The 72,089-nt window shown below is 33.5% G+C and overlaps 4 protein-coding genes and 1 long non-coding RNA gene across 9 annotated transcripts in view; 1 reads left to right on the plus strand and 4 right to left on the minus strand.

Annotated features, from left to right (window-relative positions):
* Positions 1-6,902: 6,902 nt before the first annotated feature.
* Positions 6,903-28,550, minus strand: LOC100258322 (uncharacterized). Of its 3 annotated transcripts, none has more exons than XM_019219155.2 (9): positions 28,253-28,547; positions 27,188-27,261; positions 11,276-11,418; positions 11,135-11,181; positions 10,931-11,039; positions 10,693-10,754; positions 10,094-10,208; positions 8,786-8,949; positions 6,903-7,151 (listed from the first exon to the last, which is right to left on the minus strand). In XM_019219155.2, exons 1-8 carry the CDS (start codon positions 28,412-28,414, stop codon positions 8,798-8,800), a joined length of 864 nt encoding a protein of 287 aa, XP_019074700.1. In that variant the 5' UTR covers positions 28,415-28,547; the 3' UTR covers positions 6,903-7,151; positions 8,786-8,797. The 3 variants fall into 3 exon arrangements, with proteins under 3 accessions (XP_019074700.1, XP_059591942.1, XP_019074701.1); XM_059735959.1 differs by lacking the exon at positions 6,903-7,151 and adding an exon at positions 7,389-8,162 and having other exon boundaries at positions 28,253-28,548; XM_019219156.2 differs by lacking the exons at positions 6,903-7,151; positions 11,135-11,181 and having other exon boundaries at positions 8,539-8,949; positions 10,931-10,981; positions 28,253-28,550.
* A 1,017-nt stretch (positions 28,551-29,567) lies between these two features.
* Positions 29,568-30,373, minus strand: LOC100263474 (uncharacterized). The gene has a single exon (XM_002276259.4). It carries the CDS (start codon positions 30,262-30,264, stop codon positions 29,788-29,790), a length of 477 nt encoding a protein of 158 aa, XP_002276295.1. The 5' UTR covers positions 30,265-30,373; the 3' UTR covers positions 29,568-29,787.
* Positions 30,374-42,467: 12,094 nt separating this feature from the next.
* Positions 42,468-43,320, minus strand: LOC100241199 (phytosulfokines). The gene is made up of 2 exons (XM_002276236.4): positions 43,010-43,320; positions 42,468-42,891 (listed from the first exon to the last, which is right to left on the minus strand). Exons 1-2 carry the CDS (start codon positions 43,130-43,132, stop codon positions 42,763-42,765), a joined length of 252 nt encoding a protein of 83 aa, XP_002276272.1. The 5' UTR covers positions 43,133-43,320; the 3' UTR covers positions 42,468-42,762.
* Positions 43,321-48,107: 4,787 nt separating this feature from the next.
* On the minus strand, positions 48,108-57,790 carry LOC104878844 (uncharacterized). 3 transcript variants are annotated; one of them, XR_009465400.1, is made up of 7 exons: positions 57,721-57,790; positions 57,417-57,469; positions 56,453-56,665; positions 56,205-56,337; positions 53,856-54,126; positions 52,069-52,127; positions 48,108-50,088 (listed from the first exon to the last, which is right to left on the minus strand). It is a non-coding gene; the product is annotated as an uncharacterized LOC104878844 (long non-coding RNA). The 3 variants fall into 3 exon arrangements; XR_009465399.1 differs by having other exon boundaries at positions 57,590-57,787; XR_785471.3 differs by having other exon boundaries at positions 48,108-49,892; positions 57,367-57,469; positions 57,590-57,786.
* A 12,273-nt stretch (positions 57,791-70,063) lies between these two features.
* LOC100241185 (uncharacterized) overlaps positions 70,064-72,089 on the plus strand; it is a 5,155-nt gene continuing 3,129 nt past the window's right edge. The window contains exons 1-2 of the mRNA XM_002271854.4: positions 70,064-70,865; positions 71,291-71,488. Of these exons, the coding sequence (XP_002271890.1) occupies positions 70,299-70,865; positions 71,291-71,488 (765 nt within the window). The 5' untranslated portion in view covers positions 70,064-70,298. The remainder of the gene's footprint in view (positions 70,866-71,290; positions 71,489-72,089) is intronic.

Here is a 72,089-nt window from a genome sequence, read left to right on the forward strand (position 1 = left end):
TTTTTTAAAAAATAATTATACAAAAAAGACCTTTAGACATAAAAATTATTTTTAAAACATATTTGAAAATATTTAAAATAGATTAAAAAAAATTTAGGTTCTTAAATGGATTTTTGTTTTATAAAAATCATAAAAAAGTTTTCAAAAACTGTTATAAAAAACTTTTTTTTAGAACTATTTAAAAAAAAACAAATTACCAAACAACACCTAATTTTCTTCACTTATAATGCAAATAATTTTAAAATATTTTTTCACATTTTTAATAATTACTTCGAAAACTCTACAAAAGAAAAATTAAAAAATCCTCAAATTTGTTCTAAAAAATCACCTGTTTTCAAAACAAATCTTCAAAAAATTATTTTTGTTATTAAAAGTTTAGCAAACATGATTTTTGAATTAAAAATTTATTTTCTATCTTATAAAACAAAAGGTGTTTTGAAGAATAAGTTTCAAATGCACCCTTAATATTTTTATTAAAATGTGGTTTTTAGACTCAATTTTTTTAAGGGAACCATGCATCACGTGTTGGTCATTTCCTTGTTAAAATAAAAGAGTGGTGACTTGTTAATTGAAAATGTTGGTATGGGTATGGGTATGGGGTATGGGGGTATGGGCTTAATATAAGAAATGTTTTTATGTTGGAAGAAAGAATATGGTCACATGGCATAGCACATTGGGTTGGTACCATTATCTTGTATGTATTTCAAGACCCCTTGCCGACCTTACCTACCAACTTTCTTCACATTATTTTGCCTTTTGCTAAGTGCTTACCTCGATCTATCTTTCCCCTTATGTATTTCAAGGTACCATTTTTTAAAAATATTTTTTAAAATATATGGCAACTTTGAACCTATTTTCAAATCTATTATACTATTTATTGCATCAATTGAAAATTATTTTTTTAAGAGATAACTTCAAAATCAACCTGTGGACCCCGCATTTCGGCTTAATGCGTTTCCCACTCGAATGACAAAAAATGATTTAATTGTTGATTAAGAAAAATGACTTGGAGTCGCCACTTATTTTTGTTTTATTTTTAAAGGGTAAACAAAATAAGAAAGAAAACCCTAAGTATGACTCCTTATTTTGGAAAAGGTGATCTGCGAAAAACCGGATCGGGTTCGGGAGTCAGGTTGCTTATCAGGAAGGTATGATAAAAACCGTAGCACCCTTCTAAGTCCCTAAAAACGGGTCTCTACTAATAAAATGAAGTTGACATGACAATTGATAAGGAAATCAATGAATACCCGGAACTATCATGCACATATGAGTATCATAATATGTATAGAAAATAATCAGAATATGAGCGAATGCGTATCTGGGTAGCAAACGGCAACGCGCTATCACGAAACATGGTTAGTGAACAATGAACAGATATAATTAAGCGCATATCAAGGAATAGAGTAAACCAATCATGCATGGCAAATAAATCAATCGATCAGTCAATCAATCATGAAGTCAAGTATATGGGCCCCCCACCAAAGCCTGTTTTATCTTGCCTGAATCAATTCCGATAACTCCATTGTTCGGAATTACAAAATTTTATTCCTTTCTTATTTCAAAAACATTTTAAAAACAAAGGAAGTATGAAAAATTTCTTGTCAAGAATAAAAGTGACAACAAAGCTTTATTAAAAATGCGATTTTGGAACCTAAAGAAAATGCTCTAAGGATGAAGAAAAATGTGAAACGTCGGCTGGATAGAATTCCGGATGTGAGACATCCGGAGAAGGTGGAACGTCGACGGAGAGGAATTCCGGGTGTGAGACACTCGGGGGAATGGCGGCGGAGAAGGATTCCGGGAATGAGACACCCAGATGGAATGGCGGCAAAAAAGGATTCCGAATGTGAGACATCCGGATGGAATGGTGGCGTAGAAGGATTCCGGGAATGAGACACCTAGGGGGAATGGTGGCGCTGCAGGATTCCGGGAGTGAGACACCCGGGGAAATGGCGGCGGAGAAGGATTCCGGATGTGAGACATCCGGATGGAATGGCGGCGGAGAGGAATTCCGGGTGTGAGACACCCGGATGGAATGGCGGCGCAGAAGGATTCCAGGAGTGAGACACTTGGATAAGGTAGAACGTTGTTATGAGTAGCATGAAGGATAGGTATGGGTTGTATGGATACGGAGGCTTGGGTAAGTGGTTTTAATGGGTATGCGAAAGAGTGAAGGATAGCATGCACCCGGGAGACTCCATGTAAGTGAGGGAGTGGGATGGGGAATGAATGAGAGACGAATGGGTGTGGTGGAGGATGCCTGATTCCTGTAAGCTTGAGTGAGGAAATGGGTGTGACGACCTAGAGAGAGAGGTGGATGAACGATGGGTATGGGGATGCTGATGAGGTGAGCTTTGCTGCCACGACGACTACCCCAGATTTTCTAGGATCTCCTTCAAGCAGGGATGAGAAAATGGATGCGTACCATGGACGGATATCAAGAGCAGAGGAGGATAACAAAACAGAGCACAAAGAGTAGATACAAGAAAATGAGTCCGACAAGCTATGCTTCATATCATACCAACAAGTTTAGATGATGATGGGTAAGATTAAATGAGTATCAAATGAAAGGTAAAACGTGGTTACAAAAATACCTCATGGAGAAATCAAAACCAGAGCAAACTAAACCACTACAAAACCATTAGCAAAAATATGGACGTATTCACTCCCAATCAACAATCATCATCCGAGAATCAATAAAAACATAGTAGAAAAGCACACCAATAGAAGCTGACGAAGAATACACAATAAACATACCTCAAAATAACTCTCTCCAGCTAGGTGGGCAAGAAATCGGGCAGCTATCCTTCCTCTCAAGCAACCAGCCAAGGAACCCTCTTTCCCACTAGTCCTCTCAAGCTAAAACTCTCCCTCCTCTGTTCCTCCTCCCCTTTTCTTCTCTTCTTGGAATCACCTTCCTTAGCAAGTCACCAACTGCCTCCTCCTGTTCATGCATTAGCCAGTATGGCCTGCCCAACTACCCTCACTGTTGTTGCACGCTTCATGCAGACAACATCAAGCTCTCAGTTGGGGGTCCCCTACCCTTTCTAAAAAATGTAATCCCAAACCCAGAAAAATCCGCTCCCCTCCTCCTGACAAAAAGCTCCTCTCTAACAACCAAAAAGCTCCTCCGAGTCTCCTCCAACAAGTGTCTCCACCCCATTGCATTTCCAAACCACTACTTGGTTCACTGACCACCCAACCAGGAAGCAACATTTGGCTCTTTAAGAGCCCTCCACTTGGCAAAAAGCGTGACCTGTAGCAAATGAAAAAAAAAACGAGCCCCATATGGGGGTCTACACAATCATAATTATCTTTTTGGGAAAAAATTTGAAAATATTTTTTGAATGATCATGTTTAAATTATTTTTAAATTATTGTATTACCCTATGTAAATAACAACGAAATAAAGTTTTGGATTCATGACATATTATTTACTACATGTTAACTCCTCATGAACCGGTGTAATCTAATAAGGAATAAAATGATAATATAAAAATCATTATTAATTATAGATTTATAGATATGAATCTTATACCTGAGTTTGAATGTTCTCAAATTAATTTCTTATAGTGAAAAACATGTCTGAATGGTCTGAAGGGTTTATACACCAAAGATCTTCCATTTCGATGACTCAAACCATGGGCTTTAAAAGGGTGGAAACCTTGATTCTCTCTTTATTGTCCTAATTTTAACTCTAAACTAATTTTTGGGTTATTTTTCCTTTTCATTATCTAAGTGAGTCACATATATTTCTTCGGTCTACTTCTTGTGTACTTCACTAATGGAAAACATATTTATTAGTGACACAAAGCCTCTTTTTTATATTTTACATTGATAATAGATTATTTATTTCAACAAACGATCATAATTTCTTACACAAAAAAATAAAAGGGCATTGCCAAAAAAAAAAAGTAGCCTCGTTGTAAAGGAAAATTAGGAAGTCTGTCCTAAATAAACCCAAATGATAAAGTAAAATTGGACTAATGTTTACAATTATTTAAATATGCTAAATCAATTACCACTCACATTACTAATTATAATATGAAAGAATGATATAATCATACTTAAAAAAGAAAAAAAAAGTACCGTTGATTATATTTTTTAAATATATTTTCTCGTTCTCTTTTATTTGTATCATGATCTCATCTATGTATATCATTATCCAACGATCCAAACTTTAAATAATCTGAATTCAAAGTTAATCGATTTTAATAAGATACTTCAATATTTTTCTGAGTAATAGATTCAAAATTATATGATATTTTGAACAATATCATGCTTGATGGAGAAGTTTTTAATCTTCAAGTCCCAAATAGTATCAAAAACAATCTCTATTCTAAAATGTTTTTGAATCATTGGGTGGATATAATCTATTTTACTCTAACCACTACTTAAAAAAAGAAAAAATCCATTCAATATCATATGTGAAATTAGTAGGTGACAAAGAAAAAGACATGCAACATGTTCTTGATAAAAAAATGCTTCCTATAATTGTTTATCTCAGAACTGAACTCAAAGAACGCTTGAAGGAGAAGACCAAGGCATGTGCAGCACATTCCAATTTTAAAGTTGTTTATCTTTCTTAACGGTTCATAGATTTTTATAATGCAAAGAATGAAAGAAGAGATCACAAGACTTGAGGAATCTGTCAGGAAAAAAATGTTTTCAGAACATATATTAACACAAGTATCCCATACAAACTAATAATATAAAAGACAGTACGTATCAACCAAGATTCAATGGTGATTTGGCACCAAGTCAATCAGTCTTGTCTTCCTATTTTTAATTTGAATTTGAATGAATTAAGCAAACATTTTAAATGGATGAGTTTAAGAGGAAAGGACCTTCCCCAGTTGACATCTTTCCCACTGCTTTCTTGGGAAAATCTTGTTGTGGAAAGCAAAAGCATAAAAGAAGACAAGAAAGTGGGTTAGAAGTGAATGCATGACTCCATGGCTTAGCTCTTACTTACATGTAGTACAGAGTACAGAAGGCCAAAAATCAAAACACCCATGACCTTCTAGACCTGCTCCTTTGTTTTCTACTTCACACTTGATGATGACCTTCTGGACGTATTCCTTGTTTTCTGGTTCATATTTCATGGGTCAGATTCCAAGTTATCGAAATCGATACCCATGAAAATCTAGACTATTCAACAAATGAAATCACAATGAAAAATGAAAGAGACCAACAATGGAATGGAATGAGACAAAGTTACAAAGCAATGAAACCTTATTCCACATCTTCAATAAAAGTCTTGTTCCACATCTTCAATAAAAGTCTTTTTGTCTTAAATACAATTTTCAAACATAAAATTTCATTCCCTTCCCTTTACTTCTATTCTTAAATAAGGTAGTCAAATAGCCCTAGTCAAATCTCAAGATTTGAACAAACACATTCACATTTGACAGCAAGGAACTTGTATCATTCACCAAAGGGCAACGTATGAACACAAGAACTCTATTCTATTCTGATTGATTGAAAGAGAATTGACAAGTGACATTTATCTGCCCTTTAGAGCAATTCAATCAACAAAAGAGAAGACCAATTTAAAGCTAACAACAATGACCATGAAATCCAATCTAATCAACATATAATTTATAAGTAACATGGAAAGAATTTACTGATTTTTACTGTGATAGTGTGTGGTGGAAGTGATTCAGTGGAAATGGTGGTAGTAGTAGGGATAGCAAATAATAATACTACTAGTGAGAATCTCATGGAATACATAATTTATAATTTTTGCCGTCTACCAAAATAGTTGTATACATAATTTTTGAAAACAAATTTTAGAGTCATTTATTAAGGATTGTTTCACAATTATTTTTTAAGACAGTTTTTTATTTTTCAAAATTAAAAAAAAAACAAAAAAACCAAAAAATTGTTTTTATTTTATATGTTTAAAAATAGAAAATAAGGTATTTTTATATAATATCTTATAATTGTTTTCACTTGTTTTTTAAGTGTTGTTTTAAAAAATAATTATATAATGATTAAAATAAAACTCTATAACATAAAAAATTATTTTTAAAATCAGGTTAAAAACATCTCATATTTCTAAACAAACTTTTATTTTACAAAACATCAAAAAACGATTTTTAAAAACTATTCTAAAAAACTAATTTTCAGAACTGGTTTTAATTTGAAAACAATAATATAAAAGACAATTCTTCTATTTATTTTCCATGAAGGCATTACTCATTTACATATAATGTAAAACATTTCATAATTTATTTATATTTTTCAATTATTATTTAAAATACAATTGTTATTTATATTTTTCAATTATTATTTAAAATACAATTGAAAACATCTCAAACTTATCCTAAAAAATAACATGTTTTCACAATAAATTTTCAAAAGTCTGCTTTCTATTATAATTTTACCAAACATTTTTTTGAGTTTGAAGTTTATTTGCTCCTTTCCATATTAGAAATTTATGTGCTTTTGTTTCATTGTTCATGTCCTTTTGTTCCATGATTTTAGATCTTTGCTCAACATTTTTCTCCTTTTAATATTTCTATGACTTGCTTTTCAAATTTGCATGAAAAACATCAAAAATAGGATTAATTTCACTCAACTCCTCGAGGTTTTAGTTAAATACAACTAGCCTCCATTTGTTTGAAAATTCGTCAAATACGTCCCTTATTTTGAATTAGAAAGGAGATGAATGAAAATATCAAATAAGAAGGATAAGAAAAACATTTGATGAAATTTCAAACCAATGAAATTTCAAACCAATGAAACGAAGTATATTTAGCCAAAACGGCAGGAGGTCTATGAAATTGACTCTTAAAAATAAATGATCCAAGCAGCCTGGTTGACTCCAAATTCAAGTGTTAAACATCAGGACAACTCTATTTAATCACCTCAGTAAACCACCTATGTTTTAGTCACAGATTTACATGCAAAATATTTTGTATTGTGAGTGCATCAGCAAATTCTCAGTCAATTTTTCTCCAATCCAAACAGGCATTAAACCAAATAAAAAACAATACATAAGCTTCTGAATTTCATAATTCTTCAGCACAAATTTTGACAGGGAGAAAAAAAAAATGCAACATCTAATCCTCAAAGAAAATCATTTCAGCCCAGTTCAATCCAATCCAATTCATAAATCCAGCTTGAATTCATGCTTCAAGTTATGTGCTGGTGCAAAGTCAAAGATAAACCATGGTAAGGTGGTTAACAGGGCACCATATTTGATGGATGGTGAATTTAATATGCCATAACTCTCTTCAGAAGGGAAAAAAAAAAAAAATTGAAATAACCCATTTTATAATTCTTGTTGACTTAGACAATGTTCCATATATATATATATATATTACTCCCAAAATTCAGCCATAAATGTAGGCAATCAGAACATGTTTGCTTTCAGGCCAAAAATTAAGCAAGAGATTTACACATTAAAACAACAATGTTATGGTCAAACACAGCATGGCATATGCCAGAGTCTACATAGAATAAGAGAAAGCATATTAAATAAACTGTGGTACTTGTGTAACAAAATGGGATGTGGGGTGTGGGGATATGCATGATAAAAAGTCATTGGTCCATGCAAATGAGATAAGAAACAAAGACTTCAATGGTCCTCCTAAGTTGGTCATCAACAAAAAGAATTATAAATGTGGAAAGTAATAGGTCCATCCATGAAAAAGAAGATGAGAAATTTCTATAAGAGAGGAAGCCAAAACCTTCCCTAGATACAGCCAGCCAGGAGAACCCACCAGCATCACAACCAGAAATAAATGAAGTCTATCAATAGAGAGGCTTACAAGGCATGCCCTAGTTAATTAATTAATTAATTAATAGCCACTAGACCAATCAAAGCTACTTTATTTCAGACAGTTGAGAATAGTGAACACTTTTGAAGATTTACTTTTGACTCAAGACCTGACTCATATTACAAAATCTGACACCAGCCAAAAAATTAGATCAATAAGGATGAAGATCACTACAATTTTTCATACTACAGAATCGAAAGTCTGCATCATTACTTTATATCCTTAGTAGAACATGAGAAACAGCATATCAAATCTAAAGTATCAATTTCATAAATTTTCAGTGACCCATTTCCCCTAGTCTGGATTCATCTGAATTTAGTAAAAAAGAAAGTACCTCGAGACTTCTTTGAAATTTGTGGAGTTTCCCTACTTGTCACTGCAATATTTGGATGGATATGATTGTTTTCAAATATGTTTCGTTCTTCATAATAATAGAATCTTTATATAGCTAAACTCTAGGAGCAAAAGAAATAGTATTCTTCTGAATCAACCAGTTTGTCTATGAATTTTAGAACCACGACAAAATAGTAATGATATGCAACTATCCTTTTAAAGAATTTTTTTTTTTTTTTTGAAGACAGATAGAAAACAAAGGAAGGGTTAACTTGCCTTTTGACAAATAAAAAGTTCATGAAATTCGATTTTGTTCCAATGCACATCATTCATTATCTTTAAGGTTTTGACCGTAAGTTAAGATTAAGCAAGTCAAAGTTAGAAATCACTCCAAGCTTCATAATTCCATTTACATATCCTTCATGCAAAACAAGAGTCATCTAATTCATTCACACTTGGAATGTTTCTTTGTATGTTATTATCACAACAGTTAGAAAGCACTTTGTGCCTTGACAAAGTTTCCCAGCAAAACAAGTGTCATCTAATTCAACTCAGTCCCAATCAGTCTTATATCCCATATTGTCAGAAATGAGACCTACAAATAAACTTAGAGTTTCTGGGTGTAACATTTTGAAAGCATTCTGGAGATACACAATCAAGGATTACCTGTAAATGTGACTAGGGTTCAGATGGCCTCTCAGAGTCGGACCATAGCATTAAAGTTGCTAAAAGTGCTATTGTTGCAGTTTCAACCCGTAGTCGGTGAGGCCCAAGACCAACAGCTGTAGCACCTGCTTCCCTCATCATATTCAGCTCTTTCTCAGTGAAGTCTGCAACATTAATAACCAGCATAAACACACACTAATTTTAGTTCATTCATTCTGAAGGATGAAAAACAGCAGATATTTTAAAGTTGGAAAGACAGCAAATTCTTATCCCAACATGCCAATGAATGCAGATGAGAATTTGAAACATCCACAGGTATGAGTCATACCCAGGTGCATGTAAATCAGCCTGTAGGCCCAAAATCAGATCTGAATTGGCCACATTCTTTTGGCAGTGGCCCAGTGCCAATGAAGGCTAGCTCTGGACCTCAACTGGATACCAAGAAAAGGTAAGACCTATGTCTAGTAAGCTCTATGGAGCTTAGGGATAGCAGGATCTATGGATTGGGCATATCTTGGGGCATGGATTACATCAATATCAGATTTCAATTATGTGCTATATACTAGGATAGGGTTAGGATATAGAGATCCATCCAACCACAACATTTAACCCACCCTTTACAGCCCAGGCACATTTGCACTATTGGTAAATGGGTCAAGGAGAAGGATATCCCTAGAAACAAGATGAAGTAGGATCCAATAGGAGGATATGGCCTTACATAAAGTTGAATGGAAAAAAATATTTGTTGCAGTCAACCACAGACAATTGGGATTAAGGATTTGCTGAGTGGAGTTAATTCTCACAGTAACAAATAAAGCCTTTACAGAAGCAGAATTTCATATACACCTAAGCCCCAAAAACACACAATCTGTTAATTCAACTACTTCTGTTTTTGTGAATATCTATCAAATCCACATTTAACAACTAATTCATTAAATCTAATAAATGATCCCTCCAAATTAAAGAAGACAACAAAATCTTGAACCTTTTATGATTAAGAACTGCATTTTAAAAAATGAATTTGAAATATAAGATAGATGCCACAAAATTCACCATGCTACCAATCAAACCAATTGTACATGACCATCCAACAAAGACAATGGGAACAGAAAGAGAGAAAAGAAACTAGCGTATAATGTGTACTAACCCCCTTCTGGTCCAATTATTATTAGCCCACTTGATAAATCTACCATACTACCAATCAAACCAATTGTACATGGCCAACTGACAAAGAAAATGGGAAGAGAGAGAGAGAGAGAGAGAGAGAGAGAGAGAGAGAGAAGAGATTAACGCATAATGTGTACTAACCCCCTTCCGGACCAATTATCATTAGCCCAGTAGATTCTCTTCTTGATGAAGTCAACACACTAAAAACAGGAGTAGCTTCTGCAACAGCCACCAAGGATAGCTTTGATTGGGTGACCTGGAGAATAAAAAAATTATGACATTAGTTTCACACAAACCATGGTGGGAAGATAACAAATGCCAAGAAGTATTAGAATAGTTCATTATACACTAAAAGGAACACGGTATATTCTGTAACTGATGTTTGATTAAGAACTATAATACATAATAATACAAGAGAATAAACAAACTGCACCTCTAAAATATAACATAAATATGTGCCAACAAGAAAATGTGTAACAACATACTATATAAGCGATTTAGACTAAAATCAACAGATATGCAAGAGCCTGAATGTTATAACTACCACCTTAGAGTTCATTTGAATGAACCAGAACCAGAATATTTGTTCAATCTCCTAGCATACAAGGGGGCAAGGAACTCACAGTAGGTAAAAGGTTACTAATTTTTCTAGGAGGATTCATAACCATCTTGTGCAGATTTTGGCTTATGAGAGAGATATGTGTAAGAATAAAAGCCAGTAAAGATGAGAAGTAACTCACAATAGGTAAGAGGCTATCGATTGTTGTAGGAGGATTCAGAGTCATTTCATGCAGACGTTGACCTATGGGAGAGAAAAATATACAAAAAGAAGTCGGTAATCAATCACAAACACAGGTCATCTAACTGAGCAATGTCCAAACTGATTTGGCTTTTCATATCACAAAGCAAAGTAAGAGGAGAGTCAGACAGATCTCACCTCAAAACAACATAATGAAACAACTAGAACAAATTATTTACATTGCTTAGCAGCAGCTAGAATGACACGTTGCAATCGATCCACCCGATTTTCTGAAATTGAAGGAGAACGTTCCGTCAGCAAAGGGGTTACACTACTGGTCCCCAACTCCTAATCCAGGAAAAAGAAAAGGAATGGTATTAGCAGCTAGCATATAAACAGAAGTACCAGCCAGATAATGCTCATATATACATTTTAAGACATACTGTGCACTTTTCAACCAGCCAGTCAGCTCGACCACCCTTTAAAGTCCCTAAAAGGAGCAACTGTAAACAAGTGATAGCAAAATCTAAAATCCTTAAAAGAATGCAGCCAATTCATTCTACTGAAGATCCAAAAGAACTCACCAAAAGCTGCAAACACATGCCACCGTGAGCTTTGTGGAAGCACTAATTTTGGATCTTCCAAAGCGATAAAATCAAGTCCAGTGCGATCAATTCTATTAATGCTTCCTTCCACCAATCCTCCTTTCCCATTGAAGAGCTCTACCCTTGCACATTATGATGTCAAAAACCATAAATACATTATAAGCAAGCTATTCAATATTCTTCTCCAATAGATACGATTTTTTATGATTAAGCAATATCAAGTTTCTATCAACTTCCTCACATTAATTCCACTTTCAGAAAGACGATAATCTAATTCCAAACTTTATGAGTAAAATAGTACATTGAGCAGTTTCTATTCAAACATATATTTGACAGAATGCTTATTTGGGACTCTTCACATCATAAGAATTATGGAGAAAAATTGGGAAATTAAACAACCAAGGAAGAAAATATAGATATCAACTATAATAGAGGTTATGACAAAACTTGGGAAAACATATATTCACACAAGTAGATATTGGAGATGTTGATGCAGATACTAACATATATTTGAGACCACATGCACAATGAAGACAATTTTATTCCTTAAATGCAAACCTAAGACATGATTAAAGTTGCTTGATTAAAGTTGTGCTTTTGTTGCCATTTCACAGATTGGCTAATAAGACCGATGGCTTATTCCACAACTTGACTCATATCTTGTTTCTTTTGTACCATTTTATTTAACCATGTTTCTTATCAAATTATGTTTCACCAATTCTGGGGTCTTTGTACAGCCTCCATGTCATTTAATTGGTGATTTTTTTTAACGGGCAAAACAATTTTATTGAAAAAGTGTCTAACAAAACAAGCCACACCCTATGCACATAGAAAGTATACAAAGAGTGCCTAAGATACCAGGAACACATTCATCCAAAATAGTCGAGAAGGTCAAGAAAATTGCCAACCTTACAAACTAATACCACATTAGACCAAGAGAGCACAGTAATTTAAATAAAAATAAAAAATAAAAATTCAGTGTCATTGCTGAGCTCTCCACTTCCTCAAAACATCTTCTACACCTACCCAAATAAAGCAAAATAGTCAAAGAGAGGTCATCCTCCAAAACCTCTTCTTCCTCTTCTTCACAAAGCTTCCATGCCAACCTAACAAGAACTTCCTAATAGAGTAAGATACACACAAAGGAGAATATGGTTAGTTGATACCTTTTTCTGACTGCACAAGAAACACCAACTCGTTAATGGCCAACCTGTCCCTTTAGCTAAGCAATGTAACAATTTTCTTCCAAGTTGCCTCTCAAATGAAAGAATTGACTTCCAAGAGTGCAAAAATAATCCAAAACCCCTTCGTAGGAAAAGCAGCACATTGTAGGGATGGCAATGGGGCAAGTATAGAGAGATTGTAATTGGGAACAGAACAAATTTGGAAAAAATTTTAAAACATGATTCATGTTTGGGCTATGGTTAGGTCTTGTACCTACTTCACCCCAAATAAATATTTATTTTTATCCACCATTTCTCCATTCTCTCTTCAATGGTGAGGCTCAATTTAGATGGCAAAGAGATGTCTCCTTTCACCATCTTCTTGATCGGCAGCAGCTTGATTGAATCCCACCTCTATGAACTACTCATGGCCTAGACTCACCATTTGCCATCTTCATTGATGTCTCCTCTAATAAAACCAACGATCCCTTGGAGAAGATGTGTTCTTAGTACAACAGCATTGAGTTCCACAACATCAATACAAAGAATGATTCTCATCTTGAAATCATCAAGTCATCTGATCAAGTAAATATATTGTTTTGTTTGGTGAGGTTTGTTTGAGATTTTTTGGTGGTTGTTTCCAATGGATTATAGCACGTGGCCAGTAGACACTATTTATAACAATGTTCTGATCCAATTCTAGTGGTATGTTGTTTTTATTGTGTGTTGCCTTATTTGGTTGAGAAAGCTAGGAAAAAGAAAGAAAATTGTATGATTTTTTTTCCTTTTTTACCCTTTTTTTGGTGTGTTTGTGGCCTGTTTGGTTGTTCAGAAAGATGGAGAAAAGGAAAGAAATTTGTTCGCTCTTTGGCGCCCTTGTACAAGTCCCATGTACTTTGGTGCGTCTTTCTTTTATTGGCACTATTGATATATTTTTTGTTTGCCCATGAGAGAGAGAGAGAGTTGTTAGTTATTTATGTTTAATAGTGTGTGTTTTTTTACCTATTTTGTTGATAAGCTAGGGAAAAGGGATGAGAGTTGCAAGATTTATGTTGTTATCTTTTTCAAGAACAAGGCAAGCCTGGGTAGGGGTAGAGTTTTACTTTCTTTGTGCACATAGGAATGGAATCCATCGATCTACCCCGTCCCAAGTTTAGAACAAGGATGAAGAATCAGTTATATAATCGAGGCAAGAATGGGATAGAGCTTCGTCGTTCTATTGGCAACCCTATTTACTCGATTTGTGCAGTTTGTGGCTGAATGCATGTATTTGGGGTTTACACTAAAGACCCTGAGAAAATAAAGGCTAAACTTAAATGAGAAAAACACCCAAGAGGGGGGGGTGAATTGGGTTTTGAAAATTCTTTTTGAACACGACAAATTCAAGCACAAAAGAAGCAAATATAAAGAGATAGAGTTAGAGAAATCAAACTCAGATTTTATAGTGGTTCGACACTTCCTTGCCTACGTCCACTCTCCTCAAGCTCCTAACTGAGTGAGGGTTCTACTAACTTGAAGGTTCAACCAAGCTTCTAATCTCCTTTACACTAGGATTCCGACTCCAATGGACTCTTACACAATCTCTTCAAGATTCAACTCACTTGAAGGCTTTAACACTCAATTTACAAGAATGAATCCCTCAACCTAACTCAATGATAGTTCAAATACAAATCAAAGCTAGGATGAATCACAAAGGTACACTAAAGGATATGCAAGTGAAGATTTAAAGCACCAAGAAAGAAATGAGAGCTTTTAAGGCAAGAATAAGTGGGTAGACAAATAAATGTAGGTGTTCTATATCTCATAAATGAAGTGGAGCTCTCTATTTATAGGTTTCTAACCTCGGGAGCCAAGAAAAACAAAAAGCAGTCTTAACCGGTCGAGCTGGGGGTCTACCGGTTCACCAACCGTTGGAGCATTTAATGCTTTGGCAAGTTAGCATTGCTTCGATGGGACTTCGACCGAACCTCAACCGGAAGTTGACCGAGAAGGAGGATACCTCGATCGGGAAGGTGAGGCTACTGGAAGAGAGAGAGTGTTTTTGCACTCCTCGATCGATCCTTGACCGGGCAAAGGGAACCAGTCGACCGGTACCCTGGCCGGTTGAGCCGGTTGGCCCAATGCCTAGACCGGTTCAACAATTTGGCCCCGAAAACCTATCTTTTTCTGTTTTTTTCTTTTCTAACACTTAGGCAAGGTCTTTAGGTAAATTAATATGTCAATTTTGAAACATTTTGCCTAAGATACATTTGATAAAACTCGGGTTTTGATGGAAATAAAACTTTAAAGAATAAACCAAGTTTTTTAAAGATGCATGAAATGATATGTAAACCCTAAGTGCACCCATGCATTCATCTTACATTTGTTTCCTATGATTAAAGGTCTTCCAAACGTCTTGATCTTGTATCCATTAGGTCATTTGATGAATTTCCAAATTAATACCTAAGATTCTTTACAATTCAAACCAATTAGTAACTTAACTATGATTTGTTATCATCAAAACCTGATTAGGAGAACCCTTGGGCTAACAGACCCTATGCTTGATTAAGAATTTATCCAACAAAAGAAAACAAAGGGAAATCCCAACAAATTCCAACTTTGGCTTCCAAACAAAGGAACGCCCTCTTAGAAGATCAATAATCTTACAGAACCAAGCATCCAAAGTTCAAGGCTTCTAAGAAAAAGAGAACATCCTCTTAGAAGGTCAATAATCTTATAAAACCAAGCATCCAATGTTCAAGGCTTTCAAATAAAGGAGTACCCTCTTAGACGGTTAGTGATCTTACAAATAAAAGCATTCAAAGTTTGTCCCTCTCCTTCTTAAGGCACCCAAAAGAAAATACTACTTAGTCCCTCTTCACTTGGAGATTACTAACCAGGAAAGGGATGCCTTGATCAAACCTTCAAGCAAAGCTAGGACAAAAAACAACTCCATTTCCCTCCAAGTTGGCTAACCTAAGCTTCCAAACAAAGTACACCCTCTCAGAAGGTCAAATCTTACATATCAAAGCATCCAAAGTTCAAGACTTCGAAATAAATGAATACCTCTTGGAAGGTCAATAATTTTATAGCCCTTGACACCTAGTTTAGTAACAAGGGGTTGGTTTCGGGATTAGGGAGGTTGAAGATTGGATTCCATATAATCATATAAAAAAGGAAGAAAAATTACCTATATAAAAAAAAAAGAAAAAAAGAAAATTAATAACCACACAAAGCCAAGCATCAAAAGTTCAAGTCTCTCTTTCATGAGACATCCAAAAGAGAATAACAACTTAATTCCCATGCACCTTGAGGTTACTAACACAAGGAGGATGCATTAATTAGACTGTCTAGTAATGTTGGGATCTTGGCCAATGGGTAAATCAAAATTTGCTAGCTTAAATGGAACTCTAACCTCATTAGCTCTATATCTTCAAAAACACATTAATCCTCATCTTTCCAGAGTTACCTAGACAACAACCAACACTCAGGGTTAGTGACTTTATTAGGTTTCTTAATTTATACAAAGTATTCGGTATTACCCTTTTTATTAGCCATTTACCATGCAAAAACTCCAAAAGGAAAATTTTTCAAATAAAATTCGACTACAGAAAGATTTATGGACAAACACTCTTGGAAAAGGCACAATAGAAAGAATAAGGCCTTGTTTGGATTGACTTAGAAGAAGCCCAAAGCACTCTTTTAAGCTTAACAAGAGTTTTTGAACCTATTTGGCTATATTTCCTAAAAGAGCTTATGCCTAAGAAAAAGATCTTAACATGGAAGCCAATAAAATGTTATTTTTCTAGAAGCTCTATTTTGGCTTAAGTAGAAAGTTATTTCATATTTGATGAAATCTTACAATAACAATAGTGCTTTTTGAAAATTATGGCTTTGGCTCTCACTTCTACTTCTTTATCCCAAAAGGGACATTTGAGGAGAACAAGCCCACGGGGCTAGGATCCGACACCTCTCATCCAAAAAAAATAAAATAAAATAAAGAGATGAAGATAGAGATGAGGATGGACTAATGATCTCAGAGAAGGCATAAGCATAATAGAAAGACTTAGATGAGAAAAGGAGATATGGAAGATCTCTAATTGGAGAGAGAAGATAGAGATGAGCATCATAGAAAAAGGCATGGCCCCCTCAACAAAGATCCTCACAACTAGGTGTTTGACCCTTCAACAATGACGTATTAAACAAAACAACCAAATTCCTAATAGTCCCAAGAAATAATTTTTCGAAGAGGAAGGTATGACCACCTAATGACAAAGGTTAGCACCTATCCACTATAATGCAACCTATAAATGTTTAATAGCACAATGTCAAAAGTAGTCAAAACCATCAAATCACTTACAAACAAGGATAAAAATATTGGTTATCAAGAATATATCAATAGTTGGATTTTGCAAATATATCGGGATATATCAAGAAATATCGATGAAAATTTTGATAAAAAATATCAATGGAAGAAAAATTTATTAAAACTCATAAACATTGGGAAAACTCAAAAATGATAGAAGAAACAATAATACATAAGTTGACATTATTTTATTGAAGAAATATATATAATGAATTTGTAACATTAGGCAATAATGTACAAATTTGAAAACACATTAATATTAAAATGATAATATGTTTAGTTTGAATATATTAAAGGATATAAAAGAAACGATGATATATAGATAAGTATTTTTTATTTAAAAATATTGATAATTTTATTTATAAATTTATATTTATTTTGTAGTTAATTAGTATATAAAATACATAATAAGATAATTAAAATTAACTTATTTATAATAACTTTAGTTTAATTAATTTATAATATAATGTATAAAAGATATTTATAATTTATAAAAGATATTTACAATATATATAATTCCATGTGCACATATAATAAGAAGAAAAAAAAAAAGATTTGGCTAAATGGCACAAGCCATCCATCCTAAATCGAAGGACCCAAGTTCAATCCTTCCTTTAATGTCAACATTAAGTGTTTTTTTTTTAAGTGTAAGCGCAATCAATCCCACATTGAAACTTTAAGAGAAAACAAGGCTCTATTTATAGAGACGGTGCCCCTCAACTTGTCACAACAAAAAGAATTGGGCTGGTTGGGCAAGAAGATTTAGGCTAGTTGAGTCTGCTTCTTCAATTAATTGTAGATTTTTAGCATTGAATGGAAAAGGATATGACACAATGACATGGCAGGAAAGGTGCTAGCACTAAAAAATTGGCAATAATCGCAAAATAGCGCTATATGACCAATAAATCAGTGAAAAAATGGAGAAAATCCCAAATTTTGGAGGATCAACATTTTTGTGCCACCTGTTGCATCAAGGTGGACCAACACCCGATTTATTAGCAAAATATCATCGACATATCCCAACACTTCCACCCTTGCTTACAAGAGCTTTACTCTTGACAAGTGAAGTGAGGTCCATCAAAGTTACTCATCTATGAGAGCTTTATTCCTTATAGCCACTTTTAGAAGACCTATCCCCTACTCATGTTTAAGCTTGCAAACATGATTCCAAATCAAGTGATCTTTCTTGCCTCCCCTCCCCCCCTCTATTTTTTTTTTCTTTTTTTTGATAGGTAAGTAAAGATTGTATTAAAAAAAAAGTATAAATGATGTATACAAAGCAACCAAAAGAACAAAAAAAGGCATGAAGACACAAAAACTAACAACCATGCCCTACAAATAGAACCAATCCACAAAGTCTAACAACGACAAAGAACCATCCCCAATATACAATCTAATCCAATCCCGAGAAAGATACAAGAAAGAATTTTTAATTATTTGGTCCATGCTTTCACGATTATCAAAAGCTCTCCCATTTCTCTCTCTTTATATGGTCTAAAACAAGTATAACGGAACAACCTTCCAAGCCTTTTTTCTCTTTTTTTCCAACAAAGGACTTGTAATAGCTCAAGATAACCCCTCTAACCAGAGAGAGTCCATCACTCACTGTACACCAAAAAAAGCATAAATCAATTGTCACAAAATGTGTGCTTTTGAACAATGAAGGAGAAAATGGTCGCTTGTTTCTTCTTCTACTTTGCACATGTAACATCTATTAGGAATCCACCAACTCCTCCTTTTGAGCTAGTCTAGAGTCAAAATCCTAGTCCATGTTGATTCCCAAGCAAACAAGTTGATTCTCAATGCCACCCAAAAATTCCAAATTGTCATAGAGTTGTACTCTGTTTTCCTATTTGCTAAAGAGGAATAGAAAGACTTAACTGAAAAAATACCGTTCTTTGTAGCCAACCACACCATAATATCTTCAATGCTCAAACTAATTAAGTGTTCAAACAACCTACCAGAAAAGACCTTTACCTCTTTTAAATCCTAGTCATACAACTACCTCATAAACCTAGGACTCTAGCTACCACTATCTCATTGGTCAATCACCCAAGCATTTTTTTGAAGAGACTATTGAATAGAGCTTCAAAAACAATTCCCTCAAAGGTGTGTCCCCACACCACTTGTCCTTTCAAAACTTCACCTTGTTCCTAGAACCAACCTTAAAACCCGTTTTATCCTTGAAAAACTCGCAACTATCTTTGATTGCCTTCCAGACCCCCACTCCATACTCTTTTCTCACTTCTTTAATGCACCACCATCCTTTTTCTTGCCTGTGTTGGACTACAGGCTACAATTACCCATTTCCAAAGAGGATTCCTTTCACTCACAAATCTCCAAGACCATTTTCCCAAAAGAGTCTTATTAATTATAGACAAAATTTTTATGCCCTAGCCCCTTTTTTGTTTCTCCAAGCAAACAACAAACCAAATCACCAAAAGTGGCTTTTGTTTCAACAACCCCTCACCCACCTACCAAGAAAATCCCTTTGAATCTTTTTCAATCCAACAATTACCCTCTTTCTTGCCTTTTCTAATACTTAACCATAAGAAATCTCCTTGAAATTTTCTCCATCCTAAAGGCCTAAATAGGGATTTTGGAAATGGAAATGTAACATGCAAAATAAGAGTTATTCTTCCCTCTAAAAAAAACTTATTCAAAGATCAAGTCTCTTAAAGATTTTCTCAACACAAACATATTGCTTGTATTGTCTAATACTAATCTAAGATGTTGCAATCGATCCACCTTAGTACCTCTGAAATTGGTGACCGAGACTATAATTATGAACCATGACTATTATTTAAGGGATAGAGAATCCCCTTTGCCTAGGGCTTGTAAATGCCTTCGCCTAACCCTTGTTCTATCATTAATAACTACAATCAAACTAACTAACAACTCAAACATTTCCTATGAAGAGGTGGTCAAAAACCCTAATCAACATGGTTATAGGCTTTTCTCAAGTCCACTTTGAAAGTAAACCTCTCTTCCCCTAATCACAACTATCATCCATGATGTATTAGCAACCAAAACAATGTAAAGAACTAAATTTCCTAAAAAAAGGGTCCTTTAGAAGGGGCAGATAGTTTCACAAAGTACCTCTTGTAATTGCTTAGAGAGGACTTTTGTTAAGCTCTTATATAGACTAGTCAATAAGCCAATGGTTTAAAATCTTGAATCCTAAGGGTAGGCACTCTCTTAGGAAGAAGAGTACTTAAGGTGGACTTTGTGATTTTATTAATTACGTTGTTATGCTCTAATTTTAGAAAGTATTTACATAAATCTTCTCTCAAGGTAAGCCAATGCACTTGATAAAAAGCTAAAGAAAACTTCTTGTTGTCAGGGACTTTAACCTCTTTAATTTCCTCCTCTAAGAATGGTTTTTCTAACCATCAAACCCTTAGTTCATCATCCTCACTAACATTTTAGGACATAAAATTCACACAAACACAATATTCTACCCAAAGAAAAATGAAAAACCCAAATCTTTTATAAGCAAAGGAAAAATAATTGGATTAAAGAACACCAAACAAAAAATTTACACGACCCAAGCATACAAAATTATCATTTGAAATTTTTTTTTTTTTATAAATGAGCACAAATATATTAAAGGGCGAAAAGCCACAAAGCATAGTAGCCTAAAAACAAAAAACACATGAACAATAAACCTCACCAGCCCTTAAGAAACGGCAAGCCATTCCAAAAATCCTAAAAGCGAAGAGGACTCCTCTCCCATATACACCTTAGCCCAACTCCACAAATTACATACAAAAGAATTTTTTAACTTCTGAATAGCTAAAGAGCCCCCCCTAAAAGCTAATCTATTTCTTTCCTTCCATACCGTCCAAAAAATACACAACAAGATGGAGTTCCAAATCTTTTTCCTCTTTTTCCCCACAAAGGGGTCCCTCCAACTAAGTAACACCTCTTTGACCGTCTCTGGGAACACCCAATGAGCCCCAAACAAGGCAAGGACGATCTCCCAGAGGACCCTGACCACTATACAGTGTAAAAGAATATGATTTACATTTTCCTCTTCACAACCACACAAAAAGCAACGATTAGAAAGGTGTCAGCCCCGTCTTTGGAGCCTATCCAAAGTTAGGATCTTCTCCCACGTGGCCTCCTAAGCAAAAAAAGCAACTTTGGTTGGAACCTTATCCACCCAAATGCTCTTTTTCGGGAAGGTGATGGCACTAGGAGCTGCCAGCAGCTTATAAGCATCCCTAATCCGAAAAAAACCATGACCCCTTCCTTTCCATATCACTGAGTCCTCTTCTGAAGAAATCCTCAAGTCCCTCAGCATATGAAACAACTCTCCTATAGCATCCAGCTCCCAATCATTAGAATCTCTAGAGAATCTAATGTTCCAACCTCCTTGACCAAGGCTTAAATCCCACACTTCATTAACCGTGGCGTTCCTATGGACCACCAAGGCAAATAGCTAGGGAAAATTTTGGGACAGCGCCTCATTACCACACCACTGATCAGTCCAGAAATTGACCTTGATCCCCTCTCCCACCTTGAACCCTATGTTATCCCAGCACCAGTTCGCCTCCTTCAAAATCTCCTTCCAAACCCCCACTCCAAACGTTCCGCGAGCTTCATTAGTACGCCAACCAAAACCCTCATGGCCATACTTCACCCCGATCACCTTCTTCCAAAGGATTTCTTTTTCAAAGGCAAATCTCCAAATCCATTTGCCCAACAAGGCCTTGTTCAAGAGATCAATCTTGAAAATACCTAGACCCCCCTTCTCCTTTTGAGTGCACACCACCTCCTAATTGATTAAATGGATTTTCCTTTCCAAGCTTCCCCTTCCCCAAAGAAAGTCCCTTTGTAATTTTTCGAGCCTTTTTGCTACTAGCTTGGGCATTCGAAAGAGACACAATTGGTAAATCAGTAAGCTAGCCAAAGTACTTTTAATGAGGGTAGTTCTCCCACCCTTTGACAAATATTGTCTTTTTCAAAGGGCTAACCTTCTTCTCATTCTTTCTTCCACCCCATCCCACATAGACGAGGCCTTGTGGTTGGCTCCAAGGGGCAGCCCTAAATAGACAGTAGGAAGAGACCCCACTCTACACCCTAACTCCACTGCCAATTCGTCAATGTCTTCAACCTCCCCAACCGGAATTACTTCGCTTTGAACTAGGTTTATTCTTAGACCAGAGGCTGCCTCAAACCACGCCAAAATCCAACTTAGAGAGGTTAGGTGTTCTTTCCTTACGTCGCAGAAAATAATTGTGTCATAAACAAAGAGCAAATGAGACACATTCATCTCCATTCCCCCCCTCCCTCAAAGACTACAGCCTGAAATGAATCCCCCATCAACAGCCCTTCTTATAAGTACGCTTAGCACTTCCATGCCCAACACAAAAAGGTAAGAAGAAAGGGGATCTCCTTGACGCAGCCCCCTGGAATTGGAGAAGTAACCTGCTAGCACCCCATTAACCAGAACATAAAATTTTGCAGTTGAAATGCACCACCAAATCCACTCCATCCAACGAGATCCAAAGCCCATCTTGTGCAAGACCTTCATGAGGAAATTCCAATTAATGCTATCATATGCTTTTTCAATATCCAGTTTACAAATCAACCCTTTCTCTTTACATTTATGCCAAAAATCAATCACCTCATTAGCTATGAGCAAGGCATCCAAAATCTATCTTCCCCTCACAAAAGCATTTTGATCCGCAGAAACCACCTTATCTAAAACCTTTTTCAGCCTATTGGCCAGAACTTTGGCCAAAAGCTTATACAATCCCCCTAGAAGATTGATGGGCCTGAAGTCCCCAAGGTCCTCAGCCCCACCTTTCTTTGGAATGAGGACTAGGAAGGTAGTATTGAGACTCTTAGCAAAAGATTTCTTATCAAAAAACTCCTTAAACAGGTCCACAATCTCCTCCTTCATGAAGTCCCAGCAAGATTGCCAAAAGGCCACTGTGATCCCATCCGGGCTTGGAGCCTTATCTCCATTCATTTCCATCAGAGCAGAATGGATTTCTTCCTCAGTGAAGGGCAGCTCCAAGATTCAGCTTCATTACGGTTTAGACTTTGAAGGTGTAGCCCCTCAATATCAGCTCTCCAGCCTAGCTCCTCTGAAAGCAACTGCTGAAAAGCATTCACAATCCCCTCTCTCACCTCTTGCTTCTCAGCCAACCACCCCCCATTGATCTTAATTTTATCCAAAGAGTTATTTCTTCGGTGGGCATTGGCCATCCGGTGAAAGAAACTTGTGTTCTTGTCCCCTTCCTTAAGCCACAGCTCCCTTGACACTTGTCTCCAATGAGTTTCTTCCAATAACACCCACTTTTTAAAGGTTTCCTTAGCTTTTCTTTTCAGCTCCGTTTCACCTTCTATCAAACTCCTTTCACTCTCCACCCCATCCCAGAATGCGACTTGTTGAAGGGCTGAGTTTTTATTAACTTCCAGCCTTCCAAACACATCCCTGTTCCATCCTTTGATTTTTTCCTTCATGACCTTCATCTTAGTAGCCAATCTAAAACTGGCCCTCCCTCTCCCCCCCGACCCCTGCCACCAATCCTGAAGAAGATCCTTAAACCCATCAACTTTGAGCCACATGTTTTCAAACCTGAACGGGGAAAGGCCCCGTCTTAACCCACCCCCCTTCAGCAAGATGGGAAAGTGATCAGAAGTGGGTCTGGGTAACCTACTCTGGACAACCCCACTAAAGTGATCAAGCCAGTTCTGGGTCACTAGGAATCGATCCAGTCTAGCCCAAGATTGATTGTTCCTACCCCTGCTCCATGAAAACACACCCCCTTGTATAGGAAGATCCAGGAGCTCTAGCTCATCAACAACCTGAACAAATCTTCTCATTGCACCGGTCAGACTTCCCTGATTGCTCCTTTCCCTTTGGGAGAGGGTAATATTGAAGTCGCCCCCTAAACACCAGGGGTCATCCCAGATGCCCCTGATTGCCCCGAGCTCTTCCCACAGAATCTCCCTTTCTTCTTTAGAAAACGGCATGTACACTCCTGTGAAGATCCAAGCATTCCCATCTTCTACATTCCTAAGCATACAAGAAATCGAGAACTGCCCCATCTCCATCTCAAGTACCTCCAGGGTCCTTTTATCCCAACATATCAAAATCCCTCCCGTAGCTCCCTGAGCACCCATGGCACCCCAATCAAGAAACCTCCCAGAGCCCAAACTCCTTACCAAACCCTCTGACATTGATTGAATTTTCGTCTCCTAGATACAAAACAAGTCCACTTTTTGGCTTCTGATCATGGCCTTAATCACCTTTCTTTTAGAGCTATCATTAGTTCCACGCACATTCCAGCTCAACAGCCTTATCTTCATTGGACTTCCATAATCTAGCACCCTCTTCCTTGCACAGCACACTTCTTCTTCTTCCCCCCCTCATAATTGATGGAACATTCAAGCCTTTTCAATTCCCTTTCGAATCTCGATTTCTCCAGAAGAGTTTTGCTATGAACTTTTTCCCTCCTCTTTCTAATTTTGACCAGAAACTCCAAAATATCTTTCTCCACTCCCTCTGTCGAAAATCCCAAAAACTTGTTGAACCTAGCCAGATCACTTTCCTCCCAACTTGCTTCCTCCCATCCTCTACCTCCTTGTCGCATAGACCGAGCTAGGCACAATTCCTCTCTGCTCTCTTCAATACTGTCAGTATTAACCTCTATCAACTCCCAGCGCTTAACTATTTCCTGCTCTGTAGACCTAGTGACGTTACACAATCGAGGTGTAACCCCCTGGGTTAAGTCCAAGCCAGCCCCATAAAAGTCGTAATACTCCCCCAATGGAGTCCGACCATAAATAGGAGAGGAAGAAAAAAGAGAACCAGAAACCACCGGTCCAATAGAGATAGGGACGTTTTCATACCTTGCATCTTCCTCCAACAAGGCACGGTCGGTCTTAGATCTTCCCTCGGACTGAATCTCCTCCTCAGAAGGCCTCCGCAAGCCATCCTTCACCCAAAAAGGAGAAATACCAGCGTCTGGACCCCCCATTAGGCTTTGGCTAATTACCATGGAGGGACGGGCCTCCCCCAACTGGGCTCTAACCACAGCTAAGGGCATAGGTGGGCCTCGGTTGTCCAGCCTAGGCATCACTGGAGGCTCCAAAGTCTTGGCCCGCCTAGAAATCTTCCTAGACGACAGCCCAAAAAGAGACGGCCCATTTTTGCAAGGGAGGTCCGAGAAAGGATCAAGCCCAATGGGCTCTGATTCCTTAGAGCTCCAAGGGGGCTCTGTTAGGCCCAGCAAGGTAAGCCCGCCCGATCCTTGTGACCCACCCAACGACCCATCAAAGCTCCGAATAGGGTCCATAACTTGCCCCAACCCGCTTGATTGGCCCCGCGTCCCATCGGCAGGCAGCAGTAGGGCCTCGAGCCTCGAACCGTCCTTCGCCTCCAGCACGCGCTCGCCCGCACGTGTACAAGCCTCACCCCCAACCTCCCCTCCTGTTGCAACATTCTTCCCTCTCTTTCCTGCTGTCGCCGCTCTCATTACTGGCTTGACCTCCCACCAGAGAGTTAGCGAGTAGCACAGCTCTTCAACCCAAACCTCCACCACATTGGGAAGTTCATCGCCGTTACGCTTCACCAATAACCAGGCCCACTGCAATTCCTCCATCTTCTCCGTTTGGGAGTCGACTGCAAGAAAACCCCCACACTCCTCCCCTATCCTTCTCAGAATGTCCCGCTCCCATAAGGAGACGGGTAAGCCTACAACCAGCACCTAGGCTTCACTCATGTTCTCCCCCTCCCTCAGACATCCCGTCTCAAGCCTCCATTTCTCCAGGCGAAGAAAGATCCCCCAAACCGAGATGCTTCCAAGTTTAATGGCTTGCTCTGCTTCTATCAAGAGCTCAAATTCCATCAATACCTTGCCTCTCTCCAGTTTTGCTAACCCTAGGTTGCCCTTTAGACTCCAGATTTTCGCCAAATGGGTCCCCCAACTTCGTAGGTCATCCCCCTTTGCTGCGCTAGGGTTCCATATCCCAACCACACAATGAGCCAGTTTGTTTAAGTTCCGGCATAGCTCTCCTTCTTTGTGACCTCCACCCTAATTGTTGCCCTATCTTTACCCCTTGGCATTTTGACCACTTTCGTAAAGGTTTTCACCATACTTGGCTTCAAACGTAACTCTTCTTCTTTTTGGCTTATCATTCCTCCATAAGCACATCCCAAGCGCCGTAGCGTCTCCACCATTGAAACCCAACCACCCTTTGCTCCTCTTTCTTTGGGGATGAATATGCTAAACCTTTTGTTCTCCAGATCCACAACATCTAACCGGAGGAAGCACCCCCCTTTGTTTTGATCTCGCACCAGAGAATAAGCCCTCCCGTTTTCCTTCCACTTTCTTACCCATTTTACCATTCTCACATCCTTAATACAAAGAACCAGACAATCGAGGAATAGCCCAAGACTCGCCGATCCTAGCCTAATCCACAAGGAAATCCCTTTTTTCCACTCCACAATCGTAGCTTGCAATCTGCCTTTCTTCTCCTCCACCTCAACCTCAAACGACTTCGACTCCACTCCGAAGCCACCCTTCTTGAAGCTTTTCCCATGCCTCGCAAGGACCTTGCCCTCTGCATTCTCGGTTGCTCTCGGGAAGCCTCGCACTCCTCCGTCGCTCTCTCTCTCTCTCTCTAACCCTCTCTCTCTCTCTCCTCCATCTCACTTCATCAGCAAGTTGAAACTTGACCGAGTTTTATCATTTGAAATTATTTTCATCATGAATCCTCCATTGTCTTGCCCAACCACAAGCACTAAACCATGGCCCCATGGAATAATGTGGCCTAGTTTCAAAAATTATTGTGCTCATAAAAGGTTGAAGCTTGGTTAAAAGTTTAAAATTGAATCCCACATTGTGATACGATTTCTCTCATTTCGCATAGTGAACCCAACATGAGACTCACACAACGAGCTATTAGTTTTAAGGTAAAACATGTCCCCAATAATTGCATCATAGAGAATACAAGCTGAATTTGTCCCCAATAATTTCTCTCATTACAATGTTTACTATAATTGCAAAACATTAGAATGAAGAAAATCTTAATGGCAATGATGGAAAAGGATGGTTAGGACATATCCACCAACAAATTATAATATCTACTAAAAGTAATTGATTTTTCAAGGAAAATAAATTAAACTTTATTTACTTGTCTCAATCCATAAAAGTTAAGCAATAAACATTTTCCATAAAGTCCTCCAACAATGATGAAACAAATGCTTGCCAATTTCATATTAAATTTTCTTTGACAACGAATGGCTTTAACAATCATCATCAATAGTTATGAATTCTAAATAGGCATTAATTATCTAAGTTAGACAAACATAGGTATATATCCAAGAAAGTTGAACTCAAGAGTGTTGATAATTAAGAATACCTATCATTCACACTCAATCTTAAAACTTTAGTCATGTGCCAGAATTCATCACCCTGTACACGTACAATACCACCCTGCATTGTTATGAAAAATAATAAGTACGTTGTCTTCTTTTTTAGTGGGGAAATTAAAAAGTATATTAATAAGAAAGAGGAGGGAGTGATGGCTAGTTGACACCTAGTACACAAGGAGTATACAAGACACTCCGAGGCCACCAAAAGAATACAGGGGGAAAAAAAAAAGAAAAAGAAAAAAAACCAAATTAAGTCATGCCTAAACTATTTATAAAATCTAACATGAAATCAGTGTTTTAAAAAGCTTTTGAAGCTTAAGCCCCAAGCCTCACCTCAATGCAAAACCTTGTGAATTAGCCTGGAGATTATAGCCCCATCACTGGATAATTGAAACTTAGGCCTTAGTCCACTAGCATGCTCTTGATAGAGAGAATTAAAGAAAAAGAAAAAAAAAAAAACCTTTTTATGTACAATAGCAAAAGCCAGCTTGATGACAGGTGCATAGCCTTGACGCCTTAAGCGTTGGATATTCAATGGATTTTAATAGATTCTGGGCCTTATGGGTCTTTAGTTCATATTTTAAACATCTTGGTCTTGGGCTTGAGTCTCTTGAGGCTTAAGCCTCACATATTTAATGGATTTTTGATAGTTAAACTTTTTTATGTGTGTGTATCTATATATATATATATATATATATATATATATATATATATATATGTATTAATCCTAATCCCCTGTGTGTTATAGCTCTACTTGTACTTGTACTGGGGATCCAATATTTTACATTCATTTCCTTTTCCCTCAGTTTTCTCAGTAACCAAAAGAGTGGCAATTGCACAGCAGCAAAAGCAAACATATGCCCATAACATTCAAAGCCTAACTGTTTATTTACTGGTACCAGGCTTAGTTGAGTTTTAAGTTCTAACTCCCAAACAACAAAACAATTCAATTAAATCAAAATTTTCCAAGTTTCAATTTCCGTTCTTTTCCTACATTCTCTCAGCAACCCAATGGAATGCATGTGGTAGAGATAGAGTGATAGAGAGAATGCCTTGGAAGGAGGGAGAACTTCGGAGAAGAATCGAGGGAGACCACCACGAGACTGGTCGGAGAAGAATGAGGATGAAGAAGAAAATGATCGGAGGGCAGTGGATCTTCGCCATGACCGTGGCAGCAGCTCTGCAAATCGATATCCTCCTCCTAGGGCTTGCATTTCAATTTTGCTCCGTCCCCCTTCACTTCTAACCAAAATTTATCCTCAATTGTTCTTGAAACGACGTCACTTCCCCTCCTATATTTCAAAATTTTGAGAGCTACTTCGCTAACTTTTAAATCTTAAAAATGAAGTGAGTTTGATTTGATTAAAGATTTTATATAAACAAGGGTAGTAACGGTTTTCAAAAATACTTTAAAAAAATCAATTTTTAAGAATAATTTTTGAAAATTATTCTTTAATATTTTATAAAATAAAAGTCTATTTAAAAACATAAAATATTTTTAATCTATTTTTAATATTTTTAAATATATTTTAAAAATATTTTTAAAATAATTTTTATATATAACATTTTATTTTTATTTATAATACATATTTATATAATTATTTTTTAAAATAATAAAAAAAAACAAGTGAAAATAATAAAAAATAATTAAAAGATATTTTCTAAAAACACTCTATTTTTAGTTTTTAAGAACAAAAAACAAAATATTTTTTTATTAACAAACTTATTTTTCAATTTTTTTTGTTTTAAAAAATAGAAAACTTGTTCTCAAAAACAATTAACAAATAAACTGTAAAAACAATTTTTTATTTTTAAAAATAGAAAACAATGTATTTTCAAATAATAGTTTTTGTTATTTTTATTTGTTTTTTTAAAAACAAATGTTAAAAAATAATTATATGTAGATGTATAGAATAATTAAAAATAAAGCAATTATTTCTAAAATATATTTAAAAATATTAAAAAACATATCAATTTCCAAATAGAATTTTAAGTTATAAATGATCGTAGAATTGTTTTGAAACACATAAGTACTAAACATAAAAATTATTTCTAAAACATATTAAAAACACATCGGGTTCCAAACAGAATTTTAATTTAGAAAACATCTTAACCTTATTCAAAAACTGTTTTTTAAAGCTGTTTTCAAAATCTATTTTTCAAAACTGTTTTCAAAATTTGTTACCAAACAACACTTATATTTTTCAAAAACTGTTTTTATCATACAAGGTTCAAATCAGATGAGAATCGCTCTTGAAAAACAAACTGTTTTTAAAAACGGATATAAAAAGTCCCTTCTCATTCTTTAGGCAAAATGCTATAATTCAAACTTAATAGAAAGTTGACAATCAAAATCAAGCTCTGCAATTTTGAATTTGAAGAAGTATTTGGGTGGTTAATCTTTGCAGTGAAAGCCATCATCAAAATCATGGTCACTGGAAACAAAATATAACAAACTTTCCATCATCATCTTCTTTGTCTTCCTCCTACAAAAAGACCCAGAAACAAAAGAAACAAAAAAACAAACGCCTTCATTGAGGCATATTCACAAACATCAAAAAGGCAAGGCAGCGCCACAACCTTCGCTTCACCCACCGCCATCATCACCCACCTCCGCATCTCCAGATTCCCCCCCGTCCCCTTCATACCCACCTCCCATCTCGCAGACCCTCTTCCACACCTCCTCCGGCACCGGAACCACCGACAGCCGCGGCTGCCGGAACAGCCCAAACCCCTTCAGCCCACTCTCCTTCTTCATCTCCCCTAAGTCCACCGCCCTCCTCATCTCCCCCACACACCTCACATCCACAGCACCACCAGCACCGCCGTCGCCCTCTTCGTACCATTCACGAACGACGGAGACGACACCGACGACGCGGCGGGCCTTGGCGCCGGAGTGATAGAAGAAGCAGAGGTCGCCAAGATGCATAGCCTTGAGATTCTTCTGGGCTTGCTTGTTCTTGACTCCGTCCCAGTTTGATAAGCCTTCGTTGGCAGCTTGGTCCTCCCATGACCACTCTCCAGGCTCTGTCTTGAGCAGCCAGTAGTGCTTCTCCTTCCCCATTTTGCTTTCTTCTTCTCCTTTTTTTTTCCTCTGTCGTCTCCTTTTTGAATCCCAGGGGGCTTTTGTGCTTGCCTTTTGGCGGCAAATATGGGATTTTGGCGCCAATTTTTTTGTTTTATTTATTTATTTATTAACGACCTCTGTGGGATGACAATTGACCGTTATCAGCTAGGACAAAGGTAAAAAAAAAAAAACAATATAAATTTTTCACCTAATATCTTATATGAGTGGGAATGATATATTAAATTAAAAGAGTTATTGTAATTATTTTAATTGTTATAATAATATATTTAGTTATTAATTTTTTGAATTAATAGTTTTTATATAACAAAAGGTGTGTTGATTCATAGATGATACTTCCCTTGTATATTTTAATTTTTTTTATGTTAAATTTGGTTCGAAAATGACAAGAAAAGAAAATTAAAAAAAATGAAAGAAAATAAAAAATAAATTTAAAATTAATAAAATAATGATTAAATAATTTAAAAAACATATAAAATTTTAAATATATTTGATTTTTTTTATATTTTTATGTTGAAAGAAATTGTGAAAAAAAATTATTTTTTGTAACATTCTTTTTTTTAAATATCTTTTAGGACCAAACATAGCCTTAGTTTTAAGGGACTTTGTAGATTAACATCAAATTATTGGGTTTAACACATGGGAGGAAAATTAATTAAAAATATTTTACGCCCATTTTATTTTACTTTAAATTAAAATACTCATTAAATTGAAAGATGTAAAAAAATCAAGAATATCATCATTTTAGTAATTACCTTTAATTAATAAAATATAATATTTTAATCTAAATTTTATTTTAATTATTTGATCTAATATTTTTGTGTGTCTAATTCTAAATTTTTCATTTTTTTTAGGTGAAAGCATAATCCATCTAAAAATATAACATTAAAATAGGAATTATTTAAAAATTAACATCAATATTAATTATTGTGTACTTATTCACATAAGGCATAAACATATATACTTCCATGTTTTTTCTCCACTTTAAATACATCATTTAAAAAAAAAAAAAAAAAAAAAGAGTCTAAACCCTTAATTCATGAAAAGAAAAGTTGTCTATTATAAAAATAAAATGATTCATTTTAAAATATAAAATAAAAAATAAAATAAAATTTCTCAATCCACTCAACCCGTGCACAAACTTGATGTTTGAGTTGACACGTGCAAAGTTTGAACAAGTCGGGATCATACTTGAATTAAAAAATATTAGGATTGACATGATAACCCATTAAAACCAAAACCTATATTTTGTTTATTTATTTCTAATTATATATTATAGTGTATAATATTAAAATATTAAAAAGCGAAAACAATAAATCATTTTGGCTTTTCTTAGTTTTAAATTATATCCAAGGAAAGAGTTTCTTTTTTTAATTGTTAAAGTATATGAACGATTATTTGTATTAAATTGATAAGTAATTATTTATTTTACAATTTTAAGATATTTTAATTTTAATTTTATTTAATAATAAAACTTTTATTTAATGAGCTTTAAAATGATTATTTTATTTGATTACTCAAAAAATCCATGGTAACTTATGAAAACTCGAACTATCTATAGGTCACGAATGGGTTAAAAATTCTCAACTCAAGTTCAAATTGGATTTCGTACAAATTAACCTTCTAACTCATCCAATACCTATCAGTTACAACCAATTTGTGAGTGTATGAGTCAACGAAGTACAAATAACGGAAGTATTCCTTCAACCTTTTTCTATTATTTTTGGGAAAAGTCCATATTTAGTTAGATAGGAATAAAAGTCTACATGTGTACATTATTATACTCTTGACTTCGTACTCGAGGCCAAGAAGTATATCAACACAAAAATCACCTAACTAAGAATCAACTTAAAATTCTACCTAGCCTAAGAATGAAAACTAAACTATACTAATATAAATGAACCCATCATCCAATTCACAAAATATTTAAAATAAAATAATTGAAGGTTTCCATGTCATTCAAATGTTGCAAAGCTTGTAACATGTGAAGCACCCTGAGGAAAAATGTTCACCTAATTAAGGTCCATTCATGGTCCTACATTCCACCAAATCCCCATTGAATTCATGGCCTTCTCCATAAGTTTCCAACTTTTGACCTATTCTCTAACTCAAGTAGCTTGTATGATTTGGTATCATGGATTGTAATAGGGCCTATTAAATCAATAAAAAAAGTCTTCAAAACTGAAACATCTATGTATAAAACAAATTAACATTTAAATTATCATAGTCAAAAGGATGTCACAATCATGAATATTAAACCAATGTGGCCCAACTATTTATTATGACAAAGAGGGTTGAAGCAATCCTAATATTCAAACAATTAATTCAAATTTGAACTTGTGGTAACCAAACTAAAGAAGTTGTGATCCATGTGATAAGAATTTCTAAGATGACACCAAAAGTTGCTTCTAGAAGAGAGTGGAGAAGTACATTTATTACTATCATATAAATGTCAAACATTTGAGGAGAGGAAAGGCATAGAAGCCAAGTAAACCATGTCCACCAATACCTTTTGGCCATCAATGGCCCTTCAACATCATCCATCAAAGCTTTTAAAATTGACCACATCTATGTAGATACTAATTAAATGTCAAGTTGGTTAAAAACAAATAATAATAATAAACCAAGAGCCTACTATCTTACTCAAGAAGAGATGAGATTTTATTTTCTATTTAACCAAAATCAACTTGTAAACTGTGCTACTTCTTTACCATGACTTCAAGCAAGATACTACCTTCAATGAAAAAATTAAGTATTTCATTCAAGTTTATCTTCGAAATTAGTTTTAACCTAAAGATTACTATTTAATTGCTTGTTAAAATGTTTTAGGTTGAGCATAAGATTATAATGCATATTCGAAAACTCAAAGTCAAAATAAATAAATAAAATAAAAATAAAAAGAAGACATAATTCCAATATATGCTTCAAGACAAGCCTTCAAGTGATTGGAGCCCAAGTAAATGCTCCAATGGTATATAGCAACCATGAATTATGCAATATGAATACCCAACTTAACCCAAATTGATGCTAAGACCTTAGTTATAGCTTTAACTTCTATTTTGAAATTAATCTCATATTTAAAAGATGAAAAGAATGCAAGTTGCGAGAATTTTTTTCAAGCAAAGGTAGAATAAAGGGTAAATGTGTATAAATGAGAGATTGAGGACTTAAGAAGTATGAAGAGGCCAAGCAACCTAAAATAAGTGAGTCATGAGCATGAAAATGGGAAATGAACATTTTAGATTGAGATAGAGGACAAACAACAATGATAGAGGAGGTTTGAAGCAAATGCAACTAAGTTCATTTAAAAAATTTGGAACTCAAAATTTGGTATAATAGCATATACCTTGAATTTGCAATGAAATTTGGAGAATTTTTCGAAACCATTTTAGGGCAAACTATAAAGAGTTTTGAAGCTTGAGATGTCAACAATCTAATGATTTCCAAAATTTGGTATAATAGCATATACCTTGAATTTGCAATGAAATTTGGAGAGTTTTTTGAAACCATTTTAGGGCAAACTATAAATAGTTTTGAAGCTTGAGATGTCAACAATCTAATGATTTAAACAACTTACAAATTGGAGCTGAAAAGAAAAAGATATGCATATTTGGAGCAAACTACATAGAAAGGAATGTTGAGTTCAAAATTGATAGGTTGAGTTCTAAATGGTTTTTTACCATTTGGAATTCAATGGAATGCAAAGACTGATTGGGTAGAGGCTTAGTTCAACACCCCCCTCCCTCCCTCCCCCCCCCCCCCCCCAACACCCACACACACACCACCTATTTTGAGCAAATGAAGCACATGTTAAATTCGAAAACATAACAAAACTACATGAGCAATTTGTGAGTTTAAAATGGGTTGAAAATTTTAAACATGCCCTCTTGATTTTGAATTTAGCTTCTTTAGTCACTAACAAGTTTGAAATTGGTTTCGAACTCATCCTTATTTCAAACTTAGATTTGCGTGGTGGAGTTTTGAGTTTTGAAACACATCAAAATAAATTCCAAATGCATTCATCTAATTCAAGATGCATCCTAGATTTAGAATTTCTAATATTTTGAGTTTTTAGGTTGTTTATAACCTATTTTTGGAATAAGCGGTCAAATGAAGTGTGTCACATGTTAGGTTTATGAATTTACTATATAAAATTTCTTAGTTTTATGTTTTAGGAGATCTTGGAGAGAAAAGTTTGAAGTTTTTGCGGAAGCAAATAATGGTTCGATTTGTTTCCTTTCACTTTGATTTAATACATTGTTTTAGTTTCTCTTAATTTAATGCATGATTCTTTACAATATTATGGATTGTACATGAATGCAATATTACTCTCATGAGAGGTTAAAAAGTCATTTTAGGGGTGTGAAACATGAAAACTTAGAGTTAGAAACTAAGACCAATGGGTAAATAGGGTTAACAAGTGAGATTAATGAATGGTTTGTGATATAAATCATGAATCTTTAGTTCTCTCCATGATAGTTGGACTTGGAAATGATACAATAAAGCATTTCTTAATACAAGTAATTTTTGGCAACCCTTGATCACTAGTTATCTTAGTTTTCCCTATCATTATCTACCCTAACATAAAACTACCAAGGGTAAGAGTTAAAAAGCTAAGAGTTGAACCTAAATCAATTTTATTCGTTTGGTGATATTTAGGAATTAGGTTTCAAATGCAACTCTAAGTTATAAAACTCAAGTTGATTGTGAATGACCAAGAATCCTAAAAACTTTAAGATCACCAAAAATAAGAAATTGTTGTTCACTCTAACTTTTCTTCCTGAAATTGGATTGTAGAAACCCCCACACTTGAATATTTGAATTAAAAATCAATATTTGTTTAGTTATTAATTTAACTTTCTTTAGTTAATTCCATTTCATAAAATCAATTCATATATTGTTTTCACTTTACAATTTAAGTAAAAGCAAGTCATTTAAACCTAGTTTTAACCATTTTCATAGGTCAATCTTTGAAGACATTACTCATAATATTACAAAAGACATAGTAACCTTTTTTTTTTCTTAGCTTGAGTTGTTACATAATTAGACTTAATTAATTTGATATAATAGAGAATCATGGCCATCAAGCAAGTTGGATTTAGGAATTCATGTAAAGTTAGGTCAAGGTGCAATTAATTTTTGCTTATACATGTTAGAAACTTGACACATTGAAAATTATACTTGGGCCTAATTTCTATATATATGTAAGATTTTTTGAAGTGCTTGTAAGAGTGAAAATTTGGGTAAACTTTCAAAATTTTCATTTCACCTTTCCAAGGCTAAAAGCAAAAAAAAAATTCTTATACACTTTAAAGTTAAAAATGGTTTTTAAAAAGAAAGAAACCTAGTCCTAGCTTTGACTTGATTACAAATTTCTATATCTTCAACTTAGGTAGTGAGCTAGTCCTACTTAGTATAGAAGTCTAAATTTAAGCTAAGTGGCATGCTCTCTCGATTGAGCAATTAATTGGCTGATTATGTATCCACAATGACCTACAACACTAATTAAATGTTAGTTGCTAGTCACTAAGTAAATCACACGGGAAATTGTCTTTAACAACTAGTTTATGCAAAAGCGCCTATTTAAAGCTCTTACACTTTGTCTACTAATCTTCCAACTCTTGAAAATCATTCTTATGATTTATTATGAGCTTTTACTATACCATTAGTGCAAGAGTTTAAAAACTTGCATACCATCATTAATTGCACTAACCTAGCTACCTTCACTTGTATTCCTTTATTTAAAGCTAATTTTTTATTCATCACTATTTGATCCAAGTAATTTCTATGAAAGAGAAATTTAAGTGAGTAGAATTCACTTGTGTGAGATTGTAAATGTTGATTGGTATCTTGGAAACCAATTATACTTGGAAGTAGCCGTGCATTTGGAGGATTCTTTAAGTTGATGGAGCTTGAAGATTGTGGATGTAGGTAGGATTGTACCAAACCATGTTATATTGTGTTTTCCTCGTTGCATTAGTATTGAGTCTTTAAAATTTTCAATAGTGTAGTAATTTTTAAAGATCGATGACCAATACCCGATTCATCTCTATTTAGGTATATACCTAGATTAGGTAAGAATTATTTGAATATGTTACAACCAAACTTTATTTATTAAAAGTAAAGCTAGAAAGTTTGGCAAAATAATAAAGGGAATCTTTTTAGGTAGAACAACATTATTTATCAAAGATAAGCTATAAGGAAACCTTTTTAGGTGGAACAACTAAAAAATGAAGAAAAGTCATAAAAGATACAATTACAAATCCCAAAAAAACACTAAAAATAATATGGAGGAAGAGGTCAAGTTTTGACCCCAAAAACACTAAAAACATCTTGAACCTAAAGACTAAGGGAACTATGTCATCTCATATGTCAAACCCAAGAGTCCCAACACATGAATAAATCCATCATGTAGCTAGTTGATAAATACTTCAAATTGATTCAAATCAATACTCATAACAAAATTAAAATATTATAATTTTTTTTATTTGAACTAATTAAAATATCTCAAAAATAAATTCAATGATTATCTCAAACACCTTAAAAAGTTCTAAAAACCAATATTGAACTCAATCTTAAGTCAATAATTCTAAAGTTGTTTCTAATAAAAGCAACATTTCTAATCTAATCTTTCATCATTGATACCACTTGTACCTAAAAAAGTGGAATAATAGAAAAACGTGAGTTTGGTAGTTTTGTAAGGAAAAATAGCTAAATAAGAAGAATCAAATATTCTACGATGGGAAATATCACATTTTTACATAAATCAATTAGCAATTAAACTTACTTAATTTCATAATTAAGTTTACTTCCTTTGAAAAATTTTGTACATTCAATTTTAAGATAAAACCAAATAATATACTTTGCATTCTTAGTTCTTATTCAACAAATTTCATAAATAAACATTTTATTCTAGTCAATTGATACTAACATTATGCCCAAAGAGTGAAACTTGTATTAACTCGTTAACCTTAATTTGTTCATTTTACTAGTGGATGTTACAATTGCTAATCAATAATATATCAACGACCAATTATACCCTTCTTGACAAGGTTTATATTGCATCACTATCCTCACAAAGGTGATGAAGATCAACAACTTATCCATGTTGATGATGGTTATTGATAACTAGAATTTTCAAAATCATTGTCAAAAATTAAAAAGTAAAATTTACATGCATAATAATCAAACAAATCATATAATATTCTCAATTTATTTTATAGACTAAAAAATAAATCAAAATATATTTCAAAAAATATTATTTAATCCACTTTAGGGAATTTCAACATTTTAATACTTTAAAAACAAATGAAAATAAATAAAGAATTATAAAATAACTTATTACATTATTAACCCTTATCTCAAAGAAATCACTCCAATTTTTGAAGGACTTAATTCACACTTAACATAAACGCATAATAATAATAATAATTGACTAATTACCTGAAATTAGTAAGTTCCAAAATTTTTGTTTTTATTAAATAAAATGATAATCCACACTCAAACTTTCTCCCACAGTTATTTTTTTATAAATTAAATCTTTATCAACAATAATATTATCATTTTCACTTTCCCTAATTGCACTAATTGTGTTTATTGAATTGTTAACATTAATATTATTTTTTTTAATCATTTTCACTCAATTTGTATAATTAATTTTGAAAAACCAATGTTCAGTAGGTAACACCTATGGCGAGTGAATGAGTATATTTAAAAAATTTATTAACTAGGGAGTTGAATTTTTAACCCAATTCTAACTTGTGAGAGATATCAAGGATAATCACAATAATCAAAATATTTAAAATAAATAAATAATTTTGCAAGGGACATATGAAATTTTACATGGAAAACCCTCGCACTTACCACCGAGTCTAAGACATTAAATTTAAATCCACTATATGAGATCAAATCATACAAATTTACTTGTTTGTTTTACCCTAAAGACATTCTTTAGAATCTACAACTTGATCTACAATTGCAATGCAACAATCTTCAATTGCTTCAATGAATACTCTTCAGTCTTATTGAAGGGATGTAGGTATTCAAACAACCCAAGATTCAATACTCTGCATCCTTCTTGATAGATTGAAAATGGTATGGTAAATTAGGTTGAACCTCCCTCAAAGTGTTCACAAAAAACACATTTAGGTAAGGTATATATAGGAAAAAAGACTAGTGGAATTGAAATTAATTTAGAAATCATATTTTATTAAAAATAATTTAGAAACTTAGATTTGAAAGATTTCATATTTTAAATTAAAAAATATGTGATTTTTCTTTAAATAATCTTAAATCTTCAATTTAAAATTTCTTTCTAAATTATTTTTATTATTTAAAAATATTTTTATTTTCAAATTCCCAATTTAAATTCTTCTCAAATTAATTAAGATATTTTAACTTAATTAAAACTTCCAATTCAACCCTATTTTATCATCAAAACTAATTTGTCTTTACTCAATCATTTTTAGACTTAACAGTGACTTCCCAATTGTATGAATAACAACATTGAATCTTCAATGTAAAGTAATATCTAAAAGGTTTCTCAAGCTAGAAAATAATTTAAACAAAATTACCAATATACAATGTAAACAAATTGTACTAACAAATTCAATATCTAGAAATTAGATTATCTTAAAATTTATTAAAATCTTCTATTCAAGTCAATTTAATATTCAACTTTATTTATATATATATATATATTATTTACAATAAAATAAATATTTTTTAATTATTAAAATGAAACTCAAATATTAAATCTGTATCATATATCTTAAATGGGTCACTAGTATGATATTTGTACCAAAGTTTTTTCCCCTACTAATCTTAAATTTAAGGTAAGAGAAAAGAATTCAAAAAAAAAAGGTGAAAAAATCACCTTGAATTTTAGAACAAAGCAAAGAAAAAAAATCTTCTTTTCCGAATCAAAATTCTCTATGAACCTTCCTATTTTCCCTCTTCTATTTTGTCTTTTTAATTTTTGATAATAGAAGAAACTAGAACAAGACAAAGATAGCAAGTTGTTGAAGGGATAGAACAATATCTTACTTATCTTCTCTCTTTTTTTTTAAAATTAAATTAAATTATATAAATATCCCTAAATTCAAGGTAGGGTTGTTATATTCTCCCCTTCTTATAAAAATTTTGTCCTTCAAATTTATTAATGCATTATACTTTTATACTTTTACATCACTATAATATTTTCATTAAAAAATCAAGTAACTCGTTAATATGGGAAACAAGTAAATCCTTTTTTTTTAATATCATTTAAAACAATTCTAAGTAGTTTGATTTTCTTTCATAATTTTTTTACATTCTATTTCTTTATCTATTAATCTCCATTTAGTTCCTCTTCTCTATGAATAACATTAGAATATCCTAATGCGAAAAACTTACTCTATGGAAGTACCTTAACCAACTTGTACAATGCTAGCATAATCATAACGTAGTAAATGAGTATAACAATCCACAAGGACATGAAAAAAGAAAAGTAAATCCAAATTAATTAAAACTTTAGCAAGTGATAAAACTTAGGGATATTCGGCACCACATTTAAAATGCTCTGAGTATCTTTAGCGGTCATGGAAAACACTATGCCTTGAACTAGAGGTTTAAGTTTTAAATCCTTAACTCTATCACTCCGAAGTTCCTTTTTATTAAGGCAGTCTCTAACCATATAGTCGTAATTGCCACAAATCAAATAAGATCTTATTTTCTTATAATATGGTGTGCCTCCATGCCTATTCCCATGGGGCACGTCACATTGGACCTTCCATCTGAGTTTTGTATTATACTCCTCTACTTTTAACTCTTAATTGAACAAATTTCTTTTACATTTGATTGTTTATTATCAAATCTACGCCTTTTAATTGTTGTTCAAATTCTTTCACTATCCTTCTTAGATAAGACGGCTTTATTCACTAGTTTTGAGTATACCTCTAAATCTAAAACTAAAATTCTATCCCATAGAAATGAATTCAAGCCATCCAAAAATTGATGGATCTTATAACTCTCCATAGAGATAATATCTAGACCAAATACAAAATTATATAAATATACCTAAATCCAATTCCAAGCAGGTTATAAGCTGTCCTGTGCATACCCAACCCCCACTCCTCTGGCACAGATAATCCTTATCTATGTTGAGCCAACCTGTATACCTCAGAGTTTAAGTTACTCATATCAAGTCAACTTTGCCTACGGGTAGCAGCCCAATTTGCACAACGCCACCCTTGACACCTACAAACTTAGGTCATTTCTAAAGTCTTCTTTCTATTCTTGAGACGTGTAAAAAATGTACTTATAAATTCATTCTTTGTCAATCAATGGAGGCAGCCAATGCAGACAAGAATCCATTCTTACCAAATTGCTTTTATCATCTTTAGTGCAAAATTTTTGCTTCTTCACAACTCCTTCAGCTATTCCATACAATATAGATTTAAAACCAAGGTTTCAGTGTGAAATATTTTTAAAAAGCAAGGGCTTTTATTTACGAGAAATTAATTTTTAAATGATAAAATCAAGCAACAAGACAAAAAAATATGTGGGCTCTATAGCTTTAATGCAATGCACGTAGTTCAAACAAAGCTATTCCTTGAGCCAAACAAATTCTAAGTTTATTTACAGTGGTTGAGGGTGGAGCCCAAGGGTCCATGCATACTGCCAAAAGATGAAGTATTGCACAAAACCCAAAGCACACGACTCACACCCATGTCCCTTACATTATCAGGATAACGTTGCTTCCATGCCATTCACCAAATATTAATGCTTCTACTTTCTTCGATAATATATTCAATATGTACATCACATTAATCAACTCAATATTGATTGAGTTTTTGACAAGACATAATAGATCATCATATATATTACAATCCTTACTAGACGACAACTTGGGAAGAAAGCAACAAGAGATGTGCCAATAATTTTGACTCAAATTATTAATTTTTATTTAAAAAAAAAAATAATATTTATACCGTATAAGCTTAGGTAAATTAATGTTTTTGAGTTTGAGTAGTATTGAGACATTTACTCTTTTTAAGTTACCTTATAAGATTAGAGGTGCAAATAACATCACTTTGATCGATTTTTGGATAAAAATAATTGGTTTTATATGTGATGAAAACTTAAAATCGGTTTGATTTGGTTTTTGTGAATTGATTTCATTTAACTTAATGGTCTTTTTTAGTCTTTAACTCGATTGTAGATTTATGTTTATTTTAAATTTAAAGTTTACTAATTTGAGTTTATATGACGTCAAAAGTCTAATTTGTTTTTATAATTAATTGAAACCAATTTCGATGTGATATTAAAAATATATTAAATACATTTAGAATTAATTTGACTATAATATAAAAATAATGAATTACTTTAATAAAAATCTAATATAAAAAATTATTAAATATCAAATAATTATATGTAAGTTTTAAAATATCAATTTAATTCGGTTTTTATTCGCTATGAGACAAAAAAAATTGAAAATCAAACCAACAAAATCAGTTTTCAAAATTCTCAAATTGAACTGATCTTTTTTATTATTGAAAACCAAACTAGTTTTTATTGATTTGCATCGATTTGTTAGTTTTTTAAATTTTATTTACACCCCTACGTAAGATTATAAATATATGACTTTTTCGTAGGATTTGCGGGGAGAGTAAAAAAAATGAAAAAAGATAGGGTAGATAGAGTAGATTGGATAGAGAGATGTTGAGATATATTAATCTTTAATTTTCATGGATTTGGTGGAATTACGTAATTACATTGCATCACATAAATATTTTACTTTTTTTTTCTATTTGAATATTGCAATTTTTCCAACAAAATGAAAATGAAATTCAACTTAGACTTATTTAGACTTTGCTCTTGGCCAAAGAACACATGCATAAATTTGAAATCTTTATACACACACCAAAAATTTACCTGCTAGCCTAGCTAAATGGTATGGGACAGAAGACAACAATCAGTATAGGAAAAACACACTGAAAGCCATGTCAATAGATCTTCAATCTTTCTTTCTTGTTCTTCCATGTTAGAGATGACTGAATAATGGGAATATAAAATTACCAAATTATTTATACTAAAGTTTGATTAGTCCTTGCAAGTAACAGTTAAGTTGGTTAACCTGTATGACAAGTGAAGAGTCTGTTGAACTAATCCAAGGATTTTGATGAGTTGGGAAATCTTATATCTTGTATAAAATTTAGAACTTCTATTGAAAAGCTGCAGCATCCAAAGTACAGAGGGAGTTACAATAACTGATATGGTAATTTATCTACTTAGAATCTCCTCTTGGAAACAAAAACAGAAGAAAGATACAAACAGTATAATCCAATACTAATACAGCCATGGCCTGCTGACTACCAAAATCTACAAAATAAAATCAATTATGGCAGCTAAAACTGTAGTATACATATGGATGACATGAACAGGATTGTGATGTACACATAGCTGAGGACTAATAGAAGATCAAAGTATGTGATGATTTCATGGATTCTTCTTCTGGGTGTAGATGTAATCTGTATGAGCTGCAAGTGTTCTCCTCATCAAACACTCTTCTTCCCCAACTCCTTCACAGCTCTCCTCCACCTCGACCGTCTTTGCTTCATCAACATCCTTCAATACATGAAATTAACAGAAATATGAGCAAAACCCAGAACTATTTTTTGAAGAGTCAGTGGTTGGAATTCATTTTTTATGTGAAAAATGATACAATTTGAGAAAATTAACATACCCCATGTTGGATTTTCATTGGAGTGACATCGGAGAATGAAGGGCCTGGGCGGGCGGCCTTGCAGGATAGAGTGAAGAAGAGGAGGGAGGCTATTATGAAGAGGGTGGTGAGCTTGGAGGACATTGTTCTTGCCTTTTAATGGAACTGTCAAGAGAGCAACAGGCACAGAGAGGAGGGACTCTCTGTGTAATGAATTTATAGAGTATGCAAAGGTGGAAAGAGGCTCATATTGAAGAGTAAAATAAGATAGTCATTTATTTACTCTACAAAATGGAAAAATGTTAAAAGAAAAGAAAAAGGTAGAAGAATTGGCTATGGCTCCATTTGGTGAGATCTTGACAACTACAGGAGGTTCTAGAAGAGATTTGATTTGTATACATGTACAGAGAAAGTCCAAACTAACCTAGCCTGGTACACATCTGGCAGCATTGGGAGGGTTTTGGTATTAGTCCTTTTTCTTAATTCAGTGTTCTCCTAATCTCAAATTTTCATCCGAGAAGAGTCCAAGGTCCTTATCATGAACCCTAAATTCATTCTTTCTGTTGTTGATGCCCAATAAAATTTCAAAAGGAAAAAAAAAAAAAAAAAAAGATGAATATAATGAGGTCCATGATTGCCAAGAAACATAGCCTGAAATGTGATATGATGACCATTTTGGGCATGCTGATCAGACCATAGATGGATTGAAAATGAGACACCAAGGGACCACTGCAGATATGATAGTCATGGTAGTAAATAGAGGCAATGACATTTGCTGGTCATGTAGAGGGAAATAGACAATTCTTCACTCATTGATTATGGTGGTGGGGTTGGGTGATTGCAAACCAGAGATAAAATGCTAAGAATCAAGGCCTGAAAGAAGCTTCTCTGGTCAGCTTTTGAAGCCTCAACTTTACGTCCACCGGCAATTCTCAACCATCCTCATGAGTTTCTTTTTTCAGTTAGGGGCAAGTGCATTCAATTTTTATTTATTTATTTATTTTTTGCAATATCTTATAAATGCAATTGGGTGTTTGTTGTTCGGTAAGGGCTCATCAATACCATCAAGTGCTTTCGAAAAGCAATTTTTAGTAACTGTTTTCTAAATAAGTTTTGAAAAGTAATTTTTGAAAATAATTTTTAAAAACTATTCTCTAATATTTTGTAAAAGAAAATTATGTAAGCATTTTTCTTACTCTCAATGTCCTGCTTCAATTAGAGTACTCTAAATTTCATATCATTCAATCTTTTGACACTAATAGGAGCAAATTCAAGATGGATAGTCGCTTTTACTGTGAAAATGTTTTGATCTGTTTTTGCATGTGCGAATTACTTTTCCATAGTGGCTCTACAAACTCTGCATTTTTGCTACTATTTGATGAGCTCAGGGCTGAGTTTGTTTAAGAATCCTAAATATCTTTAACCTATTTTTATATTTTAAAAATAATTTTTACAAATAATTATGTTTTAAAAAAAACATCAAAAAAATAAATAAAAATAACCAAAAAATGTTCTTTAAAGATTTTTTTTTATTTTTAAGAATAGAAAATTATTTTTTATTTTCTAATAGAAACATTATCAATATATATATATATATATATATATATATATATATATATATATATATATATATATATATTAAAAGAATTTTCACTTGCTTCATGAATTAATAATAAATTAGTTTATGTATGATGAAAAAAAGTATTTTTTTTATTTACATATTTGTCAAAATGTTAATAATAAAAGTGCTTAATAAAACTAAAAATATTTTTATTAGAATTATTCCAAAAAAGACTTCGAGCCCCATGAATTGATGATAAATTAATTGATTGATACAAAAAGAAATCTTTTATAATTTGAAAGTGGGCTATCATCACAAAGAGGTGGAAGAAAGTCGAACGAAGTTTCTATGGAAATATAAAAGTGGATTTGGAAGTTTATTCACTTCTAGATGGTGGCATGGTACATATTCAATTGTATGAACAAATAAAATACCAAATTGGATTTTTCTATGGTCTTCTAGAACCCATTGAAGAGAATTCATATGGTAGTTTGACCAAAATAAATTGATTGAATATTAATTCATGCCTAAAATCAACCATATTTTTAGCTTCCATAATAATTAATCAATTTACAATCCAATTAAGCTTTTATTTAATGAGATTCAAAGAATCTATACCTAACATACTCATGCATGTTCTTTCATGAATAGCTAAATTGTAGCTTATAATTGAAACCTTATACCACCATAAACCCTTAAACTAGAGGTGGGTAATAATGTGTCTTAAATTATTTCAGACATCTTTGTCCATTTTTGGGATGATCAAGACATAATTTTCATCTATACACTTTAATCTAGAAAGATAAAATGTTTTCGACTCTATTTAAAAACATTTTTAATACAAAAAACATTTTTAAAAAATTAATGTATGATAAAATAAAATAAATTTGTTTAAAAAAAATTGAAAAATTACATCTAATAAACATTATGCTTGATTTGAAAAAAGGGTTTAGGGGTTAGATTGAAATTTAGGTGGTATTTGTTTTTTGGTTGAATAGAAAATATCGAAATATTTGGCTTTTTTTATTCAACTAAAAATACCTTAATGATATTAACCAATTTAACTAAATTGAATTTGTTATTAATAAATTTAACTTAATTATGTTGACTGATATTAACGAGTTACTTTTAACTGAATAGAAAAAGTCAAATATAAAAAAATAAACACCATCATATATTAAAATGCAAAAATAATCTTTGTAATTTATTAAAAAAAAAAAAAAAAGGAAAATGATTCATGAACTTGCCTAAGGTTCCAACTATCAAGACAGAACTATGATTAGAAATTCACTTTCATTTCCACCACTATCAAGACATGATCATGGATATCCCTTCATGCTCATCCAAATGATCATAATTACTAACCCTAATAAAAAGGAAAAAGAAAAGGGTGCTTGAAATCATCCTAGGCATTATAAAAGTGTGTCAGGGTTTCCAGAAGTGTAGAGTTGCAGACAAAGTATCAGCAATCAATGGATTACAAGGATAGATAGAAGTGCCAGGCTCGCTTCTCAACCTTTCAATAATAATGGAAATCGGAAAGAAAGAAAAGAGGACCACAGCCACAGGTTGTGGGTTGTTAAGGTAAGGCCATTACCTCACCACTTGCATCTTGCATCTACCCATTAAATTAAATTAATAAAAATCCAAGTCATACACAATTAATGAAGTCCCCTCTTTTCACACAGGGCCACACGTTTTCTGTGGTCATCAGACATCATCCTCTCTCTCTCTCTCTCTCTCTTATTCTGATATATATATATAATGCCACAAACTACTTTTTTTTTTTTTTCCTAAAATCTTAATAATTAAATAAAATTTTATTATATTTTAAAAATAATTTTTATCTAATATTTTATTTTTAATCCTTCTTTACATTTGTATAATTATTTTTAAAAATAATTCTTAAAAAAATAAATAAAAACAAAAAAACAATTAAAATATATTATCTAAAAATATATTATTTTTTATTCTTAAGAATAAAAAATAAAAAATAGTTTTTAATTATCAAACGGTTTTCTAAAAAAAAAAAAAAATCGTTCTAAAAAATAATTTTCAAATAGACTTTATTGTGCAACCTTGAATATATGAGTTTAAATATATACAATTTACTCTATATGCTGAAAACTAATAAAGCCATTGAGACAAGAATAATGCATATGTTTAGGATTCATTAGTGAGAAACAACAGAAAATTATTCCAAAAGGAAAAGAAAAAGTGAAGAAAAGTGAGAGGAAAAAAAATGAAAAAGAAAGAAAGTTTCATCCCAATAATTTTTTTTCTACCCCTCTCCAATTTTCTCTCTTTTCATTAAAGATGGGGAATCTAAAAAAGTTATAAACTGCTAAATAATTTTTATTACATTTAATTTTTCTTTCTATTTCTATAAAGAATCCACCAAAACTTCATCAATTAAAAGCTTCAGGGATAAAATAAGTGTAGACAAATTTCATGCCAGGTTGGGGGCCTCAGAGTGATATCTAAAGGATGCTTCCCTACCCTTGCATTCCATCTCTCTATTGAGGATCTGCAGGGAGATTTCCAACTTCTCTTTGATTTTTTGTTTAAACTAGATTGGAAAGGGACTACCAAAATAAGCATCATACCCAGTTCAAGAAACTCCAAAAACAAGCTCAAAATTGATATCGTAAACTAAAATGTATAGGAATATCAACACTAAATAAGCTCAGGGAGTGCCAGTGCCTTCAATACATCTTTTTCTTTTCCTCTCTTTTTAACAAGGGTAGAAGAATTGGAAGTTTGTGACTCACCTTGGTCCTCCATAGAAGGTCAGAGTGAATCTTTTCATAAACTATTGTTAGACCTGAAAATTCCTGCAAAACTTGGAAACATTGGGTGAAAAAAGCATGGTTCTATATATAGGCCAAATTATCGTATGGAATAAAGAGTCAATTTTGGCAAGGTCAGCCAGGATCATAATAGACTGGTAATAAGCAACAATGCACCATGTCTTCCATGAAAATTACACCATGGGGTTCACAGTTAAATCCAATAACCCTTTCTTTCAATGATCAATCAATCCATCCCCACCTCTCAAAATAAACAAATAAAGAGACCCAAGAACTTCAGGAACCAGGAACCAAAACACTCATAAACTGAAAATTGTCACCTATAAACTCAACCTAATCTTGGAAAAGAAATTAAGTCCAATCATGAGGGCTGGCTTAAGGCCATAGGCCTTAGGAACTGAAGCAACCCACATATCACAGGATAGTGTATTAAAACCCATGATGTGCAGCCCACCAGGGGCACCATTTGTCAACTGGCTCATGTCTACCTATCAAACCAAATCAGCATCAATGAAAGAATATACTCTTCTCAAGGTCTCGTATGGCCTTTTTTTTCCCTTCAAAAGTATTGAGAAGAATTCAATAGCGAGACGCAATAGATACTTATGAGCGTTCTAATTTAAGGGCTCTCCCTTCATCTTCCATTTCACCCTGAAAATGAGGTCTCATTGCTCCACACCTACCTTACCCAAAGAAACAAGACACCCTTATCAGAACCCAACCACATGCATGAACCCCCAATAACATGTCTTGTTAACAACAAGAGTTCAACTATATTACATTAGCGTCCTAAAAGGAGGGACACGGAAGAGTAATTTAGGGTCAAATAATACATACCCATATAGATGCTTGTAGTTGTTTGGAAATAAAATATTCGATCACATGCATACTTCTCAAAAAAAAAAAAAAAAATCATATACATATAGAAGAATTCACAAGGGTACAATAAAGCCAACATCCATGCAGATACATGACATTCAATTTGCCTCCACTCAATAGAAGACAACTGAAGTTACTCTTCAATACAAGACAAAACTGGAGGGCTTGGGACCACTTCTTTCAGGATGTAATCTGGTTACTAATGATAAGGCTGTTTTAGGCACATTAGAATCTATGCAATATTCTAATGAATATTTTTTTTGTGCACATCAGGATCCAGGCAATCTTGCAATAAATGAAAATTTTGGCCTCTCTCTCTCACTTTCTCTTAATTCTTCAGTCTTCTCTATTGGCTTCTCCTCCCTCTCAGCTCAATCTGACAGACATGCTCGATACAGTTACAATTATTGCTCCGGCACCTCATCTCCACTTCAGCCTACTGCTTAACTTGCACCTTACATTTTCATTCTCTTCCACTCTAAACCCCTAAACTTTTGCAGACCTAATGGCTTCATCATCTAGACCAGCAAAGAAGCTAAAAGAACTTCTCCAAGAACAACAAGAGCCTTTTATGCTGACAACTTACCTTTCAGAGAGAAGGTACACAAGGAGCAGCTTGAATTCGGATACGAGAAATGGTTGCAGCCCCAATAATTCAGCTAAGAACTTGAAGAGATCGACAATTGGTTCTGAATTGAGCACTAAAAGAGAAAGGATAGCAAATGGTTCAAGAGTCCTGAGATCAGTTCTTACCAAGCTTGTTTCCAACAATGAATGCTGGAAAATTTCAACTTATAATGTTTCTGAGATCCGGAAAGATATGACTCCAGACAACTCCTCTCCCAAGATCAATATCATGCACAATCACCTGTTTTTCAAAGAAAATCGTGGCTCAAGTTCTTCGACAAGTACTTTCCAGACCTTTGAACCTTTTGATATGGGAGGACCAGAGGTAAGAGAACTTCCATCATTTTCCCTCTGATAATGCACTACATACGAAGATGACAAAGGCACAGGTTCCAAATTTTATTCTAGTGGATAAAAACAAAATTCACCCTTTTATTTTCTTCTCATTTTCTTTGCATTTCAATTTTCTTTTCTCATCCATATATTAAGCTCAGTTATTCATGAAGAGAACAGGCTGCTACAGATACAAACCTTCAGTGGTCATTCATGGATGACAGGCAACTCAGCCCAGTATCGGTGCTAGAAACATTACCATCAAACCAAGGTTCTGGAGTTTATAAAATTGAATAAATGTGCATTTCTTGATTACCAAGAATATCTCAGTGACAATCCCCTTTTTTGATGAAACAGCCCAACACTTCTTCATTGCAAGACAAGAAGAAATCCTTTCAACTTCCAGCTTTAATTTGCAGAAAAGAACTACAGAAAACTCCACAGCCTCAGCTTTTCCATGGGAATTACTAATCCAGAGTCATCCTGGCATTGCAAAACTAGAGGAGATATTTGGGTTTGCAGGTTCTTCTCAGTGCCTTAAAACTAAAAGAATCATGCAGCACACCAAGCAGGTTTCATTCGACTGTGAAAAGGAAGCCATAGAAATCCATGGAAAGAAGAGTAATGTGCAGAAGAACGAAGAATTCCCAGGGGACGAAGAGCCTTCTAAAAATATTTGTGAGCATATCTGCTACTGGGAGAAGCAATGTGGAGATGTTACAAGCATAACCAAACTGATAAATTCAGACTCTTCTACCACAAAACAAGAATGGAGTGATTCCCAGCCACTGACCATAGAGATTGGGATAGAGATAGCTGATGCTATCATGGATCATATTGTCACAGACATTATCAACTTTTTCTTGTAGCAGATCAATTTTCCCCTCTCTCTACATAGTTATATGGAATCTGTTTATTAGTTCAAGCTCTTACACTTAACTACAGATCAAACATTGTAAGGGGCTGGAAGACAAGGAGGCATGTTCAAAGACGCTTATCATAAGAACATTTCTGATTCTGTACTTAAGAAACTTGAGGTGTAGATGATGTAGTTTTCAATGAGCAGAAATGACGGCATATAATGATGAGTGTGATGATGGTGGGAGTTGTGATAGTGCCTTATGAAAGAAGGGTTCAAGAAGAACAGTAACATAGCAATGATAGGAAGCAAAATAGGAAGCAATTTTTGGGATCATTTCTTTGATTTTTTGAGAAAAGATTTGGGCCCCCAGAATGCCATTTTCGATCATGATCTCAGTTTGCCTGCTAATCCTCTAGATCTTGTAGAGCTAATGCCATGTGCAGATGATTACAAGTTGTGCATTAATTTTGATATTAGCTCAACATGACCAAAGCAAACTGAAAATGCAATAGAAAATCTTTGAAACTCCTTCAAGGCCCTCAAAACCCACCCTTGGGGTGTGTTTGGTTTGCATGTATCTTAATTAGGGAATAAGTATCTTATTCTCAAGTATAAGGTTCCTATATTTGGGTATCACGCAACTATGAAGGTTTTAATTTCCTTTGAAGCTTGGATATGAGAGCAATCAAAAGTGAAAGAATCTCATACCCAAAATAAAAGGAAATCGGACAGCTGATCCTAATTTCCTGTTATTTATAACTAAATCTAATTTTGTAAATATTATTTCAAGGTTGTTAAATAATGTTGTAGTAATCTTCAAATCTTAAGATTACCAAACATTAGAATGAAAATAAAACTTGATGGCAATCTCAAATTTTTAACTTTAACTAAATATTAGAATGAGGTCTCATATCCATTACATTCTGGGAATTCATTTTTTGGAAATATGATTTCCATTCCTGTGTTTTAAGTTTTGGCAAACCAAACCTGTAGAATGATGTCTTATATCTGTTACATTCTGAGATGTCAATTTTGAAATATGATTTCCATTTCCAGGTTTAGATGTTGATGAACAAAACACCTCCTCAACAAATGAAATTGTAGAATGTAATAAACACAAGATCTAATTCTAATGTTTGGTTAAGGTAAGAAAGTTGAGATTTTTGTCAAGGTTTATTCTCATTCTAATGTTTGGTTACCTTAGTAGTTGCTTAGGAATTGTTAAAATTTACATAATGGTTCATTTAAATGATATTTATAAAATCAGATGTATTTAATAAATAAAGAAGAGAATAAAAATAGCTTGTCCACTTTCTTTTATTTTCTCCCCTAGGAAGATACCATGTCTTAAATGGGAAAGAGATCTTCTGAGTTTTGAAGGGATATCATATACAAGGAATCGACATTTCCAAAAGTAACCTCAAAATTTTCATTTCTAGGAATACTCATTAAGGTTGTGTTTTATAAAAAATTGTGTGGTAAAAGGTTCAAGGGAAGGGGGAAAAAAAAGTTTCAAGTTTGATCCAGTAAGTTATTACCCTTTATTTCCAACTTTTCTCACTTAAAGAAGAAGAAGAAGAAGAAGAAGAAGAAGAAAGAAAGGAAAAAAGAGAAAATGACAAGTTTCAAAATATATAAAATTTTTCTTAATTTTCATTGTATTATCTTTTTATTTCTATTTCACAGCCTAACAAAAGACATTGATAAAAATGGCAATTTTTATCATGGCTTTAGATAAGGATGACAAGGACTCACCAATAGTCCTCACAGATTTGATTGACAATAAGGCACAAATAGTTGGATAGATCACATTTCATACCATATGTTGAACCAAAAATACATAAATATAGAAGCAAAAGAAATGCACCAGCTAGCACACTACTTACCATGTCAGATGATCAGAGAATATCTTTACTAATTAATGTCACCTTAACTCCTAATCGACAAGTAAATAATAATATTTGAAAGTTTAAGTGAGCAAAGATACTAACTTAATCCATACACTTACAGCATTTGACGCAGTCGAACTTGAAGACAGTGTTTTAAAAGCCAGCCTCCCCATCAAACCTGAAACCAGGTCACAAATCAAGAACAGGTCAATCTGATGACCTAATTGGATATGTGTGATGTGCAATGAGTATTTCTTATGTATTAAGTTTTTTAAATATTGTATGATAGTTATTTTTACTATAATTACATCTTCAAGGCTTCTCAGCAAACTGGTAGTTCCAAAACATATAAATTCGGAGTGACAGAACAAGACATTTAAACAGAAAACCATTACAAAGCTAGAAAGGTCCACCAAACTTATCAATATGTTTTCATTTCATTTGGCCAGCTGTCAAGAGGAAAGGAAACAACAAGGAGATTTTTTATGCCAAATCTTTTGCAAAGAACCTTTACTTAACAAATAGGCAAGTAACTAATCTGAACAAGACTCAATCTTATATTTTAAACTCAAAAAGCTGAATGATCAGATAACCGATGCTTGTTTGCCTTCAACTGGCACAAGAGCAATTGCCATTCAGAAAGAAATCAAAGCAACACTCTTCATGTCACGAGTTTAAACCCATACAACTAAAAGAAGTGGAATCTTACCACTGCCTAAAAATGGAAAATCACGAGCGTGAGTAACCTAATCAAATGTGTTTACTCAATATCTTCAGGAATTACAAAAGCTGCAATGAGGCCTGGTAAGAGCTTCCACAGCTGTTTGGATAAATTTGTTACAAGAACTTAAAATGGAAGTCATGAGAATGTTGCTTGTTGTAGAAGCACTATTTTTGGCTTATTTAGGAAACTATTCCATATTTAATGAAATTTTTATAGTATCAATATTGCCTTTTGAAAATTATGGCTTTGGTTTCGGCTTCAACTTCTAGCTAAAGCCAAAGACAAAAAGCAATCCCAAGTGGGGCCTGAAACAAGTACTATGTCATGATTTTTACCCTTCACACTAACTAGTTAGTAGGTTGGCGATTTTAGGAGAAAAATTGAGTCAATTGTATTATATCAAAGAAACCTTTACACGACTATATATAAAGATTACAAAACTAATTAAAATAGGAAACTAACTCTTCCTAAAAACAAATTCCTCTATCAGTGGGATTCTGGAATTCCCCAACTGTTATGCCATAATTCTAGGAATGTCTACATGTTTTCCAACATAGGTTATTACCAAAAAAAGAAGACTGAAACAAGCTCTACGTAACCATTTTCCCAATCAGTTGGAACAACATTAGCCCCAATTGAGTGACAAAAAGAACGAGGGAAAGGAAAGGGGAATGCCGAAAATTACCTAATAATGGATTTCTATTTCAATTTATTTGCAACAATTTTCTTCTCAATGTACTTTATGGGATTGAAACAAAGCCATAGGCTAGGTTGAAATTTCATTATTTATTAAGTACCAATACAAGGTGCAAAATTATCCTATAAATGGAGAAAATAGAAGAAAATGAACCATGAGCATGTGTGACACTAAAAAAATGGAAATACCATTTGATGAAATCCTAAATATCCCAGAAACAGGTGATGGCCAGACGCATCTAAAATGCAACTAGCAACAAAACAGATTCAACTTGAATTCCATTAAACATTTGAATTTCAGTTGTAATGGCCAAAAGTTCCAATATCCTCATATAATAAAGGGAAAATTACACAACCTAAAATTTGAATTTTACAAGGGAAATAAACAAGGAAATACATTTCATCAGCCCAAAAAGATCATCCAAAACTATCTTGCTAACATTTGATTTATTTGTGCTTCAAAACCATATTCAGATAGACAAATACCTCCAATGACTTCTTCCAATCTTCATGGCTTGGTAAATTTTAGACACAGCCAGCCAGGCCTTCAAATTCTAACAATCAGAACGACAGACTGTATTCATTTTCTCTTGCCAACAATAAGCAGTCTCTTGCTTTTTGACAATATGCCTCTTCACCATGAAAATACCCTTGTCTGCTATGGGACACTTTCAGCCTGTGATTGTGGGGGCTATCATGCTATTTCTCCAGGTAAAAAAGTGATACGAGAAATACACCACGCTGGACAATCAAACAGCTGCAAGCAAGAAAGAGACAAGCAATCAGGAGTAGATATTGGGAGAATTAAGCCATGTGCTTATGAGACTAACCATGAAATACTCAAAACACTTTAAATTTCAAAAGTTATTGCCAATGCAACACTCTTCTTGATGGCTGTCATATTCAGGCAAATATTAAATAACATCAGGACAAAAACATGTAAACGAAAAAGAACAAAAAATAAAAACTCGCATACTACTGTTGCATCGCATGATTATGATTTTAAGCATTTGCCATGAGTTTACAATGGATTTTTGAGGCCACAAGTCTTCTAGCACATTCAGCAGCACAACTGAGAATTTAGCTCCCCGATGAACTTTTCAGTTAATTTGCTTTCTTGTTTACATTTTAATTATGGAGACTGTACATTGATTTAAAATTTTCATCACTAGATATAGAATTTTTTTAATCAGTAACATGAATAGAACTGTCCCTCTCTTATGTCTTTTTCAAATAATCCTCATTCTTCTACAATTTTCTTCTTCTTACTTGTGTAGTTACTATATCTTTCACGAATACTTATCAAAAAAAAAAATAGTTAATATATCTTTCACGAAGAACAACCCCTCTCCCTAGTTTCTATTTTACTTGTCTCCACCAGGTTGTCATTTCATTTAAAAAATACCAGACAGATCACAACATCATTAACATTTGATGATGGCTTTAAAACTTTTAGACTGGGTGGGCATATGTGAATGAAAATTTACTTGATCTCGTTTCCAAAAATTAAGAATTTGAACATCTAAACATTCTTCATACTATTATTGTTACAACAATCCACTACAAATACATTTGAAGCAAGATCAATTAAAATTCTGGAAATTTGCTCACATGTTCAAAATTAAGATTACAAAAAAATTGTTTGCCAAAATAAATAAAAAATAAAAAAATAAAAAAACGAAAGGAAAAATCAAATTCAGGGGCTAAAAGAGTTTACTGAATACAAATTGAAGAGTATGCATTTGATTATGGTACATGCCTATTATGACATGAACCAAACCTTGATGAATGACAGAGCCTACTCTCTCCTTTCCCTCTACCCCTACCTTGATATGCAACTCACTGAATAGTTGGATGTCCAATCTTGTAAACTATTGTTTTTTGCCTAGGTTTGACTTTAAAAGTTGACAATGATAATGAGAAACCAGGGTCTCTTTATCAAAAGTATTGAAATTGATGAGACTGAAAAATTATGGTAGGACCTAAAATTTCACCAGAAAAATCTAGAGAATTCCATTTTCCAGCTCAGAAAGGCCTATTTTGGAGACACTGGGTAGAAGTCTCCATAAGGATTGGGCCCAGATGAAAAGCATTTGAGAAAAAAGGCGGGATAATCCTCATAGTTTCCATACATAGATAATGTGGATCTCTACTGTGTCAAAGGAAAAGTGATGATGTGAAATATTTCTTTTGAAGAAACATTCTTTGGAAATATGTCCTTAAATTATAAGACTGTTCTAAAGACTTCAAATTGCCTATTAAAAAAAAATCAGGTCAAACCATGTAGGAGAAGTTCTCATGGTCATCTGATAGAACTTATGCAAGCAGGCAAGCTGATGTTCCAGAATACGCCATTCAATCAATCAAGGAAAAAAACCATTTAGAAACATGATCTTGAAACTTTCATTAAATTCACAAAATAATTTCACCCCCGGAGTGATTGAGGTTGAAAGTTTAAAACGTTCTCTAACTGAATTATTGTGTTAGTTGTAAGTCACTCTATAAAGTTTCACCCGTTAATTCCACTACCACATTGACTGATTTGAAGCCTGTTCAAAAGCCACCTAGGAGTTCGTTCACCAAGTCTAAGCAGCGAATATCTTTCACAACATCCAATCAAACACTGCCAGAATCATTATTAATATAGTGCTTATGCAAGGCTAAGCATTAGACAGAAAATGATTCATTAGATTAGAAACCAAGGCAAATACCAATCATCATATGTTGTAAATATAAGCAAGTACATTGCGGCCCAAAAAGGTATCTTCCCAGCACTAAAGAAAATTAAATAAGAAAAAAAGAACTATAACCAACTTGTGAGGAAGAAAATACTACCAAGTTCTCAATCTGAAGCTCTTAATTGTCACTATTTCTCCAAGAACCACTCTGAAGCTCTCTCTTGTGTTTCTTGTGCTTCCTTTCATTATTGATTCACGACAGGAGAGCCCAAAAGTTACATTTCCTCCATCTATCAGAACAAAAAATTACATGTTTCCCCAGTGTATGAAGTGAATGATAAACCAAATGAACCAAAGGAAAAGTTTGTTTCTCATACAGAGAAAAAGGGGTTATTATAAGTGTACCTGTCTTGACCTTTTGAAGTCACTGCTACTTTTACTGGAATTCTTAGACTTATGTTTCCCTTTTCTGTCCCAACTTGGATCATCCACAGCACTTTGGTGCCTTTTCCGTTGTTTCTTGTCTTTGTCTGATCTTTTGCTCTTTTCATCCAATCTTTTTTCGCTGGCCTTTTCCCTTTTTTGCTTTGCCTTCCTCTTCTCTCTTTCCCCTTTTTCCTGGAGAGTGAAAAAAATAAAAGCTCATGACTTCCTGTTCATATGTTTTGACTTATATATAAACTCCACATAGAACGAATGAAGTTTACTCCAAGAATGAAATCTGGGACTTAGTAATAGGGCACCAGGGTTTCAAACATCAGTCCATAATCCATATATACCAGATGTGAATCCAGGCCAAGCAATTGATATATTTTTATTATAGTTTCTAGAAATTCATAGAGATACAACCCTATAGGAATTTTATCTCTGTATGGGACTGTACTAGACAGTATCAACCAATATCACAGCATATCAGTAATAGTCAAAGGATTAGGGTTCAAGCAATTCCACTTCTACTGCAAACCCATTACTAACCCATTACTCGCATTAAGGACCCAAAAAGTGGATTTGGAATTGGGGACTTCCTAATATTCCTTCCATCTACACCAGGCCACCAAATACAGTCTAAGCCTATCAACACATGATTCACAAATTCCATCTTTACCCCAAAAATCAACCAAAAACCCCAAATTACTTCAACAAACAAGAAAACAACCTCTAACCCTAACCACGCCAGAGTACGATCATCACTACAACTAGCAGTATCACTATCAGCAGCAATAACATAAACATTTGAAAAAAAAAAAAAAAACAGAAAGAGTCATTCATCAACTTTTCCATTCCAACAATACCACTCAACTAAACCCTAAATTACACACCACAGAGGTTCAACTCAGTCTCTGCTGCAATAGAAACCGACAGAACTGACCGCTTCAGTACACCAAATCCTGCACTTTTTTCCTCCTATCGTCCTCCCTTCTCCTGCCATTTGTCACCAACCAAACAGCAAACAATCAGATTGAAAATAAAAAACACAGAAAAACAACAAATCAAACTCCCAAAAGAGAGAGAGAGAGAGAGAGAGAGAGAGAGAGCGAAAACCTGAGAAACCGAGAATTGAGAACAGAGATTGAACAACAAAGGTCTCAGCCTTCCAGAGAGAAAATGCGGAAATGACGAGAGAGAAAGTAAGCGATAGAGAACTGCTAAGATTGAAGAGAAGCGAAACGCACCTCTGAAACTCTCAATATCCTGCTCTACTCTGCTCTGCTTCTGAGACTGTCTCCTACTGTTGTTTCCTTTGTTTGTAGTATTTGTATACCCACACTTTTATTTTTCAAATTTTGCCTTTTTCCTTTTTTATTCATTTAGGATTATATGGATTGGATTTAATTCTAAAATTTGTTTATTTGAATTTTTTAATTTAAATAAGTTAATATATTGGAATTATGTTTTAGAGCAAAAACAGTGAAAGGAAAATAAAAAACGAGAAAGAGAAAATAGAATGCCAAAAAAAAACAAAATGAAATTTTATTAGTAGTCTTCCTTTTTATAAAGAGTTATAAAAGATATAGAGCACCACATAGAATCATCAAGAAGTTCTCATAATGTTATAAATTTTCATATTTTATAACACTCCTCCTTGGATAATTATAACAATATTATAACTATCTCGTTAAAAACCTTATCAATAAAACTCAATGGAACAAAACCTGAACAAAAGAAAAAAATAGTACAGTATATCCATATTAGTGTTCTCCCCTTCATGTAGACATGATTATAATTTATTTAACATTTTAACAAATAGATTTCTCAATCTTTGCATTTGATGTTGTAACTTAACTTTTTCAATGTAGTTAAAGGTAATGTCTTTATGAATAGATCTGCTAGATTATTGAATAATTGATTTTGTTTGATTATCAATTTCACCACTCTTCTAAAGCTAATGAATGTAAAAGAACTTGGACGATATATGCTTAATTCTATCACCTTTAATGCATTATTTTTTAATATGTGTAATGCATGAAATATTATCTTTTATATAACTTGGTAGCATTACCTCTTATGGAGAGTAGTCCACATGTTTTCATTGTTGGTTTAACTATTCTCCCTGATATTGTTGTACTACTATAGGTAAATACATATCCTATTTGAGAATGAGTTTTGTAAGGGTTTGAAAGATAGTCAACATCTACATATCTAAACAATGGAGATTTTGAACCTTTTGAATAAAATAAACTTATGTTATCGTAGTACATGCTTGACTCTATTCCAATGTCTTTAAGTTGGTGCAAAATTATATCCCGCAAGTAAGTTAACAAAGAATGCAGTATATGATCATGTATAATTTGTAAGATATATCAATACACTAATAACACTAGGATATGGTACTTTTGGACCAAGTAGTTCTTTATTATCTTATTTAGAATGGAAGATGTTTTTTTTTTCACTTTAAACAAATGAGCTATCATCCAAGAACTTAATGGATGTGATTTACCCATAAAGAACCCTTCAAAACTTTCTTTATATATATATTAACTGATGGATTAACATTTCATTTGAAAGTGCTCAATCTACAAGGTGAGACAGAACTTTGTTGTTCCAAAATATTTCATTTCAAATTATTTCTTCAAATAATCCGTCGTTCTAGCGAGCTCTTCAGGAGTCCCAATAAGATTTAAGCATTGACACATACTGCAATAATTACAAATCTAATTTCTGATTTCTTGATGAAAACGCATGGACGTATAAAGTTATTCATGTACTGTAACGACTCACTCCCAACTGTGTAGATATTGTTCGTTTTGAACCCAAAAAGGCTCTCACGACTTTAAAATGCGTCTATAGGGTTACGAGGAGTCCATACTTATCTAGCGTCAGGAACTTTCCCCCCTATCCAATGTGGGATGTCACACGTTAGCTCAAAAGATTCATTTCCCAAAAAGTAAAAATATAAGGAAAGATATATGAAAAGATGACAATCATGAAGAAGTTGCATCTAAAATATGTTATTAAAATGATTGATTAATTTCAAGCAACCCCTAAAGTGGCATAATTTAAACTAATAGCCCTAGGAGAGACATATATTGTAGAATTAGCTCATAAAAAGGTACAAGTACCTAATAATGATAAGATCTTAATTACCTACTTAAATATGAGAGAAAAATGTGACCGAAATACTCTTATTATTGACAATATATTTTCTTTCTAAGTGGCTATTGATGTCATAAGAAATGATGAGGATCTTGAATACGAAACCGTGGATGAATACTGACATAAACATGATTGGCCAAAATGGAAATAAGTAATCTAAACATAAATAAACTCGTTAACAAAACGAGAAGTAATTAGACCTATAGTCTAAACGCCTAAAGACGTAAAGCTTGTTGAATACAAATAGGTTTTATATGAAAGCGTAATAATAAAAATAAAATCATAAGATATAAAGTGCGATTAGTAGCACAAGGTTTTTCATAGAAACTCGATATTCACTATGATGAAACATACTCTCCTGATATGGATGTAATCAAATTTCGATTTTTGATCAGTTTAATAGTCTTAGAAGAACTGTATATATACATGAAAAACCCTGAAGGATTTAAATTACCTAAAGCAAATATTACAAATCCTCGTAAAATGTACTTAATCAAGATACAATTATCTTTATATGAATTGAAACAGTTCATATTTGTGTGGTACAATTGTCTTAGTGAATACCTATTAAAAGAGGGGTACATGTAAGGACCCACTCCCAACCGTATAGATATTGTCCTCTTTAAACCCAAAGGGACCCTCACAGCTTTAAAACGCGTCTACAGGGTTACGAGAAGTCTATACTTATATAGCGCCAAGAACTTTCCCTCTTATCCGATGTGGGATGTCACAAACACCCCTTCATGTAGACACAACGTCCTCATTGTGTACCACGGGATTGTGGGGCTAAACAAACACCCTTACGGGACCAAACAAACCTCACATCGAGGTCGGGGATCAACCCTGATACCATTTGTAATGACCCACTCCCAACCATGTAGATATTGTCTGCTTTGGACCCAAAGGAACCCTCTCGACTTTAAAACGCGTCTACTTCGTTAAGAGGAGCCTCTACATATATAGCGCCAAGAACTTTCTTCCCTATCCGATGTGGGACATCACAAATGTAACGACCCGCTCCCAACTGTGTAGATATTGTCCGCTTTGAACCCAAATGGACCCTCACGGCTTTAAAGCGCATCTATAGGGTTACGAGGAGTCCATACTTATATAGCATCAAGAATTTTCCTCCCTATCTTATGTGGGATGTCACAAACCCCCCCTCTCATGCAAACACAACGTCCTTGTTGTGTCCCATGGAATTGTGGGGCCAAACAAACACCCTTATGGGACCAAACAAACCCCACACCGCGGTTGGGGATCGGCTCCGATACCATTTGTAACGACCCACTCCCAACTGTGTAGATATTGTCAGCTTTGAACCCAAAGGGGTCCTCACGGATTTAAAACGTGCCTATAGGGTTACGAGGAATCCATACTTATATAGCGTCAGGAACTTCCCTCCTATTTGATGTGGGATGTCACAAAATATTAATTTTTGTATGGTTTGATATACAAAATATCCGATGTGCCAAGAACATACCTATTTTATATGGTTTGATATACAAAATATTAATTTTTTTATAATATGTAAATATTAAATTTTTTGATAATGTGTAAATATTATTTACATACTTGTTATCATAACTTTAAACTATGATATATTTTTATTATAACTTTTGGTTACATGAATTTTATAAAGTTGTACAAAATTATTAGTTAACAATTTTATTTTTTTATAACTTCTAGCTATAAGAAAATACATGTCAACAACTTTAACATATCCTTTTATTGGTACAAACAGTATTAATTTTCTCATTTTCATAACTTCGGGTTATGAATAATAATAATTATATAGTTTCTAACCATATGATATAAGTTTATAATAACATATTTTTCATATAGTTTCTAGCTATATAAATTTTAAAAATTATTAATTTACCAGCTTTTCTTCATAGCTTCAGGCTATGAATAATGAAATTTTGAGTAATGTTATAATAACATTAATCAATTGACAATTATGTTATGATATAACTTCTACTCATACAACAAAATTATAAATTGTCTTTGTGTTTTCTAATTACATAGTAGTTAATTAACAATTTTGTTTTGTATAACTTTTGGTTATACAAGATAATTAGAAATTGTGTGCATAATTTTTAACTATGAAATAATTGTCAATAGAGATTGTTTTCATAACTTCTGGTTATAAAAAATTGTCTATATAGTTTTTGGCTATTATAAAATTAAATTATTAATTATTACAAGTTTCTGACTTGATTATATAAAATATGACTTACATAGCTTTTAGTTATGAAATAATGGTCAATAAAGATTGTTTTCATAACTTCTGGTTAAGAAAAAATTTCTATATGGAAAATTAAAATATCTATGATTACAAGCTTCTAACTTGATTATATAAAATATGATTTACATAGCTTTTGCCTATAAAATAAAATAAATGAAAATTGTAATAATAAAAATGGGATATAATGGCATACCATTTTTCGTATTCATTTGAAGAAAATAAGGGTACATATCTATAAGAAATCTTATAGAGATTTTTTTTTTTCTATCCTAAGCATTCTTTTCTTTTTCTATGTACGTGAAGCGTCATGTTGTAGAATAATAAATTACAAGGATAAAAAAACAAGAAAGAGAAAGTAGAATGTAAAAAAGAAAACATAATTGTAGACCCCCATTTGGGGCTTGTTCTCATTTTCTATACAAGATATATTTCTTTGCAGGTGGAAGGCTCTCAAGGAGCCACGTGGCGATTCACGGTTGAGGAAGCCAGTTGCATGGGGGGGACACCTTTCATGAAGTTTCATGCGCGGACGTGTGGTGAGCATTAACAGCTCACCCATGGTGGTGGTTGGAGAGGGTGGCATGCCTTCTGAATGAGGCATAGTGAAACAGGTGGTGGCTTGTGGGAGAAGAGAGAAGCTAGAAGAAGAGAGAAATAAAACGTAAGAGAGGCAGAGAGATTTTTCTAGGGGAAAGATTTCCATTTTGGGAGGGAGCAGCAGATATTCAGAGTTAGAGGGAAGGAAAACCAAAAGGAAGTGAGACTTTTCTTGAGGGCATTTTTCTTTGGCTTGAGGGGTTGAGGGGTTGATGGGGGTTTCTGGTGGCCATTTTTGTTTGAAAGAAAGGACCTAGGGGAAAACGGGAGTGAGTTTTTCAAAGACCGTGGAGGAAAAACAGAGGGAAAGATAGGAGACGTTTTGAGTAAAGGTTTTTGAGAGATATTTTAAAGAAGAGGGAGTTTGCAGGTCGCTCAGATCCAAGCGACTTCACTCAAAAGGAGTCATTCAGGTTTGATCATCTCCCACTTTAGGTTCTTCACTTTTACAACCATACTTTACTCATTTATAATGTTTGGGATGCCTATTTTTAACTGTCTGAGACATTAAACTTGTTTTTCATTCCTGTTTGCCTGATCTCTATTTCTTCCCGCATGAGTTGCATGATGGTTGTGTCATCTGATGGTATGTTGAGACCATTCGAACCTTCCATTCGAGCCTTCCCACCAGTTTTCTTAAACTCCTTGATTTCCATAAAATGAAGATGGGTTTAATGGTATTATTTTCTCTCATACTCACCATGTTTTTTCTTTCACTTTCTCCCTTGTTTTTGACTGGTAATGGGAGATGGACTCTTTTTGGAGGGGATTTTGTGATGTTTCGAGATGTTGTTGGGTTTGGCATCAGATGGCTGGGTTTGTTCCCATTTGTATCAGTTACTAAGTTCTTTGAGGATTGGGGTTTGATGAAAGAAAATCATATTTCCTGGGTATCGAAGGTGAATGCAGTCCTCCCAGGTTGTGAAAGGTGTTTGGTTCTTGAAAAATGAGTCTCTTTGCATCAGGTTTTGTTCATCGGACAGGAAATATGTGTATTGCTAGCTTGCCTACAACAAAATCTTGAGGTTCCTCACATATTCATGGCCATGCACAGCCACTAGAATCTTCATAAACCATTCCACCCAAAGTCCATCCCATTCGCTTGAACCTCATGCCAAATCACTCCTGCCTGATTGCCTGGGATGTCACAGCCAGATCATCATGCACCATTTATCACTTCTCATGTCCCTCATGCATGTCATTTTTCCTTTTAACGCCACGCGTCCTTCATGTTTATATTCCACCCACTTCATTAACCTATTTCTCACTTCACACCTCCATTCTTCATGCCATCTGTGAACCATACCATCATACTCGTATTAACACCCACTAACTCATTCTCTTATCACGTTATTGATACTCATTCACCCATTTTCCTACATGCATGGCCATCATTCATACCCATTCCTCATACTACCTATGACTCTGTCCATTAAACCACTTTTCTCATCATCCTTTCCATTCATTCCACTGTTAAACCCATCATTGTACTATCCATTTGAATCTCATTCACACACCTAACCTACTATCCCCCCTCATATCTCTCTCTACACCACACCACATACCCATCACCATATTTTCTTTCTCTACACGACACCACATTGCCCATCACCACATTTTCTCTCTCTACACCACATGTCTTTCAAACCCATTTTTTTCACTCATTAAACCCATTTCTTTCCTCTTTGCATGGCCATGCATGGTCACACCAACCTCTATACCCTTTCATTAATCCTCATGCATGCATGACCATATTAATCCTCATACCTATCCTTCATGCATATCCCTATTCTTCAACATCACGTATTCACTTTTTACTCACACCCATTAAATCCACTCCCTCTCATCACTTTCCCCATCCTTTATACCCATCCGTCCAACCCACCTTCCTCTCACTTTCCTTTATTTTTCACGTGCATGAACCTTGCATGCATGGCTACCCATCACACCCTCCATTCTCGCCATGCCTATCTCCTACTCATGCCCACTGTCAAAGCCACCTCATCTCATTACCTTTCCACTCTCCATGCACGGACATACCCATTTTCCATACTCATTTTTTTTAATCCCTCGCCCCCCTACCCATTTTTCTCATGAAACCATCCATCCGAATGCACTGTATCCATGCCTCCATCATTCAATCTTCATATCCATTCATCTCATTACCCCACACCCACTTCTCATACCCGTTTCTACACTCATCATTCATAGCCTCCTGTGTACATCACATTTTCTTTAGAACTAATAAGCCTGTTTTTCTCTCCACATCATGCGCCCCTCATGTACATGGTTCCCTCACTACACCCATCCTTCTCACTAATCCCATGCCCATGATCACCCTTGTCCTCATATTTTATCCTACCCACTGTCCACCAACCAATACCCATACCACTACATAATCTCCATTTTTCATTCTCATACATATTGCCAATATTACACCCATCATCTCCCAAATAATTCCCATGTTGTTACCACCCTAACATATCCCACTGCATGTCTTAAGGGAATGGGCCCATCAATGAGGAGAATCCATGTCTAAGGCAAGAAGGTAAACAATACTAGAATTAACTCCAGTTTTGCAGCTCAATGAGGGGTTGATGGTGGGGTCGTAGAAGTATAGTGAATGCATGCACATGTGGGAGTGGCTTTTTTTTTTAGTGCTGCTAGGATGCCTAGGGCCCATGGACTTTATTTAAAGACCCCTCATCACCTTGGGCCCATTCCCAAATACTCCCACCTTGTATGGCCACCCTTGGCTTGCACCCCCAACGATCACTTCCCTTTTATTCTTATATTTATTTATTTATTTATTTATTTATTTATTTATTTATTATTATTATTATTATTATTATTATTATCATCATCATCATCATTTAATTTATTTAATTTTAAAAATACCACCTTCGAATAATTTCCAAGATTCTAATTTTTATAATTTAATTTTCATAATTTCTACTTCTCAAATAATTTTCAATTCCAATTTCTTTCAAATTTAATTTCCAAAGTCCCAATTTTCATAATTTAATTTTTAAAATTCCAAACTCCCAAATAAATCTCGAAATTCCAATTTCTTTCAAATTTAATTTCTAAAATTCTCATTCTTAAATTTAATTTCCACAACTTCAATTTTCAAATAATCTTCAAGACTCCAATTTTCAAATAAATCTCAAGAGTTCAATTTTCTTTTGAACAGTTTTAATTACACTCCAGTTTTCAAATAATCTTTTTTTTTTTTGACATTTTTTTAATAAGCATGAATGGATTTTTCATAATTTCGAAATAATGAAATTTGTGAGACTAATTCATACAAGATAAATTGGGCTTTGGTGGGGGACCTCACATATGAGTTTTCTTTTCTGGTTGTCAACTGCTACACTTAATGAATGTGGTTGGATCTTTGTCTTGCTCTTTGATATGCATATGATGATTTTATACTTGAACTAACCTTGTTTCCATGATGGCGTCCTATTAATTGCAGCTAAGGTATGATCTCATTCCTACTTCGTTTATTCCGATGCATGATTCACTTTATTATTTGATTATTTCACCGGTATCCATTGATTTTCTTATCGATTGTCACGTCATCTTCATTTTATTAGTAGAAACCCGACTTTAGGGACTTAGAGGGGTGCTACGGTCCTTACCGTACCTTCCTGATAAGTAACCTGACCCCCGAGCCCGATCCGGTTTTTCATAGGCCAACTTTTCCAAAATAAGGAGTTACACTTAAGGTTTCCTTTCTTATTTTGTTTACCATTTTAAAAATAAAACAAAAATAAGTGGCGACTTCATGTCATTTTCTTAATAAATAAATCATTTTTCAAACAAAAAACGAGTTCGCCATCGAGTGGAAGCGCATGAGCAGAAATGTCGGGTCCACAATAATGAATTTTCAATAGAGGTCTCACATTTTATAGAGATTCACAAAGAGATATACATCATTATGAATTATTATCCTCAAGTTTCTAATGCTACAAATTCTCATATTTTATAATAAAAGGATAATTGTTCATGGTACAATTAAAAAGAAATTTTTTTATGGTACACAAAATAGAGGTTTTTTAATTTCAAATTTTATATATTTAGTTTTTGAGATTTTTCTATTTTATTAATCTAAATAAAGTAATGTTATTCCAAATAAGTAATTTATTATTTAGAACTTTAAAACAAAACTTTCTCAATCACTTATTAATCGGGTACACATTTTTCATGTGAAATTAGTTTTTATGGCTTAATATTTATTAATTTACTATTTATGCCTCTTATATTTTTATGAATATCTATTTAATGTGTAGACTTGTATATAAAAATTTGAATTTAATTTTACTAAAGAGACTTTTTTAATAATAGTAATAATTGATTATTTCCTTAGTAATTCTATAAGGTGGGTGGTTGGATATAATATGACATGAGAAAAAAGAGGGAATAAATTTTTTTTTTTCCCATATTTGGTTAAACCAATCAAACATGAGATATGATAAGTGTGAGATATATCATATACATATATATATATATATATATATATATATATATATATATATATATATATATATATATCATTTATCATAAATTTATTTTTTTATCAAATTTTATTTTTTATATTACTTATTTTGAAAAATAATTTTTTTACAAAATTAAATTTGTAGTTAAAAAATAAGAACTAAAAAAGTATTTATAAAATATACTATAAAATAATATTAATATACCTATTATTTAATATATAAATTATTTATATACATTGAATAACATAATATAAAAAATTATTTATAAAGTCTTAATATTTTAATCATGAATATTGTTAAACGTAAGATAAATTTCATTTTCTTTAAGATTGAAAATATTGGAATGCAATATAATTTTTATTTTAAACATTTAAAAATTATATATATAATTTTATTTTATTTGTTTTATAAACTAAATATAAACATAACATAACAATTTCAATTAGATATGCTATCTTAGGATATCATGTCTATTAGATATCATATCCCAAGAATATAATGGTCTTGCTTGGTAACTATTTTTGAAAATTGTTATTTGATATTTTATAGAATAAAAGTATGTTTGGGAACCTACATGTTTTTAACCTACTTTTAATATTTTTAAATATGTTTTAAAAATAATTTTTATGTCCACAAATTTATTTTTAATCATTATATATGTTTGTATAATTATTTTTTTAAAAACTCTAAAAAGAACAATTGAAAACAATTAAAAGATGTTTTCTAAAAACACTCTGTTTTCAATATTTCATTATATATGTTTTCTAAAGACTTGATTTGTTAACTCAAGTTACCAACACAACAACCTAGTCTTTTTGGGTAATAGTAGAAGTGAAGTCCCCATCCCTGCAATGATGCCTCCATAGTTGCCTTCTCAATAGCAAATCGTGAAGTTTGTAGAATTCTAGTTGATCTTAGTAGCTCAATTAATGTATTAATTGTTATTATCAATACTTATGACTAAATAAATACAACAAAAGTGGTGACTAACATGCATTTGATTAAATTCAATAGAGAAATAAAAAATGTGACACTCCTAAAGAAGTTACATATGCAAATCGGTTATTAAAAATAACTGATGAGTCATAAGTAACGCCTAAAGATGCATGGATTAGATAAATAATCTCCAAAGAGCCATAAATTATACAAGTAACTTCTAAAAAGGTATAGGTACCTAACAAGAATGAGATTTCGATTAGTTACTTACATTCATGAGAAAAATCGAATTAAAATATCTTTATAATTGATGATTCTCTTTTCAAGCGACCATTGATAAATTAATATAAGGAAAGTCATGTGAGAAAAAATTTGTGATAAGAAAAGGAAAACTTACAACCATAATCATAGTTTTTGACTCTTGATCGAGAACATTAGTTGTGAATCTTTTGCAACATTTTCACTTCTATTATGAAAAAAGCCTTGATGTGCTACAAAGTTGAAATAATAGAAGTGTAACAAAGAAGAAATCTATTAGGTGACTTACAAGAGGACATGACACCTGTCTTTGGGGTTTCGAAGGAAGACCCTTCAATATTGAACTTCTTGGTCATTTTAACCTACCCTAAAAGATTGGCATGACAAAGATTTAGACTCCCCGTTGAGAACATTCTCAATATGTTATGGAGGAACCTCTTTGATAAGAGGATCCTTGCTCTTATTCCTTGTGGGAATGATATATTTCTTTGCTTTTTCTAATTATTATTATTAATTTGCACCTCGGAACATTACTAGGATACTTGGAACTAGGTTGGGTAAGATTTTCTTTCCTATTTCAATTTTATTAAAGTCGAGCAAACACTCTTTCTGACCTATTGATCAAGAAATATTGAATTTTGGAAAATTATTGTTTCTTATATCATGGGGCTCACATGAATGAATATATTTGACTTGCACGAGAGGAAAATGCTGGACTATTTCATTGACATTTCTTTTCTAAAGGAGCTAATTTCTCTTGCAGCTAAATCTTCTATTGAAAGTAGGTTAAGTCAGTCAACTGAGAACATTGAAAAACAAAATGTTGATTAAGAGAAGAGATTAAGGACCTAACAACATGGTTAACAAGCTTTAAATACAACATTTATTTTATTTTATTATTATTTTTTTTTTATCTTGAGGAGAAAAAGGGGATAAAGTAGAAAGTCCAAATTTTTAACATAATATTTGAAATAAATATAAATAGTTAAAAAATACTATTATTTACATAAATTGTTGTCTAAAAAGGACACACGACATTTAACCATATGACGATCTTTTTTCAATAGTGATTCATGAAAAATCATGCATTCTCATGGTATTGGCAATCTATAGTTTTTTTTTTTTTTTTAATAAAAACAATCGAATGTGAATATTTTTTTGTTAGGAAGTGTTTCAAATTCCTAATGGTTATAAATTTCTTTTTGTAAAGAAAATGTTATTAAAATATTCCATATGTTATTATAATATTATATTTTATTATAAAATAAAAAAAATTATTAGAAATATCTTTATAAATATAAAACTCATAAAAGTTATAAGATTGAACTTAGCTTGTAAATATTATAAGAGGTAAATAGAAATGTGAAAAAGAATGCAACACTGAAACGAAGAGGCTCGTAATTCAATATGTAGATATAAAAAGTAAGGATCGTTTTTTGTTACTATTTTTTGTAAGATATCTTATGATATATTAAAATAATTCTCTCATTTATGTATGCAAGTATAACTCATCGAACCAAATTAAAACTTTGTCTATCTTTATATGAATTATTTTATTTTTATATTATTCAATTAACATGATTTATTTCCTTGTTTATTTGGATGCATGGATTTTGTGTGGGGTTCAATCCTATTTGTCATTGTCACAATCTTCAAATCCCAATCCACTTCCAACTCGTTCACAAGCTCTAAAGCTTGTATTTTCGTTAGAATAATGCATGTCACGTGTTTTTTTGACATCTTCCTAATTTGCTCTTTTTTAATTTAGATTTTTTTATAAATTTACTGGTCCACGTGGCAGTTCCAGAAGGTTTAATATAAATATATTTAATTTCAAAATTTTATATTATATATCATAAAAATAAATTTAAAAAAAGAGCAGTTGGAAACTAACAGCCACGTATTTTCTCCATTTTTCTTTCTCCTTGGCTGACTGTTTTTTGGTTGGTGCAATGGATTTTGTGTGGGGTTCCAATCCTCTTGTCTCAATCTTCAAGACCCAATCCACCTGGAACTCTTCTCCAACTTTCTAGATCGATCTGTCTGTAATCAAAATCAGCGTCATCTGCTCCACCTCACACCATGATCTCTCTCACATTCTCAATTCCATTCTTCAATGGCTTCCCTTTTCATTGCTTCTTCGTACTCGTTTCCTTCTTCCTCATTTGTTCTCAGGAAGAACCCACCTATCAATTTTTCACCTCTCCCCAAACACCCATTTGGCCGAAGAACCCACCTCCCATTCTCTCTTACATCCACACCCAGGTCAATAAAACCCCTTAGATCCTCGAACAAAGATGACCCGGAAGGCCAGCCACCTTCTTCATCTTCAGTTGCTCTCGTTTCTGAGAAGCAAGACGACGGTGATGATGCCCAGAAGAGTGGTTTGGCTGCAGAAGTTGAATTGGGTGAAGAAAATGATTCTGGGGAGAGGGAGAACCAGCAGGAAATGGACTGGAAGCTTGATGAGGAGTTCAAGAAATTCATGGGTAATCCTTCAATTGAAGCTGCCATAAAGCTTGAGAAGAAGAGAGCCGACAGGAAGCTCAAGGAGCTCGATAGAGAAAGTAGTGACAACCCAGTCGTGGGGCTGTTTAATAGAGTGGTTCGTGATAGTCTGGCTAGAGAGAAAGAGAGGCTGGAGAAGGCAGAGGAGGCTTTCAAGGCTCTTGATCTTAACAAGGTAACTATGCTGTCTTTCATTATTTGTATACTATCTATTTAGAAAAGAGTTAGATGGGGGTTGCTTATCTTCCATATCATAAAGTTCACAAGAAGGGTTTAGTCCAAGATTTGAGAACTGAGAATTGTAAAGAAAAGAAAGATGGAAACTTTATTAGAAACTTTAGGAAATTCAATTTTCTCTTTAAATATCTCTTTAAAGTGATTTTATACAATTATCCTTTAGATATAATTCTATGCAGGATCTCCCCTTGAGGATTATCCAAAACTTTGACAAGCTAATTCACATACACAGACCCCCATGACACATGGATCCAAAATGAACCAAAGGGTCATTGATGGTTTAATTTTTGCACTTCTAATTATTGTGTGGGATGCATTCAAATGTATTGGTTTGTCTATGATGGAAATTGTGTTCTTTTTCAGTTAAAGAACTGTTTTGGGTTTGATACATTTTATGCAACTGATGTTCGGAGGTTTGGAGATGGGGGAATTTTTATTGGGAATTTGAGGAGACCCATTGAAGAAGTCATTCCTAAATTGGAGAAAAAACTCTCTGAAGCAGCAGGGAGGGAGGTTGTTTTATGGTTCATGGAGGAAAAGGCAAATGACATTACAAAACAGGTACTTGAAATGACATTGCATCCGATTTTGATATCCTAACTCATTTGTGCATTTGGAAATTTACTGTGTAGGTTGTACATTTCCCCCATTTTAGTATCTGTCAAAACCAGCTATCATTGAATTGATTGAATTATTGGCCTTATGTTTTATTATGCCAGACAATTATCTGCATGAATCATTGTTGACTCTTTTAGAATCATGGCTGTCATGTCAGATGAACGTAATAACTTCTTGGATGAGCCAGAGTCGAACACCCAATAATAATTTTTGTTTTCTATCTTAGACTCAGCTATACAAGTTAAATGCCCTTTTCGTGCAATTAGATTATAATTAGTAGGCATACTGTATTGCAACCGAGTTATTGTCTTTCTGCTTACTAAGAAAAGGTGGGAGAATAGGATACTGAAGAAACCAATAAAAGATTGGAAAAGATGTGCAAGAGGCCATTAGGCCAAGCATTCTGAAACTGCTGAACCGTCTTTTGTTTATGACTCCTGCACCATTTCCTATTTAAGAGGATGTTGGCCAAGAATTACACAGTTTCTGATGTTCCTTAGTGCTGTAGAATCTCCACCTTTTGTTACTCAGGTTTCTAAAATTT

This window comes from Vitis vinifera, chromosome 3 (assembly GCF_030704535.1).
Source record: "Vitis vinifera cultivar Pinot Noir 40024 chromosome 3, ASM3070453v1".
NCBI classification, from domain to species: domain Eukaryota; kingdom Viridiplantae; phylum Streptophyta; class Magnoliopsida; order Vitales; family Vitaceae; genus Vitis; species Vitis vinifera.

Bases quoted from the DNA above. Each gene is read 5' to 3' on its own strand.
- LOC100263474 (XM_002276259.4), bottom strand. From the start codon at position 30,264: ATGGGGAAGGAGAAGCACTACTGGCTGCTCAAGACAGAGCCTGGAGAG.
- LOC100241199 (XM_002276236.4), bottom strand. From the start codon at position 43,132: ATGTCCTCCAAGCTCACCACCCTCTTCATAATAGCCTCCCTCCTCTTC. The intron at 42,892-43,009 runs GTATGTTAATTT...CATGTATTGAAG, and splicing joins CAATGAAAATCCAACATGGG to GATGTTGATGAAGCAAAGAC.
- LOC100258322 (XM_019219155.2), bottom strand. From the start codon at position 28,414: ATGCAAGCCCTAGGAGGAGGATATCGATTTGCAGAGCTGCTGCCACGG. The intron at 11,182-11,275 runs GTGAGTTCTTTT...TGCTCCTTTTAG, and splicing joins GCATGTGTTTGCAGCTTTTG to GGACTTTAAAGGGTGGTCGA. The intron at 11,040-11,134 runs GTATGTCTTAAA...TTCCTGGATTAG, and splicing joins GGCTGGTTGAAAAGTGCACA to GAGTTGGGGACCAGTAGTGT.